The following is a 71,162-nucleotide window of genomic DNA, read 5'->3' on the forward strand; positions in this document are numbered from 1 at the left end:
GCAATGTTCTCCCACTGTTTTCAGTGGGGCCGTCGCTGCTGCTGCCAGCCCCATTAAGAGCAATGGATGATATCGCACAAAGAAAGGAGATGCTGCGATTTATTTTTTTCACGCAGCATCGCAGGAGTGAAAACATCGCAAATGAGACGGAACCCATTGAAAGTCATTGGTTTCATAAGCATGCGTTTTCACTCACTCTTGCATCGAGAGAAAATCTCGCGATTTTCTTGCTAGTGTGAAGGAGCCCTAAGTCAGCTTGAGGTATGCTGCCACATGCAGAGTGGCCTCAATACCGTGTTTCCCCGAAAATAAGACACTGTCTTATATTAATTTTGGGGGGCACAGTGTCTTATTTTGGGGGGTGGGAACTTATACTCACCCAGTCCGCGGCATCACGGTGCCTCGCGCTGCTGGTCTCCGGCAGCGATGCGGCAGTCTGCTGTGTCGTCCGCGCTGAGATATCCTCTTCTTTCTGGTGTCGAGGCTTTGAATACCCTGCCTCGAGCAAAGTGAGCGCTGTGATTGGGTCGAGCGCCAGCCAATCAGTGTCATTGCTCGATGAACCTATCACAGCCATTCAGTGATGTCATACACTGAATGGCTGTGAATGATCAAGCGTCAGCTCTGATTGGCTAACATGCGGGGGACCATCACGAGAGACTCAGACGCCGCAGGCCCGGTGAGTATTGATGAGTTTTTTTCCCCTGTACTTTATCTGGGGTTTTTTTTTAGGGGGATGACTTATATTTCAAGCCACCCTTGAAAACCAGGGTATGGCTTCCTTTCAGGGTAGGTCTTTCTTTTGGGGGAAACGCTAGTAATAGTGACCCCACCCACAGTGGCCCCAGTACTAATAGTGTCCCCCACAGTGGCCTCAGTAGTAATAGTGACCCCCACAGTGGTCTCAGTAGTAATAGTGTCCACCATAGTGGCTTATTAGTAATAGTGTCCCCCACATTGGCCTCAGTTGTAATAGTGACCCCCACAGTGGCTTATTAGTAATAGTGTACCCACAGTGGCCTCAGTAGTGATAGTTTCCCCCACAGTGGCCTCAGTAGTAATTGTGTCCACCACAGTGGTTTATTAGTAATAGTGTCCCCAACAGTGCCCTCAGTAGCAATAGTGACCCCCACACTGGCCTCAGTAGTAATAGTGTCCACCACAGTGGCTTACTAGTAATAGTGTACCCACAGTGGCCTTGGTAGTAATAGTGACCCCCACAGTGGCCTCAGTAGTAATAGTATCCACCATAGTAGTCCCATTAGTAATAGTGTCCCTCACAATGGCCTCAGTAGTATTAGAGTCCCCCACAGTGGCCTCATAAGTAATAGTGACCCCCACACTGGCCTCAGTAGTAATAGTGTCCCCCACAGTGGCTTATTAGTAATAGTGTTCCCCACAGTGGCTTCAGTAGTAATAGTGTCCCCTGCACTGGCCTCAGTAGTAATAGTGTCCACCACAGTAGCCTCAGTAGTAATAGTGTCCCCCACAGTGGCCTTATTAGTAATAGTATCCCTTATATCGGCCCCAGTAGTAATAGTGTACCCACAGTGACCTCAGCAGTAATAGTGTCCACCACAATGGTTTATTAGTAATAGTGTCGCCCAGAGTGCCCTCAGTAGCAATAGTGACCCCCACATTGGCCTCAGTAGTATAAGTGTCCACCACAGTGGTTTATTAGTAATAGTGTACCCACAGTGGCCTCTGTAGTAATAGTGACCCCCACAGTGGCCTCAGTAGTAATAGTATCCACCATAATAGCACCAGTAGTAATAGTGTCCCCCACAATGGCCTCAGTAGTATTAGAGTCCCCCACAGTGGCCTCAGTAGTATTAGAGTCCCCCACAGTGGCCTCAGTAGTAATAGTGTCCCGTACAGTGGCCTCAGTAGTAATAGTGACCCCCACAGTGACCTCCGTAGTAATAGTGTCCCGCCCAGTGGCTTATTAGTAATAGTGTCCCCCACAGTGGCCTCAGTAGTAATAGTGTCCCCTACAGTGGCTTATTAGTAAACGTATCCCCTTTATCAGCCTCAGTAGTAATAGTGACCCCTACAGAAGTTCCAGAAGTAATAGTGTTCCCCACAGTGGCTCCAGTAGTATTAGTGTCCCCCACAGTAGCCTCATTAGTAATAGTGTCCCTCACAGTGGCTCCAGTAGTAATAGTTTCCCCCAAAGTGGCCCCAGTAGTAATAGTGACCCCTATATTGGCCCCAGTAGTAATAGTGACCCCTATATTGGCCCCAGTAGTAATAGTGACCCTTACAGTGGCCTAAGTAGTAAAAGTGACTACCACAGTGACCTCAGTAGTAATAGTATCCCCTATCTCGGCCTCAGTAGTAATAGTGACCACCAAAGTGGCCCCAGTAGTAATAGTGACCCCTCTATTGGTCCTAGTAGTAATAGTGACCCTCACAGTGGGCTTAGTAGTAATAGTAACTCCCACAATAGCCCGAGTAGTAATAGTGTCTCCCACAGTGACCCGAGTAGTAAGAGTGTCCCCTACAGTGGCCCGAGTAGTAAAAGTGTCCCCCATAGTGGCCTCCGTAGTAATAGTGAACCTCACAGTGACCCCAGTAGTAATGGTGTCCCCTATATTACCCCAGTAGTAATAATGACCCCCATAGTGACCTCAGTAGTAACAGTGACCCCCACAGTGGCCTCAGTAGTAATAGTGACCACTATATTGGCCCCATTAGTATTAATGACCCCCACAGTTGCCTCAGTAGTATTAATGACCCCCACAGTGGCCTCAGTAGTAATAGTCTCCACCACAGTGGCCCCAATAGTAATAGTGTCCCTCACAGTGGCTTATTAGTAATGGTATCCCCTATATCGGCCCCAGTATAATTACAGTAGTGAACCTCATGATACATCCAGAAGTAATATTGTCCCTCACAATGACTACAGTAGTAATAGTTTCCCCCACAGTAGCCTTAGTAGTAATAGTGTCCCCTACAGTGGCCTCATCAGTAATAGTATCCTCTATATCGGCCCCAGTAGTAATAGTGTCCCCCACAGTGGCCTTATTAGTAATAGTATCCCCTATATCGGCCCCAGTAGTAATAGTGGCCCTCACAGTGGCCTCAGTAGTAATAGTATCCCCTATTGCGGCCTTAGTAGTAACAGTGACCCCCACAGTGGCCCTAATGGTAATAGTGACCCCTATATTGGCTTCGGTAGTAATAGTGATCCCTGTATTGGTCCCAGTAGTAATAGTGACCCACAGTGGCCTCAGTAGTAATAGTGACCCCCACAGTGGCCCGACTAGTAATAGTGTCCCCCACAGTGGCTTATTAACAAAAGTATCCCCTATATCGGCCCCAGTAGTAATAGTGACCCCCACGGTAGCTCCAGAAGTAATAGTGTCTCTCACCATGGCTACAGTATTAATAGTGTCCCCTACAGTGGCCTCGGTAGTAATAATGTCCCCCACAGGGGCCTCATTAGTAGTAGGATCCCATATATCGGCCCCAGTAGTAATAGTGTGCCCCGCGGTGGCCTCAGTAGTAATAGTATCCCCTATCTCGGCCTCAGTAGTAATAGTGACCTCCACAGTGGCCCCAATAGTAATAGTGACCCCTCTATTGGTCCTAGTAGTAATAGTGACACTTACAATGGCCTTAGTAGTAAAAGTGACTCCCACGGTAGCCTGAGTAGTCATAGTTTACCCCACAGGGGAGGATGATCCCGGATACACGCACTGCCGTGTGTACGAGGGGGTGCTGATAAGTCTTTGGCTTTGTGTTCTTTTTTGTTTCTATGGTAACGAATGTTACATCACATGAAAGCCTTATGCGTCTAATATATGTTTTCAAAATTTTGTGTTTGTAGCTTATGGCAACAGTGATCTCGGCACGCGGGGAAAGCAAAATGGTGGAGTCTAAGGCGATATTCACAGCAAATGAGAGCAGAGAAGTGATAAAATTCTTGTTTCTGCAAGGAAAGTCTACGAAGGATATTCATCGTGATATGTCGCAGACATCAGGGGATCAATGCCCTTCAGATTCTACAGTTAAGAACTGGGTTGTCAAATTTAAAACGGGCCACTTCAGCCCCAATGATGAGGAACGTCCTGGACGACCGAGAGAGGTTGTTGTTCCGGAGATCGTCGATGCTGCGCACAACCTCATACTGGAGAATCGGCCAATTTCAGCTGCAGGAATAGCAGACATCATGGGGATTTCTGGTGAACGTGTTTGTGTCATTATCCATGAACATTTGGACATGAAGAAGCGATCTGCAAAGAGAGTCCCCAAATGTCTGACAACAGATCAGAAAAGCATCGAGTGAAAACTTCCCGGTCCATTTGTCAGCGTTTCCGGACTGATAAGAACTTCCTGGATCGACTGGTCACCATGGATGAGACCTGGATTTATTTGTATGACCCTGAAACCAAGGAGCAATCAGGAGTGGAGGCACAGTGGTTCTCCTCGCCCAAAGAAGGTCAGCCACTAAGGTGATGGCGTCTGTGTTCTGGGATAAGGAGGGCATGCTGCTAGTGGACTACCTTCAAAATGGTTCCACCATCAATGTAAGGTATTACATTGAACTTTCGGACCAATTGAAGGCAGCTCTGAAGGCCAAAAGGTGCGGCAAGCTGTCCAAAGGAATCTTGTTCCTGCAAGACAATGCCTCCGCTCACACTGCACAAGCGACCACAGCAAAACTGGTGGAGCTAGGCTTCCAGCTGGTTGACCACCCACCTTATTCACCAGATCTAGCTCCCTCCGACTATCATCTGTTTCCAAACCTGAAGAAACACCTCAAGGGGACCAAATTTCACACCATTTCTGATGCCATGGCTGCTACGGATGACGGGTTTGAGGCACAACCGAAATCCTTCTTTTTTCAAGGTTTACAGAACTTGGAATACCGATGTAAGACGTGTGTTGGCATCAGTGGAGAGGATGTGGAAGAAATGTAGTTTCATCTTCCTATCTTGTTCTTTCTGGGTAAAGCCAAAGACTTAGCAGCAGCCCCTCGTATATCCCTCAGCAGCGCCACTGAGTAACCAGGAGGGGAGCCGTAGCACCCCAGTTGGTAATCACTTTAAGGCTGGGTTCGCACGGGCAGATTTGCCGCGGCAAATCAGCATGCGGCCGCTAATCCTGGGATTAGCCAGCCATGTGGACGAGATTTCTGAGAAATGTTCATTTTTTTCCCCGCTGCAGCGGCGCTCTCCTCTATGGTAGCGCCGGCCGCAGCAGAACTGCAATGTCATTAATTGTTTCCGTGCCACAGATTCTAAATCCACGCGGCACAAACTTCACTATTGAATTCAATGGGAAACTAAAAGTATGGGCAAAACAAAACGAAAAACTGTACATGTGAATACAAACTTAATGGGCCCCTATTTATCAATATTTTTAATAGCGTAACTAGCCCTGTTGCCCTTAGCAACCAATCACAATGCTTATTTTTCCTGCTTTGGGTGTTATGAGCAACAAGACCTGATTTTCTATATGTTGCTTTTTTTTAAATTGATACCCAATGTGATAAAATAGACCAGCGTCTGCCGGGTGACGTCTTTGTGAAGCTACAGATGATGTTCAGGTAGTACCGGTATATGTGGGGAATTTATCAAAAATAGCGCAATCACAAAATTCTTGAAGTTGCCCATAAAAACCAATCAGATTTCATCTCTCATTGATCCAAGGCCCGCTGTAAAATGAAAGCAGAACGTTTATTGGTTGTTGGAAAATCTCCTCCCTCGCTGACATTGTATCCGGACATAAGAACACTTTCGCACTTGCCCAAAACAAAGATGGCGCCTGCGGTCGGTCGCTCTCCATCGGTCACGTGGTGAAAACCTACAGCGCTTGGCGGAATTTGAAAATCCCAGGATAAGACGGCGGTCGGGAGGGGTCATGCCGAAACTGACTCCGCCCACCGATTGTCGCCTGATTGGTCGGTTGGAGAGGTGCGAATGACGTCATCAGCCCGCGCTCTCTCTTTCTGTGTCTCCGCCGCCTGCGAGTCTCCTCCATCCCTGCGAGGTGAGTGGCGCCGGAGCCCGGGGAGGACTGAGGGGTGGGGGCGAGGCGGCAGTGGGGACGTGATAATGGCGGAGGGGGGAGGCACCGGCGGACGGGCGGTATATACAGGTGGGGGAGGTAATGCCGCATTACTGAGGAGTAACGGCTGCCGGGGCTCAGTGCTAGGAACACGCAGGGCATGTCGGGAGGAGGATCCGCCCCCTCTATGTGGGGTCAGGTGTGTGTGGGGGATCCCGGGGATGCCCTGCTGAGGACGTCGTTTGTGATTTCCCCCCCCAGACCGATCAGGGAAGTCTGAGGGAGCGGGATCTGGGATCTCTCTAGACCAATGGGATGAAATAGTTGAGGTAGAAGGGACCAGGTATCTTCCCCGATAGATAATGCTCAGATCAGGGATCTTTTCTGTGATTTTGGGATCTTCTGGAGTAGGTAAGGCTGGATTTGGGATCTTACTAAACCAGTGGGGTGACTGATGTAGGGATCAGGGATCTTCTTGATGACTGGTATGATAGATAAGTGTTATGTTCTGGGATCTCCTGGAAGAGACAGGATGTGGATCTGTAGACCAATGTGATGGGGTCATTGAGCCAGACAAGATCAGGGATTTTCTCAGACAGATAACGTGTAGATCAGAGATCTTTGTGATTCTGGGATTTATTGGGGGGTGAGATAGGATCTGGGATCTTCCTAAACCAATGGGATGTGATGACTGAGGGAGTTGGGATCAGCAATTCTTTCAGGCAAGTAAAGAGGTGCAGTGGATTTGGGATCTTCTCAGGCAAGCAAAGGGGTCCAGTAGATCTGGGATCTTTTCATGGTTTCTGGGATCTCTTAGGAGAAACAGGCTTTTGGGATCTTTCTAGACCAACAGGATGAGTTGATGGAGGGAGCTAGGATCAGGGATCTTATCGGATACATAGAAGGTACAGTTGATCAGGGATCTTTTTGGACAGATAAGGGATACAGAGGATCAGGGATCTCAGTGCTAGTTTCTGAGATCTCTTGGGTGAGACAGGATTTAGGATGTTACTAGACCAATGGGAAGTGATGACTGAAGGAGACGGGATCAGGGATCTTCCTAGACAAATAAGGGGTACAGTAGATCAAATCACTGGTAGAGGATGGCACCCATAGTCCCTCCCTGTCACCGTGGAGGCTTATGATCTGGGATGACCCTTCTGATTGGGGGACATTATGAGAATCTGTTGATCTGCAGGTATAATAGGTGGGGAGGCTTCTGGTCTTTGTACAACCGGTGAGCTACTTGTAGACAGGAAGGTAGCTGAGGGTCTGGGATCTACTGGTGTTTGAGGGAGCCAGGAGTGAATCAGGGCTGTAGGGGACGATGTGGGATCTATTGGTGTCTGAGGGAGCCAGAAGTGAATCAGAGTTGTAGGGGGAGGATCTGGGATCTACTGGTGTCTGAGGGAGCCAGAAGTGAATCAGAGTTGTAGGGGGAGGATCTGGGATCTACTGGTGTCTGAGGGAGCCAGAAGTGAATCAGTGCTGTAGGGGGAGGATCTGGGATCTACTGGTGTCTGAGGGAGCCAGAAGTGAATCAGTGCTGTAGGGGGAGGATCTGGGATCTACTGGTGTCTGAGGGAGCCAGAAGTGAATCAGTGCTGTAGGGGGAGGATCTGGGATCTACTGGTGTCTGAGGGAGCCAGAAGTGAATCAGTACTGTAGGGGGAGGATCTGGGATCTACTGGTGTCTGAGGGAGCCAGAAGTGAATCAGTACTGTAGGGGGAGGATCTGGGATCTACTGGTGTCTGAGGGAGCCAGAAGTGAATCAGTGCTGTAGGGGGAGGATCTGGGATCTACTAGTGTCAGTGGGAGCCGGGAGTGAATCAGGGCTGTAGGGGAGGATCTGGGATCTACTGGTGTTTGAGAAAGCTGGGAGAGAATCAGGGCTGTAGGGGAGGATCTGGGATCTAAACTGGTGGCACCGGCAGTAATCGGGCTCCATATAAAACAGGGGGCGCTGTCACCTTTCTCCACTATGAGAGGTCCTAGAGATGATGCAGACGTGTGTCCTGACCACCATGACGGTCTCTGTATTCATACTGTCTGATCTGGGATCTCCTGTCTGTATGCCCTAGAGGGGGCCCCCATACATAGCGGGTCAGCGACTCCCCTCCTGCTGTTTAAAAAGTGTGGTCAGAGCAACACCACTGCAGCACAGAGTATTTCAGGAGGGTGCAATCTTGTGGGGGCAGTGCTGCATCACATAAGCAGGGTCATTGGCAAGGATAGGGTCCCACAACAGCACAGAGTATTTCCGGAGATCATTAGGGCAGTTATATGATATACTGTGTATACTCTATGGTGAACGGTGGTATATGTACAGTACAACAGTGACCCCAGCAGGCACAGGTGAGGTACTGCATGTCTCTGAATGTCCCATTGGCATTGATCATTTTCCCTGTAATGACCTGTCTGCAGCCTGTGGTTGTGAAGATGGACTGGCGCCCGGATGAGGAAGGACTGCAGCAAGTCCTACAGCTCTTAAAGGACTCCCAGTCCCCGGACACGGCCACGCAGAGAGTCGTCCAGGACGTATCCTTTCCATCAGTGATCAGGAAGTGTAGTACTCCTTGTCCTTCTCTAGGTGGCCCCGACGTCTCTATGGCTATTGGCCGTAGAAGATGCAGTACGAACTGTATTGCGGCGCTCTGATGTCACGGCAGGTTGGTCTCTTTTCCTGAACGGTCTCTCAGAAACTGAAGCAGCTGAACCAGTACCCTGACTTCAACAACTACCTGATCTTTGTGCTGACGCGGCTCAAGTCTGAAGGTAGGCTGGAGATGTACTGTGTGGGCAGAACCCGGAGGGTATAAGCTGTAGATACGGGGCGTGCTGCGTTGGGTATCATCTATAGGTTAGAAATAAAGTCCAAACTATGTATAATCTGCGGGAGACGGGGCGGGCCGCGGGAGACGGGGCGGGCCGCACGGGGTGTAAACTAGAAGTATAGATTATCTGTAAAAAAATGTGCTGATATATTGGGAATAATCCGGGTCACAGAGGATGCTGGATATAATCTGCGGACGTGGCATGCTGCAGGGGGTGTAAACTGTAAATGTAGATTATCTCCAGTGCGCCACATGTACACAAATTATACCCAGAACACCTTTAACTATAAACTACAAGTACAGATTATACCCGGCCCAGCTGTTACCTGTCATCTGTGGACACGTGGTGTGCTGTATTGGGAATAATACCCTGGGCTCACAGGGTATGCCGGGTATAATCTGCGGGCATGTGTGCCATACTGGGTGTACTGTGGACTCGTGGTGTTCCTTATTGGGTATAGTCGGTGAACAGGTAGTTGGCCATGTTGGGTAGAAGATATAAATACTGGTTATAGGTAAAAGCTGTGCTGGGTGTAATCTGCGGACACGTGGTGTGCTGTATTGGGAATAATCTGGGGTCGCAGGGTACACCGGGTATAATCTGTGCCATACTGCTTATAGCATGAACTTGTGGCATGCCTTACTGGTTATAAGATATAAATATAGACTAGAGCTAAGAGCGGTGTTGGGTGTAAACTGGAGGCTCACAGGGAAGACTGATCTAATCTATGGACGCCTTATTGGGGATAGTTGGTGGATCATGCTGGGTGTAGTCAGTGGGCTTGTGGTGAGCCGTCCTCAGTCAGATCTCTGGGTACGCAGGACTGGTGGCACCATGCTGACTGTAGTCCGATTCCCCCCCCCCGTAGAAGGATGTCCCCTGAGCCCACCGCAATAACGACCTTCTGTATTACAGATGAACCCACACGCTCCCTCAGTGGTCTGATCCTAAAGAATAATGTAAAAGCGCATTACCAGAACTTCCCCCAGCCCGTGTCCGAATTCATAAAGCAGGAATGTCTGAACAGCATCGGAGACTCGTCGTCCCTCATCAGAGCCACCATCGGTGAGTCCGGCCGTCCTCCCATAGTTCCCGTCTCCTGGATATGATGCAGACTATGTAGACCTGATGTGCCATGAGGGCTCTTGTATTCATACTGTCTGATCCAGAGGGACGCTGTAACTGTACCCTATGTAATATCCATCAGTGGTCACTGGGGGCGCTGTGCATGATCCTGGTCCTATGATAAGTGTGCTTTCTCACCAGGGATTCTCATCACAACCATAGCATCAAAGGGAGAGCTGCAGACCTGGCCTGAACTTCTACCTCAGCTCTGCAACCTGCTGAACTCTGAGGACTACAACACCTGTGAGGTAAGATATTGGGGTCACCCTGTTACATCGGTCACTAGACTGGGCCACGGCTGACATTGCGGTGGTTGCTCTGGTTTAGCTGTGATCTGCTGTTAGACATGCACTGGGCACAAATAGTCAGATGTGCAGCACTCTGCAACCTGTTGGGGGACTACAATTCCCAGCAAACTTTGGCAGCCACACACTAATGCAGAGAGCGTTCAGAAACTGCCAGATGATGGCCGCCCTGTGATAGATATATATATATCTCCCACAACACCTGTTGGCAGGGAGCGCCCCAGTCTAGTAATCGGGGGGCTACTTGTGGTCAGACCTCCACTAATCCGGGGTTTGTTCTTGAATTTTCCACTCTTTTCAGGGAGCATTTGGCGCTCTTCAAAAAATCTGCGAGGATTCCTCCGAGCTCCTGGACAGCGACGCTCTGAACCGACCGCTCAACATCATGATCCCCAAATTTCTCCAGTTCTTCAAGCACTGCAGCCCCAAAATCAGGTTTATTCTAACTCTTCTATCCCATCCGTAAAGCAGTAACTTGTCCGCCATGTCTGACGCGCTGTCTCCTCCCACTTCCAGGTCTCACGCCATCGCCTGTGTAAACCAGTTTATTACAGACCGGGCCCAGGCGCTCATGGATAATATTGACACTTTCATTGAGGTATGTGAAGATCCGTTCTCTCAGTGGTTTTGTTGCACTGTTGGAGGTGTGAGAATTATTAACCATCTCCTCTCTCTCAGCACCTCTTTGCGCTTGCGGTGGATGAAGACCCCGAGGTCCGCAAGAACGTGTGCCGGGCGCTGGTCATGTTGCTGGAGGTGCGGATAGACCGGCTACTTCCTCACATGCACAGCATTATCCAGGTAAGTGATCTCTTCTACCCTTCGGTCATGTTGGATTAGTCGCACCGCCTGTTAACATCCGCTCTTCCTCCTCCAGTACATGCTGCAGAGGACGCAGGACAGCGATGAAAACGTGGCGCTGGAAGCCTGCGAGTTCTGGTTGACGCTGGCTGATCAACCCATCTGTAAAGATGCTCTGTCCAATCACCTGCTGCAGTAAGTACCCAACATATATAGGCGTCCAGGGCTGATGGTGATGACTGACCTGCAGAGCTTGCACTTTACAGGTTTATAACTGCAGATCCATTTGGTAAGAGAGCAGGAGGTTCCTGGATTAGGGACTGCCTCCCTGACACGATGAGGGAACCTGTTAGGCCAAAGACACACGGCCATTTATTTTTATTTTTTTGGCCTTGTGCTGTCATGTATTCTAAGGAGAACATGCTTCTCCATGATGGCTTGTGAGGCTGGACACATGCATGGTCTCTCGCATGGACCGATGGTTGGTTTGTGTGTGTATGGGGGGGGGGGGGGGGCGGAAATCAAGAGTAATACATGCAGTATGCGGGGTCCGTGTAGATCGATGTGAGGTGTGCCAGCCTCTCGGGCACAGCTTGCATTATGGCCGTGTGCTTTTGGCCTCGGACAGATATTCCCATCTCGTCCAGTTATAGCTGAGATGGGATAGCCGTCCTAATGCAGTGGCTGCCTGTAGCCAGGATTATGGAAATGGCTAAACTGTCTGTCCTGTGTCACATCTGGAACTCCTATTCGCTTCTATGGGTATTATGGAAACGCCATAGAAGAGGCGGTTAGGCAGTTTCCGTAGTACGGGTACAGTTGGCTGTGGAGGTGAGTTGGGACCCCTGTTCTGGCTACATACAGCTATGCTGTTTCCATTGTATAGCTAACTATGCTATACGATTTCCGTAACTACCATTGACTTCTATTGGAGTCATAGAAGCGGCACAGCTGGGCTGGGAGCAGTGGGCGTTATGTCTAGAGATAAGCACAGGTCCGGCTTCCGTGACCTATGGCACATCCTGACTATATGCCCTAAATATATCAGATGGGAATACACCTTTAAATATTTAGTACCACTCTTCATGACAACTACTATAAATCTAAGGGTTCTTCCACAGTGGTGATTAGCTTTTTGTGCGACACGACGGTGGTTTCAAAATCGTGCATTTCCAATGGTTTCATTCTCATTTGCGATGTCTTCGCTCAAGCCAAGTTGCGATTTTAAAAAAATAAATAAAAATTTGCGATATTGCCCATTGTTTTCAATGCGGCTGGCAGCACCATTGAAATGAATGGGAGAAGATCATGAAACAGCCTCAGAATCCCCCATAGCAAGGGGAGAGAGGAAGGCGGAGCTGCAGGGCATCTCTTACATATCTCCCCATATTTGGATAGATATGCGGCTGGGGCTAGGGGGCTTTCCCAGGGATTCCCAGAGACAAGGGGGCAGAGCTAGAGGGGTTCTCCTAGTGATAGATTTTTATTTATTTTATTGCAACTTGGCTTGAGTGAACACCTTGCAAATGAGAATGAAACCATTGAAAATCATTGGTCGTGAGCGAGAGGTTGGACTGCATTTCCGCTGCCTGCACCACACGGGGCCAATTGACCTGAGAAGTCTGGCCCCTAAGATGTCACTGTTCTTGTTTAGTTTTAATAACCAATGATAAGTGAATAATAAACTATAATTACTACAGGGGAGGCGTGTTCGAGCCTCGTTTCAAATGTCTTTGTAGAAATACTTCTGCTTATTAATTGAATAAACAGATCACTTCCAACCGCATGGCTCAGGTAGCCGGCTCAGGGTTGACTCCGCCTTCCATCCTTCCGAAGTCGGTAAAATGAGTCCCCATCTTGGTGGGAGGTAATAAATAAATTACTTGAAAACGCTGTGGAATAAGTTGGCGCTATACAAATAACAAGATTTTAATTTATTTTTTTTTTTAATTTCTCATGAGCCTTCTGTAAAATGGCCTTGTCTTGGAGAACTGGTACTGATAGCACCAAGGCTGTGTAGTCTGGTTTTCTTGTCTGAGTACGGGATGTACTGACCAGGCAAGGTTGTACTAGATGTACGTCTGCAAAGTTCTTGTGAAGGAAAATGTCAACAATATGATATGATGGGCTGAAGCATACAAAATGGCTCCAACACAGCCCCAAATGGAAGTACGAATGCACCCTTACTGCTAAAGTATCGATGGTGCCCAGAAACTAGCCCCACTTAAGGAGTCCCTGTACCCTCCTCCCCGCACAGCGTCGTCTTCTTCGTGGTTGTAGCAAACGCTGATTCTACAGGTTGTGCAGCTAGGAATCTGTTTGTCTTTCAGGCTGATTCCAATCCTGGTGAATGGGATGAAATACAATGAGATAGACATCATCCTCTTGAAGGTGAGTGCTTCTGTCTGTTCCTCGGGTTATGCATGGCTTACAGAGCTGATAAGGTGGTAGAATAGGAAGTGCTTCATCAAATCCAGCCTGTAATCTTAGTGTTGATATGGAAGAACGCACCCCTATTCTCGGGGTTGTGTGGCTCCTGTATATAGGTGGTAACTTTCATGGGACCCCCTTTAATTACCCTGGTCGCCTTCTCACCAGCTTTAATTCAGCTATGTCCTCATATATTCAGGTTTCTCAATTTGTTGTACGCAGCGCCCCATGTGGGGTCTGACTAGTGACTTGTACAGAGGCAGAACTAGGTCCTCGTCATGAGCGTCTATCCTGCTTCTGACACCCCATGATTTATGTTACCTTGGCAGTAGCTGCCTGGCACTAGTGAAAGGGTTGTGCCAAGTTATAAAGTTCTTCCCTGTCAACAGGTTAGGGGATAACTTTATGATCAGTGAGGTTTGGCCACTGGGACCCCTACCGATCCCGAGGACAGGGCTCTGGTTAGTCCCCAAGTGGGTAGACCAGACGTCGTACAGATGTTCTGACAACGCCAGAGATTGACAAGGCGCCTAAACTCCGTAATCTCCAGCGCTGTCACTGGAGTGAATGCTGCCATCGTGTGTGCCTAATCTTGTAGTTGCTTCCAGCATTCTTCTGGCTGGTCTTGGTAGCAGAGTAGTTTAGTCCCATCATGCTGTCAGATATGTGAATTAACCGTTTATCTCTATGTAAGCGTCAGTGGGGGGTCCAATTTGTCAGGACCTTCACAACACTCAGAATGAAGAGGTTGCGGCGTTAGCTGCGCCTTTACTGCTTCTTCACTTGTCTCCTTGCACCCAGCCACCCGCTGTATAGGGACTGCACCTCAACCCTATTTGCTGTGTCAATGATAAAGCCTTGAGCCCTTTGTTCTTGGCATCATTGGGGTCCCAGAGGTTGGATATCCACCTATTGGAATACTATGGATGGCATATACATACATCTTATAATATACATATTATGGATGGCAATATCCCTTTAAAGGGAACCGGTCATCACCTTTGAGCCCCATAAGCTACATTATAGCGCTGAAAGGTGATGGAACGGAGGGCCGGGGAACTGCGTTTCATACTTACTGGGATCACCGTTCCAGCGCTGTGTCCTCGTGGACTCTTTTCAGTCGGCTCTGTGCATTCGCTCCCCCATTTATCTCTGTGGCAGAGTGTGTACACAGAGCCGGCTGAAAGGAGTCACACTGTGTGCCTATGGGGGCGCGTTGAGTATAAAACAGCTTCCTGGACCCCCCCACCCCGTTCCATCACCCTTGAGCCCCATAACATAGTAACTTGTGTGCGTTTTGCTCCTCAGGGCGATGTGGAGGAGGATGAGACCGTCCCGGACAGTGAGCAGGACATTAAGCCGCGGTTCCACAAGTCTCGCACTGTGACCCTGCAACACGAAGAAGAGCGAGTGGAAGGAGAGGACGATGGCGACGACGAAGATGATGACGATGACACCTTGTCTGACTGGAATCTGAGTATGTGCCGCTTCTGCTGTCTTTATATCGGGGACCTCCATAGATGATGCAGATTGTTCTCCTGAGTCACACTGAGGGTCTCTTGTATTCATACTGTCTGAGCGGAGGTCTGGGGGTTCAGGCTTTGACGACTTCGCGGTAGAGTACGAAGTAACGTGATGTTGTGTTCTCGCAGGGAAGTGTTCGGCTGCCGCCCTGGATGTCCTTGCTAATGTGTTCCGTGAAGAGCTGCTTCCTCACCTCCTCCCGCTCCTGAAGGGTCTACTGTTCCACCCGGAATGGGTTATAAAGGAATCCGGTATCCTGGTACTCGGGGCCATTGCTGAAGGTAATCTAGCCCGATCTCCAGGATGATGGTTATATGATCCCATTTAACCCCTGAAATCCTGAGTTCATGTTGTTGTCGCATGCAGGTTGTATGCAGGGCATGGTCCCCTACCTGCCAGAGCTGATTCCTCACCTCATCCAGTGCCTGTCCGACAAGAAGGCTTTGGTCCGCTCCATCGCCTGCTGGACATTGAGCCGATACGCCCACTGGGTGGTCAGCCAACCCCCTGATCTTTACCTGAAGCCCCTCATGACTGAACTACTGAAACGAATCCTGGACAGCAACAAGCGAGTGCAGGAAGCCGCCTGCAGGTATCGGGAGTGAACCATTCATGCAGAGTTTCATCACAGCAGTAAAAAGCTTAGCCTAATGTTTAGGAACTTTTTATACTTTCAATGGGACCAAATAGTGTGTAACGTTCTGCTGCAGTGCATACAGGGAGATGTAGTGTGTAATCTTGTATGCAAAAGGCAACAAAAATCTTCCGAAATGCAGCATTTTTCCTTGAATGCTACCAGAGTAGTAATTGAACTCTGACTGCAGCTTTGGGTGGGATTGGAGTATAAGTAGAAGTTCAGATGTTCTGGAATTGTCACAGGTTTAAAGGGTATCTGGGACTTTTACTATTGATGACCCCTACTCAGGATAGGTCAACGGTAGCTGCCACTTGGGATCCCCACCAATCCGTTGATGGCCGAGCCCAATGTCAGTGCAGAAAGCAGATAGCTTAGTTCATATTGTAGCGGCCCAGTTTGGTACCGCAGGCACAGCTCCCACTAATTTCAATGACAGTTATGCCTTCAATACCAAACCGGGCAGCTGCAGTATTGACAGCGCTATCTGCTTCCAGCGCTGTCCACAGCAGGCATGGCGATTAGTGAGGATTCCGAGCTGCAGACCTCCGCTGATCAACCGGAGGGCAGGGCATCCATAATAAGTCCCAGATGACCCTTTAAATCTGTGACGCTTTAGTGTACAATACGTGTGCATGGAATAAACGCCACCGTGCGTGAACACTCCTTGCGGCACGGCCGGATACTGCGAATGTTTTCCTTTGTGGATTTTGATGGGAATTCTCTATTCATCTGCATGTCAATCCTTTTCATGCGGATGTCGCCTTCTGCATTACAAAAAATAACCACGTCTGAAGTTGCCCTAAAAGTGCCCGTACCACTTCAACAACTGTTGGCCAAACGTTCGTGGTTTAGGGAGGTTATTCACAACCCGACTGCTCTGGTGGCAGGTCATCTCTCAAGAAACAAAAGGATCAGGCAGTGAAATTCGTTCCCCCCCCCCCCCCCCCCCCCCCCCTGGCATAAGCTCCCTGGCATAAGCTATCAGGGAAGTTGAGCCGACCCCAGACACGTTAGTCGTCCGGCTCTGCCTTTATCGGCAAGTTCGGATGATTAGGCTCTAATGGGGAGCTCAACACATGAACTAACTCAAGGTCAGCAGAGATTTATTCTTTATTTTTCCCTCAAGCCTGCAATGGCAGATAACAGCGTACAATTGCTTGTACTGAACTGGATGTGGATTTCATAGATTTTAAAAAGGACATTTGTGATGTTTTTGCTGAGGGATGATAATCCAGATGTCCCGTCTCTGTTCCACAGCGCATTTGCGACCCTGGAGGAAGAAGCCTGCACGGAGCTCGTACCGTATTTAAGTTTTATTCTTGACACTTTGGTTTTCGCTTTTGGAAAATACCAGCACAAGAATCTCCTCATACTCTACGACGCCATAGGGACCCTGGCGGACTCGGTGGGGCACCATTTAAATCAGCCGGTGAGTGGTGTGGATGTTTTCGTATATAGACGAGGCTACGGTGTGTAGTGCTATGTAATGGGAAGATCGTGCATGATTAAAGCTGCAGGGGGCGCTGTCTCTGGAGGTGATGCAGATATACGTATTACGTGAAATCCATGTGATGTCTTTGTATTCATACTGTCTGATCCAGAGATCAGTCCTCGCATTACACAGTATAGTGTGGTGCTACATATCATCCCCTTCCCTTGTAGTATATACTATATCAATGTTGTAATCTCCCCTTTGTTCTCAGGAGTACATTCAGAAACTGATGCCCCCTCTTATCCAGAAGTGGAATGAGCTGAAGGATGAAGATAAGGACCTTTTCCCACTTTTGGAGGTGAGGATTGTCCCAATAGATCTTCTCCCGCACCTTGATGTAACAATACGTCGGGGGCCGTAGATATGGGGGGGTTTGATGTAGAACCAGAAATCTGATTTGCACTGATGGTACTCTGTATTTATACTGGCTGACCCCCGGGATGTAGCTGCTGGGTACGATGGTTAGGGGTTGTCACTCGTCTATGTGCTAACCCGGCGTTTTCCTCCAGTGCTTGTCCTCAATCGCGACCGCCCTGCAGAGTGGATTCCTCCCGTATTGTGAGCCGGTGTATCAGCGGTGTGTCACGTTGGTGCAGAAGACTCTTGCTCAAGCCATGGTGAGTACTGGCTTCTCGTACACACAGACTTTTGTCGAACCTATGTGAGGTTAGATTTCACCCCCCCCCCCCCCCCCCCCCTTACATATCAGATCGTTCCGCTATAGTGTTGTCCTGCTTCTGTGCCACACAGATGTACAGTCAGCATCCAGACCAGTATGAAGCCCCTGATAAAGACTTCATGATCGTGGCCCTGGATCTTCTCAGCGGGCTGGCGGAGGGGCTTGGAGGCCATGTTGAACAGTTAGTAGCCAGAAGCAATATTATGACCCTTCTGTTCCAGTGCATGCAGGTGAGCATTATGGTTTTGGTCTCTGTAAGTCATGATGGCTTTGTGTGACCGTTCTCTGAGGCTTCTCTTACTTTCAGGACATAATGCCGGAGGTTCGGCAAAGCTCCTTCGCTCTCCTGGGTGACCTGACAAAGGCTTGTTTCCTGCATGTGAAACCTTGTATCTGTGAGTGACGCCTAGATATCTGTCATTTAATGAAATCTGCTGTTCCCGATGTGATGGAACGGCCTTAAACGGGTCGTCTTGTGATGCCGACCCCTTAGCTGCGGCTCAGCCCAACATAAATGGAGCAGAGGTGCACATGTGCAACCAGCTGCTGCCACATAGTTTGGACTGAGCATCTGCATGACACGTAAAACCTGTCGTGGGTTAACCCCTTAAGAACATGGCCTAGTTCGGGCATAAGGATGCAACGTTTTTGGGGGATTTTCAGCTCCCCCTTTTTTTCATATACACGGCCGTATGAGGGTTTGTTTTTTGCGTTGCGAACTGTAGTTTTTATTGGTGCCATTTTTGGGTACATAGACTATATTGTAAAACTTTTATTAATTGTTTTTGATAGCGGGGAGACAACACATAAATTCTGCGATGGCTTGTTTTTTGCGTGACTAGATGTAATTTTTACGGGTACCATTTTGGGATGGATGTGACTTTTTTTGAGCACTTTTATTGCCGCCCCCGAAACCCCCCCCCCCCCCCCCCCCAAACACTTTTTGTGTCTCTGTAGGGGTCTTGTACCATAACGCCTATGATTGCTATGATAAACTATTGCAGGACTTCTGTCCTGCAATGCCTTATTGCTGGTTATAGCAATCATAGGCAGTAGCTGGCGTCCTGTTGCCTTGGCAACCCATCGGCCCTCCATGATTACATCACGGGGGTCTGATGGCATCAAAGGGAGCGCCCTCTACATAGATTGTGGCGTGTAAGGGGTTAACAGTGGGGGTTGCTGTCCCGAGGCACCCCCGCTGTTGCAGCGGGAGGCCGGCTATTGGTGACAGCCGGCCGGCTCCTGCTGCCGAAAACCCCGGGATCTCTTCTGATCTCGCGCTATCCACAGGACACAAGTGCACATCCTGTTGCGTTAAGTACCCGTCTGCAAAGACGCACATTTGCACCCTGTGATGTTAAGGGGTTAAAGTCTGCACTTCATCACGTCTTTCTAAGCTTGACCACTGGGGGTGCTGTTGTATTGGAGTCTTCAGTAACTCTGCAGACACGCTGCAGCTGATTCTTGGAGGTAGAGGCGCTGCAGCAGTTTTGGTGTCTTATGCCACCAATTCCTTTGTTACCAACATCCAGATATTGTGGGTGATTATTACAGTCTAGTGATGTTACTCTAACCCCTGCTCTTCTCTTTACAGCTGAATTCATGCCCATTCTTGGCACCAACCTAAACCCAGAGTTCATCTCTGTCTGTAACAATGCCACGTGGGCCATCGGAGAGATCTGCATGCAGATGGGTAAGTGGTACTGCACTGATGATCTCTGCAGTTATCCGGCAATGCCAGGTCCATCTTTATGTATGGGCAGCATGTGCTGACGGAACCTCCACTGTCTAATACCATCCCTCTCCCTCAGGGGCCGAGATGCAGCCGTACGTCCCAATGGTCTTAAACAACCTGGTAGAAATTATCAACCGGCCTAATACGCCCAAGACGCTCCTCGAAAACACAGGTTGGTTGTATCCTGTAGCAAACGCTCAGCTGTGTGAGCAAGACGAGATCAAGACGGGGTTTGTATGTTTATTAGCCTCTGAATGTAAGCAAGAATCCTTTAATTCACATTGAGTCTTACGAGGAATCTTAGGGTGGCTTTACACAGGACAACCATGGGCAGCAAGACGCAGGGGCCATGCGCGGACTTTATAAATAAAATCTGCACATGGACATTGGGCTTAAAAGGAGTCGCTAGTTTATCCATTGTCTAATATAAGCAGGTAATCGTTCTTCATTGACTAGCCAACAACTTTACGGGTAGCTGAGCTGTAGTTCGGTCTGCACCTCCCTTCTCACTGAATGCGAGTGATTCTCCACCTGACGGTCCCTGCCGGCCTTCTAAAGGACACTCGCTGCTACGGTCCCTGGCTGGTTTTGGTCCAACGTGGGACTTGGCAACCAATGAGTAGGAGTTGGAGAGGAGTCAATATTTCAAATACGCGCCCATCACAGAACCTCACACCCCTAACTAGTCGTCCAATTATATTTCGGCTTGTGTACACGCTCTGTGAAAGCAGAGAAACCGTCATTTATACGCTTTAGTGACTAGGCGATGGTTGTCCCATGTAAAGCCGCCCTTGGGGTATCTATACAGGATGTGTTTCCTGCTATGGAAAATCCACAAGGAATCTGCAGCAGGATCAGCATGTGTTGCCACAGGATTTGCAAAGCTACACCGAAACCTGCGGCAACTGGCGAAGATTTGCAGCACTTCAATTTATACAGCTGATGTCAGATCTGCACCCCGGGTCAATTTACACTGCTGACCTCACAGCCTGTGAATGACCTGTAGTAAAATCTGCAGCATGTATTCGCTGTGTGGATGTAACATAAGGGCGCCCATACATGCTGCAGTTGATCCGCGGTTACCAAATGCACGTTATCACTAATTTTCCGGCTCTACCTCATCAGGCGACTGTTTTAAATGGCTAGTCTAGGTACAATTGGCAGATATCCACATATGGTTCCCACAGATTGGCTGCAACATTGTACAGACGCACCCTGATAATATTAGTAGGACAGGGTCTGCAGGTTTTCTTTACATGAACTGCGTTTCTTGTATATTGCTACCTAGTAAGATACATAGGTGCTACGGGAACATCTATTTATCGTAAGCACCTTATTGAAAGTGGGGGCCTCGTTGGGACAGGGCCTGGCTTATTCTCTAGATGAATATGTCTTAACCCCTTGAGTGGCGGGTTTCCTACCACCCTGTCGTGCCCACCAGGGTAGGTTTTTTAAAATGGTCTAATCATTGAATTTCAACTAATTTTGTAGTTGCGTCTCAAGAGCCATAACTTTTTCATTTTTCCATTGACACGGCCATATGAGGGCTTGTTTTTTGCGGGACAAGTTGTGATTTTTTTTTTTTTTTTTTTTAAACGGGGGAGGAAAAAAAGAAATGTCATTAAGGGGTTAAATGTATTAACTTCCTTCTCTGGGTCATTACGACGCATGGATACCACATGTGTGATTGTATTTTTGATTTTTTACAAAGTAAAGGGAGACAAGTGTTTATTTTTTTTATAAATTTTTTTACTTTTTTATTTTTTATTTTTTTTTGTCCCTTTAGGGGACTTCCACAGGGACCCATCAGGACCCCTGATCACATTCTGGGGGTCCGATGGTGACAGCCCTTTACATGCTGCAGTGACAGCCCTTTACATGCTGCAGTCACATAGACTGCAGCATGTAAAGGGTTAACACAGCAGAGATCGGAGGTTTTCTCTGATCTCTGCTGTAAGAGCTGGTACCTAGCTGTCCTCTGACAGCTAACAACCAGCTCTCCCTGCCACAGAGACCATCGGCTTGCTTCTGACAAGCCGATGGTCTCTATGGCAACCTGTAAACAAAGCAGGAGATTGCCGGCATATCGGCAACATCTTCTGCTGGTTTTTCAAAGCCCTCGCTTTGTTCTCTGTGGGTCTGTGCAGGCAGAGCACACTGTCACAGCTTGTGGCATTGTGCTCTGCAGCTCCCATAGTGATACATAGCCCGGAAATCTTCCGGGCTATGTTGCTATGAGCAGTGGAGCTCGTCCCGGAAAATTTCCGGGCGTGCCACTCAAGGGGTTAACGGCCAGAGCTTCACCATTTGCATTGTGGCAAATCATAAATATTCAGTGTTTGTCCCTTTTTTTTAAGAATATAAATCGCTTTAGGAATAATAACTTCTATAGAAGGAGAATAAAAGTTATTTAAATGTAAATCCCCTTTTCTAGCAATCACTATTGGGCGCCTCGGCTGTGTTTGTCCCCAAGAAGTCGCTCCCATGTTGCAGCAGTTCATAAGGCCCTGGTGAGTTGTTGACACTTGGCTCTCATCCTGATTGATATTTCTTGTTGCCTTGGGTTCTTCTCATCGTTTCCTCCTATAACAGGTGTACGTCCCTGCGGAATATCCGCGACAATGAGGAGAAGGACTCGGCCTTCAGAGGGATCTGCATAATGATCGGAGTGAACCCTGGAGGAGTAGTGCAGGTAATTATAACATGGGAGGCTCGGGACTTCCCCTCCCCGGATCAGAGTTGTTGTGCCTCTTCACTCATCTCACTTTTTTTTCCAGGATTTCATCTTCTTCTGTGACGCTGTGGCCTCCTGGATGAGCCCCAAAGATGATCTCAGAGACATGTTCTATAAGGTCAGTCTGGCTGCATCGGTTACTAGACTTCTCACAGGTGCCAACGCGATGACTGGAAATGTGGATGTGGTCTTTGTAATGGATGCTACTGTCAGAATACTAGCTCCCTTCACACGTAGTCCGTGATTTGGAGTCTGATCTGCTGGAATGATGTGTTAGGAGTACTAGATCACTTTTCCTTCTTACAGTTTGCCTCCAAACTTGCTGGTGTTTTTGTCCACTGCTGGCAGATCAAATGGTAACGTTGCCACCCATATGGTGCTTTGCCTGCATGTTCGTGACGCCAGTAACATTGGTCGCACCCTCTAAGACTAGAGCTACACAACTCCTCTTGCTTTGCAATGACGTGCTGTTGCATCTCGTCTCATCATGGCTCCATTCCATGTAGTCTCACTTTCTAATGTGCCATATGGGCTGATTATGAGGCCTCTAAAGAAAAACAGTCGACAGAATAAAGTGACCTGGTTCTTACTGCCTTGTCGGTGCTCAGTTAATCGCGGCGTCTTATAGATATTCACGCATGGACTTTTTTGTTGCCTTTTTGTTTTACAGATTTTGCACGGTTTTAAGGAACAGGTTGGGGAGGAGAATTGGAACCAGTTTTCAGAGCAGTTTCCTCCCCTCCTGAAGGAGCGGCTGGCTGCGTTCTACGGGGTGTAACGTGATTGTGGGCAAATCTACACATACCCAGTGTGGGAGGTAAGAATGAGCCTGCTGGGGGGGGGCGCGGGGGGCATTGATGTAATCTGCTGTGACTATATGATTTCCTTCTTTCTTTCAGGTTCCTGTTAGGTCCATGAGGTCATTGGGGAGGTTGGTGTCCTACACCCCACACATCCAGTCTTTAGCGGGGTTTCAGGGAACAGTGTCCTGGGTCAGTGACGTCCTTCCATTCCAGACTCCTTCCACCCGACTCCCAAGACACCTCAGAGGAGAATAGGAGGATGTAAAACACTACGTCGCCCTCGGAGACCACCTTTTTTATTTTTTAGTAACTGAGCATGAGGGGGAAGTTGTTTTAGGATTGAGATGTTAACCCTTGTAGGGTGGGGGGTAGGGCTGTACTGGAGGAGCTGGTCCCACTGTCAGGATCTGTTACTGGGCAGGGAAGGAGGGTTGGAGGGTTAGGATATAGAGCGGGAGGGAGGAGGGGGATCTACAGCTATAGAGACATTTGACTGTTCCCCTACAGTTCGGAGCAGGTTAGGGTCAAACAATAAAATGCAAAAAAAACCACAGCAGAATAGGGATGCAACCACAGAACGGAAGGTCGGCCATCTTTAAAAGGCCCAGGTTCAGCCGGAGGAAGAGATTGTAAAGTCAGGAAATACATCTGGGGGAGGAGATGGTGAATTTTTTTTTTTTTTTTTTTTTGCGTCTTACTACTTTTTGCTCCCTTGCAAATTTGCACAAGAGGTAAATGGTTCACTACAAGTTGTAACCTATATAACGAGTGCGGGAAGAGTCTCCGATGGACTGAGAGGAATTAATTTTTTAACTTTTTAAGCATCTATCAAACGTAGAATCTGTTCCGGGTACAAGATTAACACGAAAGACTTTGCTGCTGCGTTCAGACCTATCCTTAATGGGATAGCCAGTTTGAAGAGGGAGGGAGCCCCCTAGTGGATAAAAGAACAGGAAGGATTCGAGCTTACAAAATTCTTCTATAGGCAATGGTTAATAAATGCATTTTTCAGCGATCTCTTTTTATAACCCTTTTTATGCCAGGCGCTCGCTGCTTTGCCAGCTGTACATGGCAGCCACGGTCTTGCTCACAATAGAGGTTTCGTTTTTAATGGGCATTACCAGTATGGAGGAGGCATGAGCGTTAAATGGGTTCTGTAGTTTAGTGTGTCGGTGGACCTGGATGTCTATTGCTCTGACTTTGATCCTTGGGGTCCGTTCACAGGAGTTTAACATCCAAGTTTGCAACTGACAGAACTCGGATCCATTAAAGTGAGTGCCGTCATTCACACGCGCAAATTTATCTCATGGACTAATGGTCCATCTTTAAATATCGCAGCATGACCTATATTTGGCGTGTTTTCGCATGCCAGAATTGCCTATTAAAGCCAATAGGGGTGTGAAAAAAAGGAATGTACCCACATGGCAGGCATGTATGCATTTTTAGTCTATTTTTTTTTTTTTTTTTTTGCTTTTTAGCGCACCAGTTGACTTTAATGGGCATTTTTAAAGGGGTTGTAGACTTTTGATAGCCTATCCTTATCAGCTGTTTGCTAGGCGGGGGCATTCATGCACGGAGTTGATTTCTGCAGAAAGCAGACAGCCCCGTTCCCACTGTAGTGGCAAAGCTTGGTATTGCAGGCCATTCATTTCAATGGGAAATTTGCCTGTAATACCAAGCCTGGCCACCGCAGTGGGAACAGAGATGTCTGCTTCCTGCATATATCGGCTCAGTTCACAAGCACATTGATTCGGGGAACAGCTGCGTGGGGTTTCTGGGGGCAAACACCTTTTGATCTACTCTTCCTGAGAATCGGCTATCAATAGTTTTAAGTGGACAACCCCTTTAAATTACATAGATTGGGACACCTGTGCAACAAAAACTAATGTAGAACAGACCTCTACTCACAGTGAAATCGGTCACTTTTTCATGGACCGAAATCGCACTTGCCCGTAGGAATCTGAGTTCATTGGCGTCGGCGGTTGCGTTCGGAACCTTTGTCACTGATTTCTGCTAGAAAACAGCGGCCCTATTTCAGCCTGAAAACCAGAAATCGAATGGACCCTATTATAGTCAATGGGGGGTCTATTAGGCACAGTTCTGTCACAGGATAGAACCCTTCGGCCAGGGCAGGGGTGGGGTGGGAGGACTTTCCTGAATGGAGCAAGAAAATTAAACTCCCTACCGCTATTATGATCAAGGCTTTAGTACTGATATTGGGGGGGTCTGCCTGTAGGGGGCAGCATGTGCCTACATCCTGATCATCGCTAGAGGCTGTTGTGTGAGATAAATGGTATGCGTCCGTGGAGACGTGTGCGCTGCAGCCATCGCCCCCAATAATGACTCGGGGAGCAAATTTTATCTCAATGCCTGGAGGTCTATGGCACGGTTTTAACCTTTTTTTTGTATAAAAGTATAGACCGCCTTTTATCGCATGGCTAGACCCGCTATCGCCAGCTATGGCGCCTCTCCTACAGAGCAGTCCATGGCAAGAAGATACTAAGAAGTTTCTCAACTTGTAAGTGAACATATAAATTTAACACACAGCGTGTCTGGTCCTGCGCTGGCGTTAAGCGGGCACTGCCCGTAAGTGGATTCCATAGTATATCGAGACATTCCAGACGGGGGAACACGGGCAGCTTCAGATCTCATCCACTTGAGCTAGGTCCCATGTAGTCAAGAAGGTGGGTGCTTGCCCATAGCAACCAGACTCCAGTTTTTACTACGGGCTCATGTCCACGGGCAAAATTGAATTACGGCCGATCTGCAGTTCAAGCAGCCCATAGAGATTAATGGGGCGTCCGCACTTAAACACCTGCGGCCTTGATTTGCGGATGGCACGCAGGGAAAAGAAATTGCAGCATGCTTTATTTAACCGTGGGTGAAGCGCGGAAGGGCTCCATTCATCTCTATGGGAGTCAGTGATCCGCAGTGCAAATACAGTTGCCGATACACTGCAGATTTGAAGGTTGGGAGGCGGGGGTGCAGATTTTTTTCCTGTTCAGATGATCCGCTGCGGAAAAACAAAGAATCCGCGAACTCCAGCAAGCTATTAAAAATCACATCCGCAATCACTTGCAGTGCATCCGCTGCGGAAATCCCCATGTGCCATGGACCTAAGGCCCAAATGCACACGGCCGGGCCAGATTCCCCGTGCCCCGGCATTGACCCACAAATACCTGTCTTGTCTTCTCTCTGCTCTGCAGATGTGCTGGGTGGCGCTCTGACACACATACGCATTGCAGAGAGTCGCACGGGTGATGCTGTGGATCCGCTGTGGGACGGACTGCTTCCATTGACTGCGATAAAAGCCGTAAGTGCGAGGCTCGCGCTAGAATAGGACATGCTGCAAATTTTTTTTTTCTTCTTCCCCTGTGAGCGGAAAATCGCAGTTGACTTCCGCTCGTGGGCATGGAAAAGCGTTTTGCTTAGCATGTCCTATGGGCAGTATTTGCTGTGGGATCCGGAGGCGATCGCTCGCTCCTGATCTCGCAGTGCAAATATGCCCGTGTGCATTGGCCCAAAGTGCCAGGAGGTCGTGTTTGGTTGCTAAGAGCAATAGCGCCAATTTTGTTTCTTCTGCATTTAGGGCATGGCATTTTCTACCCCGTATCTGCACGGAATCGAGAGGTCTGCGGCCAACATTCCAGTTTACTCATCCAACAAAAAAGGATCTATAGAATTTTGAAAATGCCGATTTCCAGCAGGTGCGAGAACGGTCCGAGACTTGACTGACACTGTGAAAAGGGAGATGAGCGGGTGATGTGGCTTTAGGCTTAGCATTGTGTAGGGAGGGGTTAAATGGGCCGTGCCCCCTCGGGCGGGTTCGGTAGAGGCTGTTTTATTTTTTTTTAATAGGTAGGGCAGGGTTTCTGCAGGTAGATGGCGTACAATTGGGTGTCGTGAAGTGTGAGCTCCTGGGCCGAGGGTTCATTAGCATCCTCCCTTCCTGTTTTGTATAGTAGGGCACACCACTAGGCTCCAGGTGAATTCTGGGACTGTATATTGGTATTTGTGATGTAATGTTTCCTATGGTAAAACTGCAGTGTATTTAGTGTAAAGCCGTCTGCTTGCACCTTTGCTCAGATGAGAATTATATTCTCATTTTATGTATATTTTTTTTTTTTGTTAACTAAATTGCAGTTTTTTTGTGACTCTACTCGTCTACTGTCCTGTTTGTATGGGGGGTGTTGGGTCTGATATTCTATAATTAGCTGTAAGCTACAGAGGCACCTAGCTGCAAGCGTTAGATCTTCCTGCAGTGCCCCCACAGGGGGGATGAAGAATTACACAGTTCACTCTTTGAAATCATTGTGTCCTCTACATCTTACAGTGTCCTCCAGACACATGTTCTTTCTAGGTCCTCCGGATAGTGAATGATTGTGCCTACGAGCTTTCCTCTAATTAAAGGGGTTGTCCAGGATTAAAAAGAAGGCTTTACGGTTTCTAGAAACATCTCGTGTCTGGTATTCACTTAATAGAGATGAGATGCAATTCTAGAGACAGCCTCTGGACTTGCATGGCGCTGTTCATAGAAATGGTAACCCTTTTTAAAGGACCTTTCACATGGGATGGATTTGTTCACAGGACAGATTCGGGTTTCGTCAATTAGTCCGGATTTGTTGTCGTGGTCAAACGCCTACTTTCTTCTGCCAACGGTGCCACCCCTGTCCGCTGCAGTGCAGGTTCAACTGCAGGAATGAAACTTTGGAGATGAGATTTGGGTAACTACTAAATATCAGGGAATTGCAAATAGCGATCCTTGGGAAGGTCCATCACTGGTTATTAACCCTCTAAGGGCTGCCCCCTTATTTTCCTTTTTGTTTTTCCCTCCAACTGTCAAAAAATCTAAACTTTTATGTATCCATCACCGCGACCGTCTGAGGGCGCGGTTATTGCGGGATGGTGTTATATTGTTTCCTATTGTAGGGAAAAACATTTTAAACATTTTAAGTGGAGTAAAGTGAAGGGGGGGGGAAGCCTTGCTTCTACCCTGTTTCCCTGAAAATAAGACACAGCATGATTTTCCAGAATTTTAGAGGATGCAAAATGATTTTTCAGGCTTTTTGAGGATGCTTGAAATATAAGCCCTACTCCAAAATTAAGCCCTGCTAACAGTTAATTAAAAAAGTCAATTTAAATAGTGTCCAGGCAGCTATACATGTAAAACAGTTAAACCTTTTTGAACAAAAATTAATATAAGACACTGTCTTATTTTTGGGGAAACACGGTACACACTGCAACAAACAGACATAACTTTATTCTCTGGGTCAGTACGGCTACTAAGATTCCAAATCTAAATATTTTTTTTTCCTTTTACTGTTCTATTAAAATATAAAGTATATTTGCAAAAAAACAATTTCTGCCGCCATAACTTTTTAGTTTTGTGTTTAACTTATTTTTGCCGCACCTCTTGTAGTTTGTATTGGAACCATTTTGGAGTACACACATCTTTTCGATCTCTTTTCATGACCTTTTTATTCCTTAAACAGGGTGACAAAAAAACCCCAAAAAACGCAATTCTGATGCCAGTCATCGTGCGGCATCATCACTTTGAGAGATAGGACATTTATGGATGCAGCGATGCCAAATATGTGGGGTTTTTTTGTTTGTTTGTTTTTAACAGTCATGAGCAGCATGAGCTGTTGCAGCAGGTAACCCCCTCCCCCCCGGTGCATGTGTCATTAAGGGGTTAATACTTTTAAAGGGCCACTCACATTTTCCCACCCTCTCACACTATGGATATCTCTTATGTGTATTGTACTCAGGTTCAGGCAGTGCAGCCTCGGGTCTGGTACGTATCCAGCACCATTTTGCTGTTGAGATTTCTGCTTTCTCTTTTCACAGCAATCCTATTTTGCATCAGCACAGCATTACAGGAGTAGCTAGAGACGCTACCATCTCTGCCTGCAGGGAGGACATTTTAATTATCATTACCTTCTGTGTTCTTCTAAATAAGCCTTAGACTATTAGTGTACAATTGGGAGGATGAATTGATCTCCTCTGTTATAACTGTGTGACAAGAGCTGTATGATCTTCAAGAGTGTCTATCTCCTCTAAAAAGCTGGTGGAGTAGTGTCCGTTACAGGGGGAGCATTCTTACTCAAAAACTGATTAAGTTGAGTACGTACAAAGCCAATTAAATCTGAGCTGCTCAGAACTGAGATCACATGATCGCCTGCAGAGACAAACTCAAGCAGTTTCAGAGAGAGAGAAATAACCACACTGCTACGAGCCGACTCATATCCACTGGGGATAGCTGCATCGTCAATGCAAAAAAACCCATTAAAAATATGGAGCTGCCTTTTAAAGATCAAATCTGGACATATTGGTTCACATTTAAAGGGGGTCTGGAATAATTGTACCTTTCCAATGCAACAACTACCCCCCAGTAAGGTGGTGTGACTACCCTGGTGGCGCGTCACATGACCTATGCCAGTGGACACCTAGTCCTGTTTATGGGACATCACTGGAGCCACAAGGAGGGACGTATATTTACAAACACATCACTGTATTAGCCAATGGCAACAAGGAGTGGCTGGGTGGGGAGAGAGGAGGGGAGAACTGGTTGTCTTCCAACCCCCCAAATAGCGTTTTTAAATTATTTAGAAAACCCCTTTTTAATAATAATGGCATATTGTATTCTAAGGGGGGGGGGAGGGGAGGGTCTGCACCAAAGTCACTAAAAAGTGTAACTGAACACACACACACACACACACACACACACACACACACACACACACACACACACACACACACACACACACACACACACACACACACACACACTCTCTCCTATGTAGCATGGTATAGAGCACGTGACATGATGATTAGACACAATCCATATTACTGATAGGGGGATTCCACAGGGTTATTACAAATGATCTTCCTGATGTGAAACCTTCATAATTCACGTTTAATGACTCGGATACAGAAATTTGATATCAATGGAAACCAACTCAAAAAAATTCATTTAGTGCAACAGGAAGACGTCCTTGTGGCCCATAACAGCCAATTACAGCGCGGCTTTCATTTTTCAAGCTGCTGTGGTGAAATGAAAGCTGTGCTGTGATTGGTTGCTACAGACAGCACCTCCACCTGTACATCGCACAAGCGCAATGCCGGACTGATATCACAATCAGCCGTGCGTAGGAAGCCTAAGGATGGGTCCACACTGCGCAATGTCTGCCTCATAACCCGCACCGTGTGTAAGAGGTTTTATCGCAGATTTTTGTGCAAAATTCATCAACTCATTGAGAAGAGATGAATACTTTGCAACGGAAACAGTGATAAAAGCGACATTCTGGACGGCATATCGATTTTTTCTGCTCAGGTTCCAAGTTGATTCTTTCTGCAGCTTGTGGACAAGATGTTAAATGCTGCAGGATTTCCACGTGGAGGGTCTGCACAGAACTGGTTTATAGTACCTCGGGGCCCCAGGAACACTTAGGGCCCGGTATGAACTTTACTTGGAATAAACTTTGGCAAAACACTTATTCACAAGAATTCAGGTACAATCTTCACAGTGCAGGTAAGAAAAAGGAAGTTCAGAGGTCAGGGAGGAAACAGGGTGAAACCAGTCCTACAGTCTGCGTTATCTGTCAGGTAGCACTCCTGGACTGGGAGCACTCCGGAAGGGGGTAGGGGTCACTCCACAGACACTCTGGTAATAATTATTAACTTGTTAGGATTTGCACCCCGCACTAGAGACACATTGGTGTGACTTAGGAGAGTACTTCTATATGATGTTCCTGACTGGACGTCCACATAGGTATGATTTAGTACCTCTGCACTGGGTCTTATCAGTAAAAGTGATTACTTACAAAGCTCTCTCTTAGACTTCGGGCTCACTCCACTCACATCCAAACTGCAGTCACTACAGGAAGTCGCTCCTTCTCCTCCTCCTTCACCACAAGGAAGCTGAAGGTGCTTCCATATGGCTCTGTGATTAGTGGTAGACCTTGAATTGACAGTAGTTTAAATGACTGCACGGGCGCTGATGTCACCCCTGAGGTCATTAGCGCTCATGCAGCGTGGTTAGACTGAAAGACTCCTTGCTGGATCGCTGGCTTCTCCCTCAGCGCTTCACCTTCTTGGTGCACAGAATGCAGAAGCCTCGATAGACTCCTAAGGGAGAATATGCAAGGAGGCCAGCAAAGTGAGAATAAGGGTTTCCCCAGCAGCACCATGCCGAGGATCCCCCGCAGGGGAGATTAAGGGATTTCCAGCAGTGTGATGCCGGGGTTCTCCTACAGGGGAGAATAAGGGATTTCCCAGCAGCACAATGCCTGAGATCCCTGCAGGGGAGATTAAGGGATTCCCCAGCAGCGCAATGCCGGGGTTCCCCGGCAGGGGAGATGAAGTGATTCTTAGCAGCAGGGGAATCCCTCCATCTCCCATGCAGGGGAACCCCAGCATCGCACTAAGATGAATGGAGTCCCAGCGATGAAGAGAAGCCCTGGGGGAAACCCCTTCATCTCTGCAGCGGTGCTTCCCTTCACTGGAGAGAGCCAGCGCAAATACAGGAAAAAAAGAAGAAATCTTGGCGCTCCAGGACTTAGAGAGTTACGGACCCAGTGGTCTCTTGGTTATAATAACTGCAATTTAGTGGTTATTATAACTGGGTCTGTAACTCCTTAAAGGGGTTGTCCCGCGCCGAAACGGGTTGTTTTTTTTTTCAATAGCCCCCCCCCCGTTCGGCGCGAGACAAACCCGATGCAGGGGTTTAAAAAAAAAAAAAACGGATAGTACTTACCCGAATCCCCGCGCTCCGGTGACTTCTTACTTACCTTGCGAAGATGGCCGCCGGGATCTTCACCCTCGGTGGACCGCAGGTCTTCTGTGCGGTCCATTGCCGATTCCAGCCTCCTGATTGGCTGGAATCGGCACACGTGACGGGGCGGAACTACGAGGAGCAGCTCTCTGGCACGAGCGGCCCCATTCAGAAGGGAGAAGACCGGACTGCGCAAGCGCGTCTAATCGGGCGATTAGACGCTGAAGATTAGACGGCACCATGGCGACGGGGACGCTAGCAACGGAACAGGTAAGTGAATAACTTCTGTATGGCTCATAATTAATGCACAATGTACATTACAAAGTGCATTAATATGGCCATACAGAAGTGTATACCCCAACTTTGTTTCGCGGGACAACCCCTTTAAGTCCTGGAGCACGGAGATTTTTTTCCCTGTATTTGCACTGGCTCTATTCCAAAGCTCCAACATACAGCGGGCCTTAATCTCCCAACGCCTCTCCAGACACATTGAATCAAGGACAAAGAATATTTTGAGACGCACACCTGGACACTAGGTGCCAGTGGATTCCCTTAGGATGTATGGAAATCCCACCGGTCACCAGGTGAGTGTGAATTCACTTAGATTACTGTAATAATTGAATACACGGCGCTGACACATGTCAATTTATACAACTTCTTTTCACTGGATAGAGAGATGTAGGGGGTTCCCCAAGGGATCCCCTCCATCTCTCTCCAGCAGCGCATCTTTTCGGTCAGTCCCGGCAGCATAAATGGCCCTGACCCTCGCAACGAGCGCTGCAGAAGATCATCCATTCACTCGATTTTCTGCAGCACTAGCTGTGATTTTTTTACGCAGCTATCGTGTGCTTGAGCCCTTAAAGGGGTTTCCCAGGCAATTGTTATTGATGACCTATCCTCAGGTCATCAATAGTTCATCAGCTCATTGATTTTAATAGGAGCTGCAACTGCATTTACCAGCACTAGCCACTATACAGGGATCGGAGCAATTTGCTTCCGCTCTGAACCCTTGTGTTGCGACGCTGAAAGTGGTTGAAGTCCTGAGTAGCGGAGCCCATCCAATCAACTATTAATCTATCCTAATAGGTACCCGACACTCGCCCTCGCACATACTCGCTCTCATGCTGCTGCGCAGGAGATAGTATCGCTGGCTCACAGCGGGGAGACTGCAGGAGATTCAACTCTTCGCTCTCCCCCGCCCCTCTCTATTGACATAACACAGCGGCTGTTCAGTACTGAACGGCTGCTATTTACACTGAGCGATCAGCTCATCCTCCATCGTTTATGCAGCAGCCTGAGAGTGAGTATGTGCGGGGACGAGTGTCGGCCATCGTTTGCCCGACATTCGGCCTGTCTACATGGAGCTTAACAATAGTCTGAAAAACCCATTTAAAGTTGAGAGGAGGTATCTGCCTAAACTAGCTGAAATACAACCGCCCCATCCTTATATCCCCCGCCATCTACACGTTTACCACCATGCACCTAATTTCACATCCCCTGTATGTACAATGCGTACGCTGTAGGCACCAGATGGGTACTGTGTGGCACTTTGTGGGTACGGAATGGCGCTCTAAGCAATATGCAAGGCTCTCTATACCAGCAGATGACACTTTATATGGATCCTCACATACACACTTTGCCAAAAAAAAAAAAACTCCGCCCCCAGAAGAAGTTGTAGTTTTGCTGCAAAACCTGTCCTGCAGTTCCATCTCAGGCAGATCTGTAAATGATGAGAGTTGTGGTGATTAGATGGACGGTCTTGTCACCGGATGCCCTAAAAGTGGTTCCCCCTTGGCCTATAAGAGGCTCTCGGAGGCTCCTTGTGTGTAGTGACCTCTTCTTCCACTTGTAGAGCTTGTTGGCCACTAGACGCCTCTACGACGCAGAGAAGAGATTTCACCCCGTTACCAGAGTCTGAGAAGGGCGCATTATTGGGATGTGAGAAGCTGGATGGTCATAGCGATGAATTGTCCCCCACCGGCCGTTCTGACCAGACTGTTAGGAGGTGTTGTGAGTGACCAGTGGATGTGTGAGGACACACAAGGTGACCGGGCTCAGGATGCCCCCTACAGAACACCAGTAGAGAGGAGCGTCTGACCAGACTGTTAGGAGGTGTTGGGACCAGTGGATGTGTGAGGGCACACAAGGTGACCAGGCTCAGGACGCCCCCTACAGAACACCAGTAGAGAGGAGCGTCTGACCAGACTGTTAGGAGGTGTTGGGACCAGTGGATGTGTGAGAGCACACAAGGTGATCGGGCTCAGGACGCCCCCTACAGACCACCAGTAGAGAGGAGCGTCTGACCAGACTGTTAGGGGGTGTTGGGACCAGTGGATGTGTGAGGGCACACAAGGTGACCGGGCTCAGGATGCCCCCTACAGAACACCAGTAGAGAGGAGCGTCTGACCAGACTGTTAGGAGGTGTTGGGACCAGTGGATGTGTGAGAGCACACAAGGTGATCGGGCTCAGGACGCCCCCTACAGACCACCAGTAGAGAGGAGCGTCTGACCAGACTGTTAGGGGGTGTTGGGACCAGTGGATGTGTGAGGGCACACAAGGTGACCGGGCTCAGGACACCCCCTATAGACCAGCAGTAGAGAGGAGCATCTGACCAGACTGTTAGGGGGTGTTGGGACCAGTGGATGTGTGAGGGCACACAAGGTGACCGGGCTCAGGACGCCCCCTATAGACCACGAGTAGAGAGGACTGTCCAGACTGTTAGGGGGTGTTGGGACTAGTGGATGTGTGAGGGCACACAAGGTAACCGGGCTCAGGACAACCCCTACAGACCACCAGTAGAGAGGAACGTCTGACCAGACTGTTAGGGGGTGTTGGGACCAGTGGATGTGTGAGGGTTCCCCCCTTGGCCTATAAGAGGCTCTCGGAGGCTCCTTGTGAGTTATGACCTCTTCTTCCACTTGTGTAGAGCTTGTTGACCACTAGACGCCTCTACGACACAGAGAAGAGATTTCACCCCGTTACCAGATTCTGAGAGGGGGCGCATTATTGGGATGTGAGAAGCTGGATGGTCATAGCGATGAATTGTCCCCCACCGGCCGTTCTGACCAGACTGTTAGGAGGTGTTGTGAGTGACCAGTGGATGTGTGAGGACACACAAGGTGACCGGGCTCAGGATGCCCCCTACAGAACACCAGTAGAGAGGAGCGTCTGACCAGACTGTTAGGGGTGTTGGGACCAGTGGATGTGTGAGGGCACACAAGGTGACCGGGCTCAGGATGCCCCCTACAGAACACCAGTAGAGAGGAGCGTCTGACCAGACTGTTAGGGGTGTTGGGACCAGTGGATGTGTGAGGGCACACAAGTTGACCGGGCTCAAACCCCCCCCCCCCCTACAGACCACCAGTAGAGAGGAGAGTCTGACCAGACTGTTAGAGGTGTTGGGACCAGTGGATGTGTAAGGGCACACAAGGTGACCGGGCTCAGGACACCCCCGACAGACCACCAGTAGAGAGGAGCATCTGACCAGACTGTTAGGAGGTGTTGGGACCAGTGGATGTGTGAGGGCACACAAGGTGACCGGGCTCAGCACGCCCCCTACAGACCACCAGTAGAGAGGAGCGTCTGACCAGACTGTTAGGGGGTGTTGGGACCAGTGGATGTGTGAGGGCACACAAGGTGACCAGGCTCAGGACACCCCCTACAGACCACCAGTAGAGGAGAGCGTCTGACCAGACTGTTAGGTGTTGGGACCAGTGGATGTGTGAGGGCAAACAAGGTGATCGGGCTCAGGACGCCCCCTACAGACCAACAGTAGAGAGGAGCGTCTGACCAGACTGTTAGGAGGTGTTGGGACCAGTGGATGTGTAAGGGCATACAAGGTGACCGGGCTCAGGACGCCCCCTACAGACCAACAGTAGAGAGGAGCGTCTGACCAGACTGTTAGGAGGTGTTGGGACCAGTGGATGTGTAAGGGCATACAAGGTGACCGGGCTCAGGACGCCCCCTACAGACCACCAGTAGAGAAGAGAGTGTGACCAGACTGTTGGGAGGTGTTTGGGCCAATGGATGTGTGAGGGCACACAAGGTGATCGGGCTCAGGGCGCCCCCTACAGACCACCAGTATAGAGGAGCGTCTGACCAGACTGTTGGGAGGTGTTGGGACCAGTGGATGTGTGAGGGCACACAAGGTGACTGGGCTCAGGACGCCCCCTACAGACCACCAGTAGAGAGGACCGTCTGACCAGACTGTTAGGGGGTGTTGGGACCAGTGGATGTGTGAGGGCACACAAGGTGACCGGGCTCAGGATGCCCCCTACAGACCACCAATAGAGAAGAGTGTCTGATCGTCCGACAAGCACCAGCAGCTCCAACTATTTCCTTGTCCGCCATCCAGAGACAGGAGGCGCCATCGTTACACCCCTGTGTCTGTTGGAACCATTTCCATTCTTGGCTGAAGGACATTTGGTCTCACAGCTCCCATTACATGTATGACCTCTGACCCCCACCGTCACCTCCGTTTGCAGTGGTGTAGTGAACAATGAAACTGGACACCGTGGAGGGGAATCCATTTGTCTTCGGCGATGGATCCAGGTTTAGTTTGGGCGCTGACGACGGCCGTGTTCGTGTCTGGAGACCTCGGGGTGAGCGCCTCAATCCTGTCTTTGCTGCGGAGCGACACACTGCCCCCTACTGGTGTGATGGTTTGGGGGGCCATCACATACGACAGTCGGTCCCCCCTAGTAGTGGTACGAGGGACAATGACAGCTCAGCGATATGTTCAGGACGTCCTGCAGCCACATGTGTTCCTCTCATGGCGGCTTCCAGCAGGATAATGCTCGGCCGCACACACAAGGGGGCAACAGGAGCCCCCACAACATTGTCACACTTTCATGGCTGCCCGGTCACCAGATTTATCGCCAATAGGACATGTATGGGACCATCTGGGACACCAAACTTCCACAGCCTACGGGTTTGCATGAACTAGAGGCTCAGTTACAGCAAATGTGGAGCGATATGCCGGAAGATACCAGACGGAACCTGAATGCCTCCATACCCGCCATCACACAGAGAAAGCTCCATCTGACAACTTCCGGTCTCACAAGCAGTGTACAATATAGACAGCAGCAGTGCTGTACCGCCTTCTCACCAGCAGGGTGCGCGCTCCCCCTACGAATAGTCCGCATCAGCTAACTCCCGCCCTTTTTAGTTTTAGGACCACGTGCCACGCCTCCTGCCGTCTTATTGGTTCCTTTCCTATTTCCATGGTTACGGTCAGTCGCTGCCGGTGTGTGTTATTCACGTCGCAGTGACGTCAGCGGCAGCCGACGGAAGTGTGGGCGGTGTCCTAGGAGACAGGTGTGTAGCTTGTGAGGGCTGTCAGTAGATGTCTAGCCAGTTCTGTGTGCTGCTGTGGCCTCCAGTGTGGTGGCAGCAGACATGTCCTCAGTGTGTTATATGTGCCTTATTAAACCTCCTCTAACAGGAGGAGGCTGGTAGAGATTGCATCCCTGCGGCCATGTACACAAGCAGCGAGCGGTGTGAGTGCGTTCTGTCGTGCCGTCCGTTCTGATATCGTCTCCTCAGCGTGCGTTTTACCCCGAATCTGCGGTCATTTTCATACAATAATATCTGCATCGCTCCTGTGAGGTTCCCATCCTCCCCTGCGGCTTTCACGTACGATAGCGGACCGGATGTGCTTCCTATGGACTTCAGCGGTAAACCTCGCATCGCACGTCATGTGATCAATTTAAGGTCCCATTGAAGTCCGTGGGCGATGCCTTCTGAGGAACACGAAGATTACCGGCAGGCGGCGATTATTATGGCTCGTCGTCTCTTCGCAGCGTCGCTGTAATCGTCCCTCGTCTCTCTGACCCCACTGAAAAGAATGGCGTTCATATTTGCACAAAAGTCGCGCAAGATTAGCGCTGGTGTGAAACCGACTTAACGTACGCTTCAGCGCTTGGATACATTTCATGTCGCCGTCGGACGGCTCAGCTGTTGTTTATATGAACCGCATAAAAAATACAAGGTTCTTAGAACAGAGTTTCATCAAACTCCGAGGGCCCATCCGCCGCGTCCCGGCGAACCCGAGCTCTACAGACTCCTCCGTCTGGGCCGAGAAGCCTCCGCATGATGGATTCTGCTCTGCGGATGTTTGTGCAGATTTAGACGCGTATCTGCATCACAATTCACCGACTCTGTTAATTTTTTGCAGTGGAAATTCTGCGCAAAACCCGTTACGCACGAACACACCTCAGAGTGTATTTACACGGGCGAGTTTCATGTGTAATTTCCGTTCGATTACAAGTGCGATGCCATTTTATATTGGCAACTATTGGGAATACTTGCGATGCTTTTTTTACACACGTGAAAATCGTAAGTACCGGACGTGAGGAGTTTTTTTTTTTTAAAGGGGTTGTCCCGCGAAATCAAGTGGGGGTATACACTTCTGTATGGCCATATTAATGCACTTTGTAATGTACATTGTACATTAATTATGAGCCATACAGAAGTTATACACTTACCTCTTCCGTTGCTGGCCTCCCCATCTCCATGGTGCCGTCTAATCTTCAGCGTCTAATCGCCCGATTAGCCGCGCTTGCGCAGTCCGGTCTTCTTTCTTCTGAATGGGGCCGCTCGTGCTGGAGAGCGGCTCCTCGTAGCTCCGCCCCGTCACGTGCCGATTCCAGCCAATCAGGAGGCTGGGATCGGCAATGGACCGCACAGAAGACCTGCGGTCCACGGAGGGAGAAGATCCCGGCGGCCATCTTCACAAGGTAAGTAGGAAGTCACCGGAGCGCGGGGATTCAGGTAAGCACTATCCGGGTTTTTTTTTTAACCCCTGCATCGGGTTTGTCTCGCGCCGAACGGGGGGGCTATTGAAAAAAAAAAAACCCGTTTCGGCGCGGGACAACCCCTTTAAGTAAAAGCACATCCTGCTCGCATCAAGAATCGCAGTTTTTCAAGCACGATATCGGTCTAGGTATGTCAAACCAATATTGGTCTCGCCCGTGTGAATGCAGCCTTAAGGCTAATGCCCACATATGGATTATCACCGCAGAATTCACGGCCAGACGCCCGCCGCGAATTCCGCAGCAATGCCCGTCTATAGACATGCTGAGTTAAAAGATTCTCCCCTGCCCACGAGCGGAAATCAACTGCTATTTTTCTGCTTGCTGGGGAGGATCACAGCGCGTTCTATTTTGTGTGGAAAATCGCACAGACGGCTTCCGTTGTAGTCTACGCTGTGGGCACTGCAGAGTATCACGGGAATCCGCGTTAGAGCCCAGCACGTCATGCACTGCACATGCCATGCGAGACACTTGCGGCGAATTCAGACAAGTGACTATAGGTCTCTGGGGGGCGCCGGGTCTCATTCCGCTGTGAGATTTTGCAGTCGGAATCCATCCCGGCCGTGAGCATGAGTCCTAAGGCTCTGGCAAACAATGCCAACTAAAATGTTGCTGCATGCTGCGCTATTTTGTCCAAAAGATTGCTAGAGAGCCTATCGGAAGCCGGATGGACAACATTGTAATCAGCAGGTCCATCAGGCACCATTTGTTTTCACCAATCAGAAAACTGAAGGCAAGTGTGATCGTGGCCTTAAAGGGAGCCTGTCGGGTTGTAGGCGCACCATAGATTTAGTTTATGGGCTCATAGGATCGGGTGGGTGTGTTTTATACTCTCCTGCCTCTTCGCCCCCTCTCTGTCCACTCAGAAAGCCACCATTTGGTCGGACTCACCTTTTCATTCAGTGTGCTGCCATAAAGAACAGGGCGTGCGTGCTCTGAATGAAGAGATGACGAACAGAGTGGTGGCTTTCTGGGTGGACTAGAAAAGAAGCAGGCAGGCTGTCGACTGCACACAATTGGGTCGGATTCTGGATGCGGGACCCTGCAGCGGAATCCGACCCTGTGCCCAGCCGTTGACCCCACATACCTGTCTTCTTATCTGTACTGTGGATGGTCCGGATAGCTCGCGGTCGGACATGCGCAGTACAGATTTCCTAACACCGCCGGAGATTTCCGGTGATGTCACAGAATCCGTGACTAGTCTGCAATGTTAATTGCGGACAAGCTGCGGGTCGGACGGCTTCCATTGACTTTAACGGAAACCGCACTGAAATAGAACATGCAGCGATATCTTTTCTGTGAGCGGAAAATCGCAATTGATTTCCGCTTGTGTGCAGGAAAAAGCGCTTTTCATAACATGCTATGGGTGGTATTTGCTGCAGAATTCAGAGGCGGACGCCCGCTCCGGATTCCGCAATGCAGATATGCCCATGTGCAGCCAACGTAAAAGGCACACCCCTGACCTCAGCGGCCCCGGCCCTGTGAGCCCATAAACTTAGTTTCCATCTGCAGGAATCCTCAGTGAGCAGATGTAATCTGCAGAGGAACCTGGAAGTAAGACTTGGAGAGACGCTGCTGCACGCTGGGTGGGACAGTAAGTGATTCAACTGTCTGATGCCTGCAATTATTGTACATTTCTCCTACTCTAATTAATCGGACACGTGCACAATATTTGCTTGGTGTGGAAAGGGGCTAAACAACCCCTGTAATTGTCCTACGATGCCTTCACTGTGTTTGTGTTCTTTCTGTAGATGAAGAGATAGTCACTGAAGTTCCCTTGTCCTCTCCCATAACCAACATGGCAACCGCTCGGGAGGCGGAGTCTGATAATGACTCTGATGGTGAAAACTCGGAAGACCTAGAAAGACAAGCAATGGATTACGTGTCACGGGTCCTCAGCACAGTGACCCTACAAGACAAAGCCAGTCGACCACCGCACACTTTGCCTACGGACGCTCAGGATGACATCCTGCATGGCGGCTTGGATCTGAAAAAATCTCCAATATCAGTGGAAGATGGAGAGGTCACATCACTGCTGTTACTTCTCCCCCTCGAGCTCATCTTGTACATACTGTCGTATCTGGACGCACGGTTCATCCTCAATGTGCTGCCATTGGTGTGCCGCACACTCCGAGACATTGTGTCAGAGGAAATGACCTGGAGGGTGAGGGTGCAGAAGAGGATCAGCTGCAATTTCCCAGTGGTGGAACGTGAGTTACGCTAAATGCCCAGCAATACATTCATGTATCCTCGTAGTACACAGCTATCAGGAAACGCAGACCGTTCCTCATCCTAATAGTCATAGAATGGTAGAGTTGGAGGGGACGTCCAGGGACATCGGGTCCAACCCCCTGCTCAGTGCAGGATCACTAAATCATCCCAGACAGATGTCTGTCCAGCCTTTGTTTGAACACTTCCATTGAAGGATAACTCGCCACCTCCCGTGGTAACCTGTTCCACTCATTGATCCCCCTCACTGTCTAATACCTAATTTGTGTTTCTTCCCTTTCAGTTTCATCCCATTGCTTCTAGTCTTTCCTTGAGAATAGGGCTGATCCCTCTACACTGTGACAGCCCCTCAGATATTTGTAGACAGCTATTAAGTCTTCTCTCAGCCTTCTCTTCTGCAAGCTAAACATTCCCAGATCCTTTAACCATTCTTCATAGGACATGATTTGCAGACCGCTCACCATCTTGGTAACTCTTCTCTGAACTAACTCCATTTTATTGATTGTCTTTTTTTTTTATTTGGGTGCCCAGAACTGGACACAGTATTCCAGATGAGGTCTGACTAAGGAAGAGTTGAGGGGCGATAATTACCTCACGTGATCTAGACTCTATGCGTCTCTTAATACATCCCAGAATTGTGTTTGCCTTTTCTGCTGCTGCATCACATTGTTGACTCATGTTCAGTCTATGATCTATTAGTATACCCAAGTCTTTTTCACATGTGCTGCTTAGCCCAATTCCTCCCATTTTGTATGTGCTTTTTTCATTTTTCTTCCACAGATGTAGGACTTTGCATTTCTCCTTGTTAAATACTATTCTCTTAGTCGCCATCCACTGTTCAAGCTTGTACAGGTTTTTTTCAATTCTCTCTCTCTTCTCCAGTATTAGCCATTCCTCCTAGTTTTGTGATATCAAATTAGATGAGTTTCCCCTCAATTCCCTCATCTAGATCAATTATAAAAATGTTGTACAACACTGGGCCTAGGACAGAGCCTTGTGGTACCCCACTTGCGACATTCTACCACTTGGATGTGCAGCCATTTATGACCACTCTTTAAGTACAATCACTCAGCCAGTTTTGAATCCACCTAACAGTTGCCTTGTCAATCCCATATTTGGCCTTTTTAAAAATAGTATGGTAAAAGATACTTTGTGAAATGCTTTACTAAAGTCAAGATATACTATATCCACCACATTTTCCTGATCAACCCAGTCAGTGATTCTGTCATAGAAGGAAATTAGATTTGTCTGGCATGACTTGTTTGTTACTAACCCATGCTGGCTCTGGGTAATTACTCCATTCTTATCCAAGTACTTGCATATACACGGTTTAATGATTTGTTCACAGATCTTTCCTGGTATAGAAGTCAGGCTCACAGGCCTGTAGTTTCCTGGATCCACCTTCTTCCCTTTTTTGAATATAGGGACAACATTTGCCCTTTTCCAATCTTCTGGGACATCTGTTTTCCAGGAATTCTCAAAGATTATGGCGAATGGTTCAGCAATTATCACCGCTGCTTCCTTTAGTATCCTAGGATGTAATTCATCTGGACCTGGAGACTTGAATTCATGTAAGTTAGCTAAAGGCCCATTTACACTGGACGAGTGTCAGGCAAATGATGCCCGACACTTGTCCCCGTGTTCCCGCACTCCCGTGCTCCTGCAGGGAGCTAGCACAGCTGGCTCGCACACAGAGTGGCCAGCAGGTGGGCGAGGCAGTACAGGAGATTTCTGTCCTCTTGCTCCCCCGCCCCTCTCCATTGAGATACACAGCGGCCGTTCGCTATTGAATGGCGGCTGTTTATGCTGCATAAAAGATGAGCGATGAAGATCATCACTCATCGTGCAGTTTAAACAGCTGCCGTTCAATAGCGAACGACCATTGTGCTAGGTCCCGTACAGGAGCGCGGGGATACAGGGACGAATGTCGAGCATCGTTTGCCTGACACTCGTCCAGTGTAAATGGGCCTTAAGCGTTCCCTCACCATCTCTCTGCTTATAGATAGCCTGCATTCTTCTATTTCCCCAGTAGATCAGTTGCTGTTACATCTGCTTTCTGAGAGAAAACAGATACAAAATAGGAATTGAAAAGTTTGGCCTTCTCAAAATAATTTTTTAACTTATTCCCCATTTTCATCCTGTAAATATTCTATAGCATCTTTGACTTTTCTTTTGCTTTGACATACCCCCCAAATCCTTTTTTTATTGCTTTTGGCCTCTCTTGCAAGCCTCAATTCATTATTAGCTTTAGCTTTTCTGACACTTGCCCTACAGTTTCTGCAGACCGCATTATATTCTTCTTTAGATATTTCCCCCTCTTTCCATTTGATAAACATACTTTTCTTCCTTTTTAACATGTGTGCAAGTTCTGTGTTCATTGTGCTTTGAGAATCTCATTTCACAATTTCTGTCCTTAAGAACATCCAGCCATTGGATTCTTTCTACCCTCTTTCTGAGTTCATTAAAATCTGCCTTTCTGAAATCCAACCTTGAGGTCTGAGTCTTCTCATGTCTTCCTCCCTTTGCTATCCAGAATTCAATGATCACTGCCTCCTAAGGTCCCAGCCACCCTTACTTCCTCCACCATTCCCTCCTTGTTGGTAAGAATTCGGTCGAAGATAGCAGATGATCTTGTTTTCTCTTCTACCTTTTGGAAGATAAAGTTGTCAGCGAGAGCGGAGAAGAATTTGTTGGATCCATTACTTTTACCTGAGAGATTCCCAACAAATGTCTGATAGGTAAAATCTCCCATGATCACTATGCCATGCTTTTCTGAGAGCTTGGCCATCTGATGTAGAAAGAGTTCATCCATATCTTCTGCTTGTCTAGGCGGCCTATAGTAAATGCCCACAATGGTCTCCTTTCTGTTATTCTCCTCTTATATTCTTACCCAAATAGTTTCTACAGAACTCCCAGCTCTGAAGCTTACATCTTGGTGGAGATGAATGTTTTCCTAACATACAATGCAATACCTCCTCCCCTTTTTTGGTGTATTTCTTATAAATAAGTTGTATCCTTCAAGCCTTGTGTTCCAATCACGTGTATCATCCAACCAAGTTTCCATGATGCCTATGACATCATATTTCTCTTCCTGTGTTAGGAGATCCAATCCTCCTTGTTTGTTTCCCATGCTCTGGGCATTTGTGTAGACACATTTTAGTTTGTGATCGGTGTCTCTTGCTCCTCTACTTGCCTTCTGAATTTTTTGTCTTTGTTCTTTCTTTCCACTTCTAATAGCGAGGGTCTCAATTATATTCATTAGCTGTATATTTTTACCTGGCCTTTCACTTCCCTTCCCATATTGTTCTAGTTTAAAGCTCTCCTAATGAGTGAAGCAAGGTGCCCACCAAATATATGCTTACCTGTTTTTGTAAGGTGCAAGCAGTCCATCATATAGGTAGTTCACTCCATGGTCTAGAAATCCAATTCCTTGCCGATGGCACCATCAATGTAGCCAGTTGTTCACTTTCTTATTCCATGACCATCCACAGGGAGGATGGATGGAAAGACCACTCGTGCGCCTAGTTCCTTCCAACTGAGGTCTTCAAAGTATCTACAGATAGTTGGATCCGTCCTCTAGCCTTGCCCTCTATCTCTTCAACTATGGGGAGATATGTAAGAGATCCCATGTGGTCCTGCACCCCACTCCCCCCACCTTTCTCTCTCTCTCTTCACTATGGGGGATTCCAAAGCTCTTTCGCAATCTTCTCCCATTGATTTCAATGAGGATAGCACTGCTGCCGCCGGCCCAATTGAAAACGATGGGTGATATTGCAGCTTTTTTTTTTTTTTTTTTTTTTATCGCAACTTGGGAGTGAGTGAAAACATCGCAAATGAGAATGAAACCATTGAAAATCATTGGTTTCAAAATCATGCGTTTTCACTCGCTCTCACCTCGTAGGAAAATCTATCACCAGTAAGGAAGAACCCTTAATGAGCTTCAATGTAGCTATTCTCTCCTGAAGACTTCTCGCCTTTTCTTTCAATAGAGATACAAGCTTGTATTTTTGGCAGGTGAGGTTTGGCTTTTCCTCTGGTAGATGTGTAAACATATATCGTATGTTGCAACTCACCATATGGCTCCTCTCCTCTGCCATGTTGTCAGCTGATGTCCACTTCTAAAATTCCAAAATTCTCGTAATGATATTTAACGTATAAGATGTTAATAAGTGTTAAGGCATGTGGTCTAAACCCATCACAGCGACTCTTCACCCTTCCCAGAATGCATCGGGAATATGCAAATTATCCTCCCGGACCTCCAATCCCTGGTCTGGCAATAATACACATATCCCCCCCTCCTCCTGCCTATCCCGATATGTTGACCCCCCTTGCTTATCCCGATGCGCTGACCTCTCCCTCTCCTCATCACGATGCGCTGACCTCTCCCCCTGCTTATTGCGATGCGCTGACCTCTTTTCTCCCCTTCCTCCCAATACGCTGACGCCCCCCCCCCCATCATAATACAGACATTCGGACATATGATTGGTCTCACTCTCCTCTTTCTTTTCACAGAAGAGAACTTTGATTGGACGTCTGCCTGCATAGAGTTGGAAGAGCAGCTCTCTCATTGGTCAGATAATAGGACGACAGAGCACTTCTCCTTGGCTGATGGTCATTACGCCCCAGTAGATGCGGTTCTTCTCCTACAGGTGATATATATATATATTTATCCTCTTACCAGTGTGACCACAAGTACACATGATGGTCAATTTCCTGAGAGCGAACATTTCATTGTGTGCATTAATTGAATGCTTTGCTAACACTTCTGCACTTAGGGCGGATCTATATGCGTGTCTGGGTCACGGGACAGAAATGTCTGCCTCTGGAATCTAAGAAACCTGGGAAAGGAGAAAGAGAAGGTCCTAGTGAAGCCCTTGGGAACACACAAAACCGGAACCCACAAGGTATTTTAGCTGCTGTGCACTTCTGCCACACTAGAGGGCACTCCAAGATGAACAGTAAATGTTAGTTCATAAGCTGATCATAGTGGAGCTGGGCTCTATTCTAACTTGTGGAATGAGGCCCATAGTTACCTGGGAAGACTTTTGAAAGTTGCATTTGCAGTTACAAACTTCTGACTTTCTTAATAGGGCTGGGCCTGGTCCCTTGCTGCCTGCGAGAACCGTGTGTGCTCGGGGTCCTGGGACAGCACCATGAAGATCTGGGATATTGAAGCGGAAGGTCAGATGCTTCAGGATATCAAGTACGTTTACATGGAGATAAGATGGCCACTCTCCTTTCTTATTTGTAAGGGTGCGTTTTCTATGTGTAATTGTAAGATTGATGTAAGTAATTACAATATCGGAGCGACAGCGCAGAATAGAAATGTCACCAAGTCAGAGTACATTTGGTCATTGTTGGTGCAAAAGTTTCACTGTACCAAAAAAAGTATCAAATGTTTGTATTCTGCATGTATGAAGTCTAAATGTGAAAAAACATTAAGAACTTTTAAAAAATAATCACTAAACAAACCTATTGACTTCTATGCGTCTCTTATCTCCACGGGGAGGGGATTTATACACGGGGAGGGGATTTATAGAGGGAAATCAATGGAAAGGAACACGATCAGTCTGTACCTAGCGGTGAATGTGAATCCAGATTTTGTAAAATTTAGCGGGAAAACCCCTATGCTGGTCAATTACTTTTTCGTGGGGGGATTATTGCATTAACTCATTTTGGGATTCTACTATATCTGACCAGTCTTCGGCCGGTAAGGGGGGGATTGGAGAATGCCATTTACTCTAGACTCTAGTGAGTTATGACTAATTTTGGCTGACAGTAAATGTGTTTAGCTTGTTGATATTGGGCTTTTGGGTCCCTGGGATTTAATTATACCTATTCTGGAGTATTTTGAGATTTAGGTTGAAGCGGGGGGGCAAATTGGACATTTAGGGCGCAGCGTAATTGGAAGTCTCTGCATAGCTGAAGCTGTGGTGCTTGCAGGTCCTCATGTAACCTGAGTAAATGAAATAAGTATGCTATCTTTATAGATAGCTTGTAATTCAGAAATTCCCAATCTGATCCAGTATTGATGGTCAAGTAATGATTGCAAGGAAGGCAGTGTTGAGTTGTTCCACAGACGGAGATCTGCCAGGGTGTCTACAGAACTTTGGATAGATTTTACGCCATAAAGATAAAGCAAATTTATGTAATGGAAGCGTGTTAGCGGGTTTAGTGAACTCCAGGTGCTCTAAATAACACAAAAGGTAACTCGGCCAAGTAATAATCTGCAACAGGTAGTTCTTCCCATAAGAACCACAGTTGCCTATTTCCTCAGCTGACCTGCCAAATGGTAAAGCTGCAGGTCCGACAAGGCCATCCCAGCCTGGATTTGGGGTCTTTGTCGGGTGGAGAATTTCAATTTAGAACAATATGGGCCCCAAATAAATGTAGTAAGAAGGGACTTGGGGGATTGCAAAACTTGTGCTAGAACCTTCACTGGCATCTACTGTAGAGTATATAGACACTTGGGTTGTATTAGCATTTTGATTAAGCTTATACGCCCTGAGAGAGGCAATGTAGACCATAATTCGAGTTTGGCTTTGATAAGTGCTTGTAAGGGATTCTGTAAATGTATTGTTGTGGTCACATACCATAGTTTCTAAATTTAAGTACCTTGGAATAACTATCGATAGGCCACACTTGGAAACTGAAGGGTCGATAAATGGGTTATGAGCCATGTACGTGATGGTGCATTTTTGCCAATAATATACAACCTAGAAAAAAGTTAAAAAGAGTTTTTATAAGTTTTATAGCTTGCGGGAAAGATGGTTTGGGGCTCCGGAGAAAAAGAACCATATCGCCGGCATAAAACCCCACTATGCTTTCATGACTTCCCCAGCAGATACCTGTAATAGCAGGAGTATAACGTAAGCATATTGCCAGGGCTTCTATGGCAGAGGATATAGGGCAACCCACGCGAAAGAGAACAGCCGCTTGATGGGAGCCGTTAACTATAACATCAGCTTTTGGGGATTTATATATAATTTTAATCCATTTTAGGAATTGAGGGCTAAACTCAAAACGCATAAGAAAAGCTTCAAGAAAGTTCCATTCTAATTAATCAAAAACTTTCATTCTATCTAATGAGGCTGAAGCCCAGGGCATGTTGTGTAACCTGTCGAGTTGAATACTTGTCTAAACTTGGCAGATATTTACTGTTGTAGATTTGCCAGGCATGAAGATGCTTTTTTCTGGATTGATAGAAGGAAGGACTTGGTTTAATCGAGTGGCTAGAACTTTAGTTAGAATTTTTATAGTCCACATTGACCAACGAGATTGGTTGATAGAAGTCGCAACTGGTGGGATCCTTCAAGAATGTTATAATACGGCAGCAACATCCTAGAAAGAAGGAGGGAGGAATCCCTCTACAAGGGCCTGTTGTGTAGTAGTGTGTCTTGTAATACTGGGAAGAGTTGTTTCATACATTTCTGGTAGACCTCTGTGGGAAGTCCATCCGGTCCAGGGGATGTTTTTTTGTATTGTGGCTAAGCTAAGGCAGCTCTCTGTTTCTGAAGGTCTGCCAAAAAGTCATATTGTTGAATTATTTTATTTAAGAGGGCCTTTCAGTCTCGCTTGATGCAACGCGACGTCTTGGTCTTGGCAGTCAAAGAGTCTAGACAGTAGCGGCCTCAGAGGGCCATAGGCGGTTTTGCCGGGACATGATGGGTCTCCTCCATTATGAAAGAAGCTGAGATATCCTCGCCCAGTGTAGATCTCAGCCGCTGCTCCATGAAGGTTTTAGGTTGTTACATCGGAGACAGTTTTCTAAATCATCAGCTTTAGGGTGCCGACCCACTAGCGTTTTTTTTTCCGCTGCGAATTCACTGTGTTTTTTTGTTTTTTTTTCCAATTGTCAATGGGACTGTCTAATGTTAAAAAACGCAACGCACCAAAAATGCACGTTGCGTTTTTAACATTAGACAATTGGAAAAAAAAGAACGCAGCGGAAAAAAAACGCTAGTGGGTAGGCACCCTTAGATTGACAGAATTCTGCTGTTTTAACTGCCTTCTGTATTGCAATAGGAAGAGATTGTAGTTCATCCACAATGCAGGAGGGGTGATCTTCCATTCCTAGCATCCGACTCTGCATGTTCTGCAGATCTCGTCTAAGCAGGGTGACATCACTCCTAACCTCCTCTACATTGGAGGGAGGATTTGCAGGTGTGAATGGCCTCCAATAGCTGTCGTATCAGGATTTGGGTCGGCCGCAGTCTCACTATTTTATTTCTTGCGTGGGCGGCTTGTGTAAAGCGTGATGCAGAATCTGGAGTATCCATATGGGCAAATTCTCGCAGGATGTTCAGTTACATTGTTTTTTTTTGCCCTTGTGGCCATATTAGCTGGATTTAAATGGTATATGGGTCTTGTAACATAGAGACTAAGGAACAATATTACGTGTAGCAGTGGGTGCGTTATATTAGTGGTGTGGAATGCTGAATGTTGTTTGGAATACACAGTACCTCTGAATACACAGTACCTCTGAATACACAGTACCTCTGAATACACAGTACCTCTGAATACACAGTACCTCTGAATACACAGTACCTCTGAATACACAGTACCTCTGAATACACAGTACCTCTGCGTACCTATCTATAGAATGTGATTGTTCCCAGCAAGAGAAACCAAGTAATCCTGTAGATATGATACCTTTTAATGGCTAACGAAAATACATGTTACAGCGAGCTTTCCAACCTACTCGGGGTTCTTCCCCAGGCATAATGGAACAGATCTAAAGATGCATTTATATAAAAACATATACCCATGATCACATGAGAGGGCACAGATGTTACTTTACACTTAAAACGAATTGCAGAACAGGATAAGAAGGCACAGATATGGTTTGATTAATTAGCACTTAGATACCAGAAAGAGAAGAACAGTAAATACTTAATTAGTCCAGTGACAAGGCATGTGAAAGTGTTATGGTCTCTAAATTGATGTTAGGGGGTCACCACCAGCCTAACATGTTACCTCTGCTTTGGGTTTCTCATAATCCCCACTGATGCAAAAAAAAAAAAACACATCCGAGATTCATCCCATTTTGATAGTATTAAAGGTGCTTATAAACTTGTATTCCCAAATCTACATGGATTGTCAATGGAGCAGTTCACGTTAGAGAATGGGTTCCAGCTGCTAGTATCAAGTTTGTATTGTAAAGGGAGTCACTTACCCTTATCGCTGCTCCACCACAACAGGGCCCACTTCCCAAACCCAACTCCACGTGTTCTTTGGTCTGTGGTGCCGTAACAGGAGAAACCACAAACCTCAATAACAGGAGTTCTTCCCTGCAACTCACAGTGGGGCAGTATCACAATCGCGGGCCCGGGGCAACAAGCTGGTACCAGCACTTCTATGGTACCCACAGGAAGCCGACTTCTGCAAAGAAAGGGGCTTTCCCCAATGGCCACAACACTGGGGCACCAGGTTTTCTTAGCCAAACAACTCGGTTGGCGCTGCGCTAGAGGAGCCGCTGATCAAGTCTGGCTCAGGTAGGAGGAGATAAGCACTTGTGGTCCAGTGCATGTGAAGGCCACAACAGCCTCGGAGCGGAGGGTGAGTGAGCAGCTCCAGGGGCATCCTTGTTCGCTGGGGCAGATACACCTGATCAGGTGATGTAAATATCCCCACAATCAAATGCTCATTTGTCTGCTGTTCGACTCATTTAGGCAAGCCTAGGATTGCTCGGTCGTCAGCGGCACGTCTCTGGTGAGCAGGGAGATGTCCAGCCAACCAACAATAGCTGTACGGGGCCGGACGATGGGATCAATGATTGATTGTCCCCGTGTCAGCACTCTTCTGCCACAGCAATAAACAAGTGCAGAGAGACCTGCTGTGATGATCAGCGCTCATTACAAAGCGCCATTTCTGGCCCCATGTACCAGCGGCCTTACGGCTGTCTTTACAGGGAACAACTATTACCAAAATAGTCGCTCGATAGAGTAAATGTCAGCGAGCTTCACGTAATCCGGCCGTCTCACTTCTACTCTCCCTAATGGAACGACAGTCGTAGTTTGTAAACAAGTCCTTCATACGCTAACAATTCGCAGTGGCGAGTATTTTGAGGAGCCATTGGATAGATTCCCGTGAAAAGCCCCCCTTCCTTAGACCCCATTTACACTTAAAGATAATCACTCAAAACTCGCTCAAACGATGGTTTCAGTGACCGTGTTGAGCGATCATCTTTGCATACTTTATAGTAGCCACTTCGCTGTGTAGTGGCCAGCAAACAACTTCATGCTCCCCTGAACAGATCCGTCAGCAGGTAAATGAGTGTTTGCTCGTTGTTGAAAAACTGCTAATTGCTTGTTTACACCAATGATCAACAAGCAACTCTTCTTCGGTTCACTGGTCACCTAGTTGGTGGCCATGTTTCCACCGAACAGCTGTTGTCCGTTCTATCGAGCGACTATTTGGATGATGGTCGTTCTGCGCAAAGCCGCCCGAATGGCCATTTTACACCGAACAATTAGCATTCGGATCCTTGCTGAATCGCTGGAATGTGAAGGATAATCGTTAAGTGTAAATGTTTGCAGCGACTGACTGAATCAATTCGTTCGCTTATTATTCCTCATTGAGATCGTGCAGTCATAAACATCAAGTCAACAGGCAGCATCCATCCGTGAACAACTGCCTGTTTACTGTGAATACAGACCGGCGGGCGGCCAGCCAATGCCATCTCCGGCCCGCTGCACCTCCATCCACCATGCGATGGCTTATTAGTGTAATGTTGGAGGTACGGGCCATATAGTACAGTTCACCATTCAGGACTGATGGATCCGGTCATGTGCAAGGCATCGCCGGGGGTCCGCCTGCCGTACACATTAGATAATCATTACAGGCACCCACTTCAGTTTAGTGGTCTGTTTGCAGGTCCCTCACATCCGGAGATGTGTGATCCCTGGGGTACATAGATTTTGAGACTTATCATCCTCGTCCCATTGACTAGTATTGCCGTCAGAATCTCCCCAGCTTGCAGTTGCTGATAACAGGGAACAATGTACTGCATAGTACTGGACAGAGAACACCTAGCCTAATGGTCCATTTACATGGGCCGATTATTGGGTCTGAGCGTTCCTCTGAATGCCCGATCCCCTGACGGTCGGGCTGTTAATAGGGACCAGCTATCAGCCAATCGACAAGCAAACCCTTCTTTGTTGCCTGATAAGCTTGCTTATGCATAAAAATGCTTGCTGCTCGTGGGGACGAACGAGGGTGTTAACAATCAGTCATCCCCAAAGAGCAGATCATCCACCTGTGTACACCGAGGTAACGAGCGCCGACTGATGGGCCGTTTACACGGGACGACTATTGCTCAAAATCTGTTCAGACAATCGAATCCGAGCGACGATCATCCGTGTAAATGCAAAATACTCGTTTACTGTTCATTCACTGTTCGTTATCGCTGACTTTCAGCCGGCATAAAAACTATTGTTGGATCGCGGGTTGTCGTTCCGTGTAAACGCTCCCCGCTCAGCACTTTACATAGAAGGTGAAGTGCTGAGCGAGAAGCCCGCGATCCAGCGGTGAAGTCTGTCGCTCTAAACACTCTGCACGAGTGCTAACGACCTTAGCGGTGACATCAGCACTCGTGACGTCATTTACCCGACTGGCGGCCCGTGTAGAGGGGCCATTAGGTTTAGTGCCACTACAAATAATATATTGGTAATTCCATAGTTACCCCTCACAGACACAATCAAGTTTCACCTTAATCTCTTTGCAGGGGGAGAGCTGCAATCCTCTGCTTGGCGTATCTGCCGGACATCCTGGTAGCGGGATCCTTCGACAAGAGAGTGAGTGTATATGACCCAAGAGGTGAGACCGCCTGCAGTAGGGATACAGTATTGGTTCCTGAACCTCCAGACGCTGTATAGTCTTAGCGATTGTACACAGTATTGCACCTTTATAGTCCTTGTAGTACCACTTCACTCCATAGGCACCAGTATAACGGCGCCCCCCTGTTTAATTGGCATCATGCACCAGTTGTAGACTTGCGGTATTACTTAAAGGTACAGTGACTCTCTTACTAATTGTATTTTTAGCTGCTTCACCATTGATAAAGTCCCGCAAGATACATTCCAGTCCGGTGTTATCCCTGGTGGCCGACGAGCGTCACATCGTATCCGGAAGTGAGGACAGAACCTTGGTTGTGTTTGACCGCAGGGTTAATGCCGTCTCACAGAGAATACAGGTGGGATTATGGTTCTGTAAGGTACATGCAAGCCTCTCACCCCCCTATGTCCTTTATATACATTTATTTGCCCTCTCTCTTAGGACAATAGTTCCAATTGTTTGGCATCTAATAGTCTAGAACCGTTGATGGTGCTTGATGATGATTATTCTGGCGTTCTGCAGTCATATCTCGCCCTGTCAATGCCAGACTATTGGAATTTTGGCACAGTAATTTTCTCCATATCCATGCTAACACAAACAGGTAGAAACAAAATGCTGTTCTGGCATGAAACCGTGAATAACTCCACCCAAAATAATCGCTCCCCTTTAAAAGGTTTTCTGACTTACTTATTTACATTTTAAACCCTTGACCCACATTAATTGATTAATTTACTTGCTGTGCCACTGTTGCACCCATTCTGCACTCTGCCACCATGTCAAGTGCCCTGTGATGTCGCATATACAGATTGCATGGGCTACTAGTTCTTCAGCCCAGGCTTGTATACAGGACCTCACTGATGGTGAAACGGCCAATGGCTGCAGCGGTCACGTCTGCAAACAAGAACATCACTGCTGCAGTCAATGTAAACGCTGATTGGATGGGAGTAGTGGCCCGTATTTGTGGTATTTGAAGTTCTTTTATCATCATTCTCCCTTACTGCCACCAATGATTTACACCACATTTGCGCAGATCCGGCACAAAATCCAGAATTAAATGGCGCAGTATAGCTTGGCCCAGAAGGAGATGTAATTGTGGTCTTACATATCAGACAACACTTTTAACTCTTTCTGATACCTTAATTTAATGATACGTCAAGAGCTTTTTAAGTAGTCTGTGCACCTTGGATTTCCAATTCGCCCCTGATCGTATGTCAAGGTGGCCCTGGAAAAAAAAATACAAATTGGCCCCATATTCTAGGTGGGCCAAAACCAGCAGTAAGTGGGGCGTTGTTACCAAGTGAAACTGCAGCCCCAAGTAGGACCTGAACATGGCAAGTGTATGATGGAAGCTGTTGTTTCAAATTGGAACTCTGCCACAGAATACATAATGATACTGAGTGATGTGCTCTGGTCTGAGTCATTCCATTTCTTCTCCATCCGGTCCAGACCTTCATGACTTCTTCAAGTGCCAAACACTGTGTGTGACTATTAGCACTTCTGATTGTTCCCTAGAAATAAGTAATAATCTGCAATGTGGCCCCTGAAATGACATCTAATACACTCTGCAACCTGAAATGAATTGTAAAACACTGGATTAGAATTCATTTCAGCTACACAGATTGGGCCGCCATAGATTCATTATATAATGCACCTTGCTTTTGAAATTAATTACATTACACTGTGCCCCAGAAATGATCTTTTATACATTAGGCCCCCTGAAATAAGTAATAATACACACTGTACCCCTGACGTTGTTGTTGATATGCACCATACCTCCTGAAATTAATGTTAGCACGCACTGCATGCCCTGAAAATAGTGCCCCCCCCCCCCTTCTCCCAAATAAGAGATGCTTATCTCTGTGCGCCATCACATAAAAATGCTGGTATGGCCTCTTCTGCCCATGGCTGACTCCTGCAGTAGCCCTGGTATTGCAGCTCCTCACGTGCCCTCCTTCAGTCAGCCAGAGTGGCTCTTGGATCTGTCTTTCCTACAGCTTGCCTGTCACCTAACTGACCGTGTGTCACCTCCTCCCCCTCTCTACACAAGGCACGCCCACAACGCCCTTCCATAGAAGTCAATGGGCCAGTTCCTGTCCATTGTGTGAAGTGCCCATGAGGCTGCTGTAAAGCAGATCTCTATATGCTGTTAACTGCAGCTCAGGCTGGATGGCCGCCCCCAGTGTCATGTACAGAGAAGAGAATAACAAAAGATAGACTAAAAACGGATTAGAAAAATGTTTCACTATCTGGTTTTGCGCAACTCCAATATTGATGACGTATCCTTAGATTAGGTCATCAGTATCAGAAGGGTGAGTGTTCACCACTTGGGACCCCGCCAATCAGCCGTTTTGAAGAGGCCACAGCACTCGGGTAAGTCTGTGGCATCTTCACTGCACGCCAGACACCGCCCTGTACGTTTCATAGCGGCTGTACCTGGTTCGCTTGGATGGGACTGGGCTGATCTCTGGTCATGTGATCGATGAACATGATGTCACTCACCGTGGAACAGACTAGCTCTCACCCATGTGCTGTGGCCTCTTCAAACAGTTGACTGACAAGGGTCCTGAGCAGCGGCCCCCCACCAATCAGATAGGTCATCAATACTTTACAGAAAACACCTTGATTTGGTAAAAAAACCCCTAGGTGATACATCCCCTTTTAATGATAACTAGATGCGTCCCCCCACCCCTGTGGTAGGGCATAAACTGAGGCAAGTAAAACTGTACAGAATGTTGTAAGCATTAGAGAGAAGCTTCATTATTTCTCTTCTCTCTCCCTCAGCTGGATAACTACCTCTTCTGCATGTCTTATGAAGCGCCACAACTGTGGGCTGGGGACAACCAAGGCCTGATCCACGTGTACGGGAGCCACGGAGGGACATTCCAGCACCTGCGGGTACTGGAAATTACAGTTTGCTATCGGTACATTTTGGAAGCAGATCTTAGTGTCTGTGTTGTAGATGCAGTCCCATGCCAATGTGCAGCTAGAGCCTTACATAATTACTAATAATCCCTAAATACACAGTGGTGGTTTATTACTCCTATATGCCTACCCCGGCCTGTGACGTGGGGGAGAGGGCTCCGATCTATGAGAGAAAAGGAGCCAAGAGAGGAAATTACTCAGCTTATTGCAAAATCTTCATTAATGAACACTTTGGATTGTAAGTGCAGAGCTATTCAGTCATACACTCATTGTAACCCATCCCTCCCCTAGAGGTTGTCGGATGGAATGAAACCTTCTGTGTGATTGTAACATTGTTATAAGTTAGAGATTACAATATCAGAGACAAAGCATCATTTATTGTGGAGAATTAACCCCTTGTAGGGAGGCTCGAGTACCCTGTTGTAACACCTTTAGCTTAGATACAAGATGTGATACGGGCAGGCATGGAGACATACATGTTCTGTATGGTATCCTGCGGCATATCACTCTATATTTGCTGTAATTGAACCTCTAGATTGTGCAAACTCGTAGGCTGTGGAAGTTGGCATCCCAGATGATCCCATATATGGTGATAAATCTGGCGATCGGGCAGCCACAGAAGTGTGACAATGTTGTGGGGGCTCCTGTGACCCCCTTGTGTGTGCGGCCGAGATTTTATCCTGCTGGAAGCCGCCATGACAGGAACACATGTGGCTGCAGGACGTCCTGAACATATCGCTGAGCTGTCATTGTCCCTCGCACCACTACTAGGGGGGACCGACTGTCGTATGCGATGGCCCCCCAGACCATCACACCAGCAGGGGGCAGTGTGCTACTCCACAGCTTAGGCAGGATTGAGGCGCTCACCTGGATGTCTCCAGACACGAACACTGCCATTGTCAGCGCACAAACTAAACCTGGATTCATCGCTGATGACAACCCGGTTCCATTCCGTAGCGTCCGGTGTAATCATTCATAACACCACTGCAAAGGTCCTGGTAGGTGTCAAGGGCCATGTACATAATGGGGGCTGTGAGACCAAATGTCCTTCAACTAAGTGCCTGGAAATGGTTCCGACAGACACTGGGTATGTAACAATGGCGCCACCTGTCTCTGGATAGTGGACAATGGCGGGTGCTGTGTCAAGGGCGTCTTAAGCCCTAACAGTCTTGTCAGACGCTCCTCTCTACTGGTGGTCTGTAGGGAGCGTCTTGAGCCGGGTCACCTTGTGTGCCCTCACATATCCACTGGTCCCAACACCTCCTACCAGTCTGGTCAGAACAGCCAGTGGGGGACAGTTCATTGATACGACCATCCAGCTTCTCGCATCCCAATAATGCGCCCCTCTCAGACTCTGGTAACGGGGTGAAATCTCTTCTCTGCGTCATAGAGACGTCTAGTGGCCAACAAGCTCCACACAAGCGGAAGAAGAGGTCACTACACACAAGGAGCCTCCGAGAGCCTTTTATAGGCCAAGGGGGGAACCACTTTTAAGTGACAAGACTGGTCATCTAATCATAGGGACTTCATCATAGGGACTTCAAGGGAGCTATATTATTGCATGAGGTATAATATAATGGGAGATTGTACATTGAGGAGATATGTTTCTGGGGGAGAAGAATGTGCAATGAGGGAGTTTTCGACTGTTAGCGCTTCCTTCACCCAGCGGCCTGTACTGAGCATAGCGCCACTAGTCAGATGGCGGTACTTCTGCAGCATGTGCCCGCAGCTGAATTTGCTGTGGTTTTTCTGCCTCGGACATTCGGCAGCATTACAGCTCCGTGTAAACATCGCCTTACGGTCCGCCTCCGTTCACTGAGCAATCCTAAAGCACAGAATCGGTTATTGCCAGGACGCTTGTCGGGCTCTTTAGCACCCAACAGTTGACCCCTGTAAATGGCCCTTGGACTAATACCTTTGTAGAGGAGATGGGGTGTGATGTAGTGCAGCGCGGGCCACTGTATATACATAGGACTATATAGTAGCGGCAGTACGCTGAGGTCTAAAGCTTTGTTCTGTGTTTTCTCATTGTATGATCCCCCTACCCGCTCAGTGCTTTGATGTAGGACATGTATCCCAGGTCACTGGTATCTGGCATTCGGCAGGTGCGCTCTACACCACATCCACTGATAAGACTATGAAGGTAGGTGTACAGTAGGTCCTGTATTACACTTTATGTCCTTCCTACAGAGCCCTGACGCTGCTCTCTGTTCCCAGGTTCACATTCCTACTGATCCTCCCAGAACCCTCGTCACAAAGACACACAGCAATGTAGTCAATGGGGTAAGAACGGCACGTCGTGAGAATGGGTGGGGTAATGTAAGGTAAAGCTGCATGGCATGCGAGTCATGCCAAAACTGCAGCGTTACCAGCGTCTAACGCCATGGGGAGGAAGTTGCAGGGTGTGGTTGAAATTCTTATCGTGACAAATTACAAGTGAGTTTTTGCCTCGAGGGTTGTGCGCCATTAGTGGCATTGCTAGGATTTTGACCTCAACTTGTGGGCAAGCCAAAGTGAAAAGAGCCATGATGCTGTTCCCTGCACACCATAGGGATGGGAGCTCTCCCTTTGATCTTATGGGTCCTCTTCATTCTTCCAAGATGGTTGCTTTGATTCTTAGACTACCCATTGCATACTGAGCATTGGTGATGCTTCGGTAGTCTAACACAAGATACACTGCTCTGATTGGCCAGCACTGCTCATGTGAATTCACCTTGAGTAGTGGTGCAACCATCTTGGAAACGCCACACAGGAACAAGTAGATTGGTGGCAGGACAGGGGGCAGGACGGCACCAATTAAAGGCGTTTTCCAAGTTATGTTTTTTATATAGTTTTGGCCCCCTTGGCAAGCAGCGGTGCAGCGCCACAGCATCTGTCAGGTATTGTAGACTTGGGGCTAATGCAGAAGCCCCGAGGCAGGTTTACAGCTCGTCACTGATGACGTCCCTCTTCCCCCTCCAATCCGTGGACAGATTTTGTCCCCAGGACTGGTGGGTCACTTTAACTATTCCTGCTACTTCTTCATTGAGGCTTGGTGAAGGTCCCGGCAGTCAGACATGACCTCCCTGAGGTTTTCTCTTGTGCATGCATCATCCTCTCTTCACCTCTGTATTTCTGCTTCCCCCCCCCAGGTGAGTGCGGCTGGTCTCACAGTGGCCGCCGCCTCCGGAGGACAGACTGTGGAGATCTGGAGATTTCATGACTAACGCTCATCACCATCCATTTTCGGCATCTGTTGACCACAGAGACACAATATTGAATAACATGAGGTGACCAGCATTGAAACCAATTAAAGTGTTTCAGGGCACAAGCTTGGCGTCAGCCTCGTCTCCTTCCAGTGTCTCTTTACTTACTCGGGTTTACATGATGTGGTACGTAGGTGGCCATGTGTGCTGAGATGTGATGTGAGGGCTTCCTGCAGCGTGATTACACTAAGCTCCAGACGAAGCTGTGATTTACGTAGACGTGGTCCCATGGCAAAATGGATCTCCCTTCTGGTGCTGCTATATACCACCACATCCTATGCCCACTCGAGTCAGGAGGACATGGTGCTGCTTGGCCGTACACCCTCTTGTGATGACCTTTAGACTTCATCATCGCTCCATTGTTTAAAGGCACGGTGACTGTAGAGACGACAGGACTGGGCAGAGGCTCTATAGCAGTGCTGCCTCTGTGGTAACCCAAGGGAATGGCTACTGCAAGGGCCCTTTTACACAAGCCGATAATTGCTTGGATTCCCTAGATCCAGCAAGAATCTGAACGATTATCATTAAATGTAAATGCACGCACCGACTGAACAATGAACGATAATTTGTTCGCTTACTGTTCATTTCTCAGTTTCTGCATGCATAAAAACTGAATGATGATCGGCCCATGTCAATAGGCAGTCGCTCATCTATGAATAACTGCCTGTTTACTGTGAATGGAGGCAGAAAGGCTGGAATGATCCCCATCCGCTCCGCCCCCATTCACTAGTGGTGATCCTTCTTGTGTAAAAGCAAAGAACTCCTGGGTTCGAGGATTCTATATGCTTTCCAAACTACACAAAGCTTGCAGCCCAGGTAGGCCAATTATCTCTGAGGTGTGGGAACCCTCACTGAAGGAATCTCAGGATGGGTAGAAGGAATACAACCAGCTACTTGACCAACCACTACTGACCAACTGAACAAACTGTCAACCATTGGTCCCCTCCTCAATGGCGCCACCTTGGCCACCATGGATGTAGAGTCCTTATATTCTAACATCCCACACAAAGATGGACTGACCGCCTGCCGGGCACATCTTGAGGCCAATGGGGTTGCCTCGGAATTGGTGTTACAACTCACAAGATTCATCCTCGCCCACAATTATTTCTCCCTTTAGCAAAGAGATATTCCTGCAGCTCACCAGAACCGCCATGGGCAGTAAAATGGCACCGCAATATGCCAACCTTTTAATGGCAAAACTGGAGAGTGACTTTCTGGCCTCCTGCCCCAGCAAACTATTGGCCTACTTCCGCTACATTGATGACATCATAATCCTCTGGACTAACACCGAACAAGAACTAATAAAATTCCATGAGAGATTCAATACATTTCACCCCACCATAAACCTGACATTAAGCTACTCATATACAGAAATCAACTTTTTGGACACCAGTATAAAAATTTCAAACAACTTATCCCTGTAATGTAAGGAGCTGCAAGACCTGCTGACATGTACTGACCAAGGACAGGATACAGATCCCCAACACACAGCAGGGTTATAAGATCCGTGGGACATTCACATGTTCCCCGTCTGATGTTGTGTACCTGATCCGATGCAGTGAATGTCCTATTGGGGTGTGTGTCGGAGAAACAAAAACTGGAAGCGAGGGTGAGATCACATCACCATACAATCAAACAGAGAAAGACAGAATTACCTGTGGCTGAGCACTTTTCTAGCCAGGGACACAACATAAAAGATATGAAAGTTATGATACTGAAAGGCAATTTCAAGTCACAAAGCCAAGTAAGGAGCTGTAAGACCTGCTCACATATACGGACCGCGGACAGGATACAAATCCCTAACACACAGCAGGGCTATAAGATCCTGGAGACATCCACATGTTCCACGTCTGATGTTGTGTACCTGATCCGGTGCAGTAAATGTCCTGTTGGGGGGCCTTTGTGTTGGAGAAACAGGACAAAAATAGAGATGAGCGAGCGTACTCGGTTTGGGTGTTTTTGCACTCGAGCACTGCTTTTTCCGAGTAACTGACTACTCAGACGAAAAGATGCGGGGGCGGGCGTGGTGGAACGGGGGGTAGCAGTGGGGAACAGGGGGAGCTCTCTCCCCCCACTCCCCTCTGCAACCCCCCGGCGCCCCCCGAATCTTTTCGTCAGAGTAGTCAGTTACTCAGAAAAAGCGGTGCTCGAGTACAAAAACACCCGAACCGAGTACGCTCGCTCATCTCTAGACAAAAACTTAAAGCGAGGATAAGATCGCATCGCCACACGATTAAACAGAGAAAGACAGAATTCCCCGTGGCCGAGCACTTCTCTAGTAACGAACACAACTTGGAAGACATGAAAGTTATTATTTGATAGGCAATTTCAAATCAAAAAGCCACAGAAGAATTTGGGAATGCAAATTTATAACAACTTTTGACACTTTCAACAGAGGGTTAAATTCTTCAAAAGGAATCCTGCATGAATCGGAAGTATGAGACATCTTTAGCACAGATAACACAGCTGGCCTGGTGAACTCCTAACACTAATTCAGGGACCATAAAAAATTCATATCTATGTTTGTATTTCTGTTGTAGTATTCTTTTAAGTACAAATGAATCCCACTATGTCTGTGCCTTGTCATAAGTGTGTGTGTGTATATAATGCATGCCTCTTCGGATCTGTTTCATTATGACTTGATGAAGGACCCTGTGAGGTCCAAAAACGCGCATTAACATCATGTATTTGTATTAGCCATTAAAAGGTTTCATATACAAGATTACTTGGTTTCTCTTACTGAAAAGAATCCCACTATATATGGTTATTCACACTATATATGGTTTTTAGTCCCCATTTTACATACATGGAAATAAAAAAAATTAATGCTGAGTCCTCTTGTCAGTGTCTTATTCCCATGTTTTTCCACAGCCCATGGACTGCGCTGTACAATGCACAGTGACCCGGGTTTGGTAGAGTCCTGTTCACTTCAATAAGACTCTTCAGTAGCCTGCAGTACCAACCTGGGCCACTGTGCAATGCATGGAGCTGTCTGCTTCCTGCAGGAAAACAGCTGAAAATGTGACAAGCCTTGAGGGGGTGCGTTCAGTACTCTATTTCTCTGGCTGTCCAGGAAGTTTCACTTCAGTGTAAGAAAGCAGAAAAGGTATTTAGACTAAATCCTATCCTGACTAATCAAGATCTACAGTTGGCAGCTGGGAGGTGGTATCTGCAAATTCTGGAAGATGAGGCCTCTGAGGCTGCTCTATTGTGAAATCCGGAGCTGGTGTCCACATGGAGGATCCGCAGCAACCAGCATGCATTGAAAGGTATGCACTTTCGGTTTTTGCTCGTCGTTCAGTTTAAGCAGCGCTTGTTCGGTCACTTATACAGCGAATGTGAACGACTGAACGAGTCTTGTTTGAATGATCCAACGAAGTATCTGCACGAGCGAATGAGCTAGCAGTGTTATCACTCGCTTGTTCAAACAATAGTCGGCTCGTTAAAAGGGCCCTAAGATGCACCAATCACTGTGAGGCCTCATTCACACGGGAGTCGTTTCTTGCGACTGAATAACGCATGAGCGAGAGGTAGCCGCGACTAAATCTCACATTTCCTCACCCATTCACACGGCCAGGTGCAGCGTATATAAGTTTCAGCCCGGAATTCCGTCAGCCGGGGAGAAGTCCTTCAACTGGCTCAATAGAGCCAGCTGACATAGTTTAGCAGCGCTAGCCGCTGCTAGACTCCCTCCCCATCCCCTTGCCGGCTGCTCCCATAGGCTTCTATGGGAGCTGTCAGATGATCACAGCCAAAATATAGAGCAAGACCTATCTCTTCCGGCCACGCGTAAAAGCGGCTGTCCGGAATCGGCAACTCGTGCTATTTTTTTCGGCCGGCAGATTTCACACGCCAGAAAATCGCCCATCTAAACGAATGCATTGGAATCCAATGCTTTAGATGGCCGCAATTCTCAGCCGACGTTTCGTCGCGGTTCACAAGACCGTATACGTTTTTACGTTTGCCTGTATGCACCGTTAAATCACATGAATGAAAAATTGCTGCCATCAAGTCCCGATCTTAACCCTTTCCCGCTACAGGGCGTAAGTTTACGTCCTGGGAGCGGGGTACTTCCTGCAACAGGGCGTAAACTTACGTCCTGGGGATAGCGTGAGATCACATATCTCAGTCACAGCCGGCGTCCCGCTGCAACAGTGGGGGGGCATCGGAGATGCACCCCCCACCCCCCCGCTGTTAAGTAGATCGCCGCAGGGAAAGAGTTCACAGAGGGAGCGCGCTCCCTCTGTGTCTTCAGACGTCTCTTGCGATGTTATCGCGAGAGCCCGGCCTGTCGCCATGGCAACAGGACGCCAGACACTGGCATCCTGTAGTGCCAATGCCTATGATCGCTGTATAAGCGATCAGGCATGGCAGGCAGTAGCCCTGCCATGCGTTATCACAGCGATCAGCAGGGGGACACAAGTTGTGTGAAAAAAAATATTAAAAATGAAAAAAAAAAAAGTTAAAAAAAACCCTTTTTTTATGCTTTTTCTCATAATAGCATAAAAAAAGATTAGAAAATATTTGGTATTGTCGCGTCCGTAATGACATGTACGATAAGCTGCACATGCTTTTGAGTGTGCACGGAAAACAGCGTAAAAAAAAAACGCAATAAAAGTGATGAAAAAAAACGTATGTACCCCAAAATGGTACCAATAAAAAGTACAGCTTGTCTCACAAAAAATAAGCCCTCACAGAGCTCCGTACATCAGAAAATAAAAAAGTTACAGGACTTTGAATGCAGCGATTTAGAAAAAAAAAAGATTTCCAAAAAAAGGGTTTTTATTGCAGAAAAGTGGAAAAACCTAAAAAAAATGTAAGAATTTGGTATCGTTGTAACCGTACCGACCCGCAGAAAAAATGGAATGTGTCATTTATGCGGCATGATTAACGCTGTAAAAAAAAATATTATAATCTATGGCAGAATTGGTGTTTTCTCTCCCTGCTATCATAAAAAAAGTAAAAGTTTTACAATATAGTCTATGTACCCAAAAGTGGCACCGATAAAAACCACAGTTCGCCATGCAAAAAACAAGCCCTTACACGGCCGCATCGACGGAAAAATAAAAAAGTTATGGCTTTTGATAAATGGAGAAGAAAATCCGCCAAAAATCATTGCGTCCTGAAGCCCAAAATAGGCCGTGTCATTAAGGGGTTAATTAGCGTATTTCCAGCCATTCACACGGGCAGCTGCTGTGTGATGGAAAAAAATACGCTGAAGCAAAGAAAACCATCAATCGGCAGAAATCCTCGGAGTGACTATTAATGCTTAACTACAGACAGCTGTCTTCTTTTCCCAGCGTTGGGCGCAGGTAAACTCCCTTCCCCTACCTCTCTCCTGCTTCCATAGAAGTATATGGGAGCTTGCTGCGTATTTCAAAGATAGGGCAAGACCCATCCCTTCAGGCAGCGTGTACAATCAGCGACTGAAAGCAGTTACCAATGTGCTACCGTGTTCCCCGAAAATAAGACAGTGTCTTATATTAATTTTTGTTCAAAAAGATTTAACTTTTTTACATGTATAGCTGCCTGGACACTATTTAAATTGACTTTTTTAATTAACTGTTACCAGGGCTTAATTTTGGAGTAGGCCTTAAATTTCAAGCATCCTCAAAAAGCCTGAAAAATCATTTTGCATCCTCAAAAATTCTGGAAAAGCATGCTATGTCTTATTTTCAGGGTATGTCTTATTTTCAGGGAAACAGGGTATTTTTCCGGTGTGTTTTTTTTTTTTTTTCTTAATGCGGCCAAAAACCGTTCAGAATGAGCACATCGTAATCCAATGCTTTAGAGGGTCACCGTTTTTTAAATTCGGCTAAATACCTGCGTAAATATCGTGGTGTGAATTGGGCCTAAATGAGATTCAAGACACTCAGAGTAGTATGTCTAAGGGTTCGTTTACACCAAATGATTATCGTTTGAACGAGCTAACGATGTCGGAGTCGCTCGTGCAGCCTGGTCGTACAGCAGATACATCGTTGGCTCATTCACGAGAGAGGTCGTTCACATTCGCTGTATCAGTGATGAGAGCGGCTGAACGATCTGTATTTAGGATTAGTGATCGAGCCGACTATTTTTATGCCTGCAGACAATGAACGAAAAGTGAACAATTATCATCCGTGGTTCGGTCGTTAGCTGCGTTTACACTGAGCGCTTATCTTCACTTTCACTTGTTTGAATGATTTCTTAGAATGATAATCGTTCCGTCTAAAAGGGCCTTAAGGCCAAACCCTCCGTGCCCGATGGCCTCACTTCGGACGTATGCCTGAAGTATGCAGAACATCTGATTCTTTTACTTAATGCTTGGAGATACATATGACAAGGGGTGTTACCGGATTCCTTGAAGGAAGCCACTATTAATAATAATAATAATAATCTTTATTTGTATAGCGCCAACTTATTCCGCAGCGCTTTCAGGCATGGATAAATGCAAAACAATACAACAATTACAATGTGAGATACATTGGGTTAGACACAAATGGGTTGAGGGTGGTACAGGAGGTGCAGGGGGTGGGGAACACAGGCAATAGGAAATTTTATGTACAGATCATTTATTAGAAGGCAAACAGGGTGGAGCACCATTGGTAGGGGCAAGGGACTAGGTCTGGAGATTTGGTATGCTTCCCTGAAGAGGTGCGTTTTTAAGGCACGTCTGAAATTTCGTGCATCGGGAATTGTCCGGATGCCTTGGGGTAGAGCGTTCCAGAGGATGAGTGCTGCTCTGGTGAAGTCCTGTAGGCGAGCATGAGAGGTTCGTATTACAGGGGTGTTTAGTCTGAGTGTGTTAGCCGATCGGAGTGAGCGGGCTGGGTGGTATACTGACAGTAGGGAGGCGATGTATGGTGGCGCAGCGCCATGCAGAGCTTTGTGAGTGAGGTAGAGGAGTTTAAATTTAGTTCTGCAGTGGATGGGCAGCCAATGCAGCGACTGGCATAATGCAGAGGCGTCTGAATAACGACTGGATAGAAAAATGAGTCTAGCTGCTGCATTTAGTATGGATTGGAGTGGAGCGAGTCTAGTGCGGGGGAGGCCAATGAGTAGTGAGTTGCAGTAGTCAAGCCGGGAGTGGATGAGCGCAACCACGAGCGTCTTTAGCGTGTCCGTGCTTAGGAACGGACGCATTTTAGCAATATTTCTGAGGTGCATGTGGCATGTTTGGGCCAGAGATTGGATATGGGGGGCAAAGGAGAGGTCAGAGTCCAGTGTGACCCCAAGGCATCGGGCATGCCGTCGGGGGGTTATGATGGTGCCAGACACTGGAATGGAGATGTTGAGGGGAGGTCAGTTAGAAGGTGGAAAGACAAGGAGGTCAGTTTTAGAGAGGTTTAGTTTGAGAAAAAGGGAGGACATAGTGTTAGAGACAGCGGACAGACAGTCGGTGATATTTTGGAGGAATGGTCCAGAGATCTCACGAGAGGAGGTGTATAGTTGGGTGTCATCAGTGTAGAGATGGTATTGGAGGCCGAATCTGTGGATGGTTTGTCCAATTGGGGCAGTATAGATAGAGAAAAGAAGGGGACCAAGGACCGAGCCCTGGGGTACCCCGACAGCGAGAGGAAGTGGAGCAGAGATAGAACCAGCAAAGGAAACACTGAAAGAGCGGCCAGAGAGGTAGGAAGAGAACCAGGAGAGAGCAGTATCCTTTAGACCAATAGAGTGGAGCATAGTGAGAAGGAGATTATGGTCGACAGTGTCAAATGCAGCAGACAGGTCAAGGAGGATTAGTAGAGAGTAATCACCTCTCGACTTTGCAGTCATCAGGTCATTTGTTACTTTAAAGCCTGGGGAGAACCTTGAGGAATGAGTCCTATCAGCAAATCTTTGTCTAAACACGGATTATAAAATTTGGAGTAAATCGCTAGCAAACAGCCTCTAATTAGCTCTACATGATGAGGTTCACAGGAATCATAATGGCCTTAAGCTAAGCAAGGCCACAGGTTCTGGTGGGTGGTACATTCTCCTCCTCCTTGTGTCTCCATACAAGAACCAGGCAGCCGGGTCCTCTATCACTTTGCATTGGTGATGGAGCCTCTGGCCATCCAACGTCATAAGGATGCCGCATGCATGAGGATTAGAATTGGTCCTAGAGAAGACCAGGTAGGTTTCTATACTGGCGAATCCCAACACAGCCCTCCCCACCGCCAAGACAGCCATAGATACGGTAGTTCTCATGATTTTTCAAGTCAGATGTTTTATCACTGTTGGGAACCACTAATAAATAAAATTTAACTTTTAATAAAGAACTAATTAAAATAATGCGCAGCCTAAATATGGTTCAAAATTTTTCTATGCACTTGAGAACCAGGGTAGTGTTGTATTTGCACAATCAGTCATAGATTTATAGTTCTTGGACTAGTGTGGCAAACGTTCAAAATAGTCCAAGATCTGACAGATGATACGTATATCGCAGCTTATACACTGTGATCACCAATATGTGAGTTTCTATTGGATATAGCTCAATTATCCTCAGGCATGGTTCTTGATACAATGAACCATATCTGTTGAGATCCAATAGAGCTCACTTACGTCACTTGTAGTTTTCTAAGTCTAGAGCCAGTGGCTATGTATGACTCATATAGAGCTCTATAGAGAGTGAGAGTGCATGTATCAGAAAGCACTCCATTCACAGTAGGCTGTAGTGTTATCAGTCGTACATTTGTGGTTCTTGGACTAATATGGCATACGTTCACACCAGTCCAAGATATGACAGATGATAGGTATATAACAGCTTATTTGCTGTGATCACCAATATGTGAGTCTCTGTTGGACATAGCTCAAATAACCTCAGACATGGTCATTGATGCAATAGGCCATATCTGTTGAGATCCAGTAGTGCTCGCTTATGTCACTTATAGTTCTCTAAATCTAGAGCCAGTGACTATGTATAACTCATATAGAGCTCCGTGGAGAGTGGGGGTGCATGTATTGAAAAGCACTCCATTCACAGTGAGCTGTTGTGCTAATGTGCATTACCCTATCTGGTTGTACAAGATAATATCACCAAGCATAATAGCTATGTTGTGATTAATGCCTTCCAGATTTGTAAGAGAGCTATGTTTTCTGCCCGTGATTTCTAGGCAGAAAAAAGCTCTTCTTAGAAAAAAAGGATAATAAGAGGAATGGGATATTTTTTGTTTTTATATATTATCCCATATTCCTCATTCATTAGAGGAGATGCTGTCTAGAGTTTCAAAGTCATCTCCTTTTGCCTGCCTGCCTGTTGGTGGCAGGCAAAAGGAGATGACTTTGAAACTCTAGACAGCATCTCCTCTAATGAATGAGGAATATGGGATAATATATAAAAACAAAAAATATCTCATTCCTCTTATTATCCTTTTTTTCTAAGAAGAGCTTTTTTCTGCCTAGAAATCACGGGCAGAAAACATAGCTCTCTTACAAATCTGGAAGGCATTAATCACAACATAGCTATTATGCTTGGTGATATTATCTTGTACAACCAGATAGGGTAATGCACATTAGCACAACAGCTCACTGTGAATGGAGTGCTTTTCAATACATGCACCCCCACTCTCCACGGAGCTCTATATGAGTTATACATAGTCACTGGCTCTAGATTTAGAGAACTATAAGTGACATAAGCGAGCACTACTGGATCTCAACAGATATGGCCTATTGCATCAATGACCATGTCTGAGGTTATTTGAGCTATGTCCAACAGAGACTCACATATTGGTGATCACAGCAAATAAGCTGTTATATACCTATCATCTGTCATATCTTGGACTGGTGTGAACGTATGCCATATTAGTCCAAGAACCACAAATGTACGACTGATAACACTACAGCCTACTGTGAATGGAGTGCTTTCTGATACATGCACTCTCACTCTCTATAGAGCTCTATATGAGTCATACATAGCCACTGGCTCTAGACTTAGAAAACTACAAGTGACGTAAGTGAGCTCTATTGGATCTCAACAGATATGGTTCATTGTATCAAGAACCATGCCTGAGGATAATTGAGCTATATCCAATAGAAACTCACATATTGGTGATCACAGTGTATAAGCTGCGATATACGTATCATCTGTCAGATCTTGGACTATTTTGAACGTTTGCCACACTAGTCCAAGAACTATAAATCTATGACTGATTGTGCAAATACAACACTACCCTGGTTCTCAAGTGCATAGAAAAATTTTGAACCATATTTAGGCTGCGCATTATTTTAATTAGTTCTTTATTAAAAGTTAAATTTTATTTATTAGTGGTTCCCAACAGTGATAAAGTTTGTTCCAGTGGGAACTTTTCTGCCTCAGTGATAAATTCAAGTCAGATGTTAAATTGGCAAAAATGTTATTTTATGCCCCTAACCAGAAATCGCTGTAATTGGACAGATGGGTTCCACTGACTTATCCCTTTTAGGACCAGAACGTTTCAGTCCTGAAGGACCGGACCCCCTTTAACATCTTCGACACGTGGGGGTTTTATAGGCCTGAATTTTTTCCCTTTTTTATTAGGGATAACATACAGAAAAAGATTTTCTTATAGTTTTTAAATGTTTACTATTAAACCAAAAGACATTTTGGTATATGGTTTGTATGGTTTCGGAGCGGATGACAGGGCGGATGTGGTGACGGTTTAGGTTGGCATGGGGGGTGACGGGACACACAAATCTTGCCCGAATATGAATTCCGTTCTTTTGAATGGAGTCCAGATACATGAGCGATGTTGTCGCGCACCGTGGTGCGGTAAATAATAAATAATAGCGACGTCCTATCTGTTTGCGTCGCCCATTGATTTTAATGGGACCTTTTAATGCATCACATGGCACTTGCTGCCGACCGATGTGCATGCCAATGCGATGCCAGGTTTTTCTATTAAAATCAATGTGAAACATTTCTGATCCTTTAGGAATTTCACAGATGTGAAGCGTATTTGACTGAAAATCGCCTCCCATCCATGTGTAAATCCCACATTCACGAGCTCCATACTGGGACGAGTTTCTAGTCCCGATATCGCGCTCGCCAGCATTTTTGGGGAGCCTTATTGTGACAGTGGTTACTGGCAGAGCTGGTCAGGGTCGGCTCTCGTCATCCAAAAGAGGAAACTGTGCTACTGCATATCCTATCCTCTACATAGTGCTTTGCGAACACTATGTAGGCTGGAAAAGAGAGGCAGAAGCGTTATAAACCTCTTATCGTCTCCAGATCCCCGACCGGCTGCTAGATTATAGGAGATTTAAACTGCATTTAAACTGTCCAGCCGCTACTCAGACGCCTCTGCCCTGTGCCGGTCACTGCACTGGCTGCCCGTTAAATACAGAATTCAATTTAAACTCGCTACTTTCATCCACAAAGCCCTCCACAGTGCAGCGCCCCCCTATATCGCCTCCCTCATCTCAATCCATCACCCAGCCCGGGCTCTCCGTTCTGCTAACGAAACCAGACTGAGCGTTCCTTTAATTCGAACTTCTCATTCCCGCCTCCAAGACTTCTCCAGAGCAGCACCGATCCTCTGGAACGCACTACCAAAGGCTACCCGGGTAATCCAGGACTCGCAGAACTTCAGGCGTGCTCTAAAAACGCACCTCTTCAGGGAGGCATACCGCATTCCCTAAACAAACCCCTCTGTACTCCACCTGATAACATGCTCCCTGACCTACTGACTGCAATCCCTGCTAGCCATCATAAACCGCTCGTGCAGTCATACTGTTTCTGCCGTCACACGGCTAAATGTCTGACCATTGTCTATGTGTATAGAATCCCTCACTCTCCACCTCACCATACCTGCACATCTCCAGCCCCTTTACCTTCTGTATCACCCCATTACTTGTAGTATGTAAGCTCGTTGGAGCAGGACCCTCACCCCTATTGTTTCCATCAACTGATTACTATGTAACCGTGGTTCTGTAATGTTTGTACTTTTGTCTTTCTGTATCCCCCCTGTCTATGTAAGCGCTGCGGAATATGTTGGCGCTATACAAATAAAGATTATTATTATTCAACTAGGGTTAAAGCCCAGGACCAAGAACCACAGGTCTTGTCTCTATATCCACTGACCCTCATAGTGGCATCCTTTGGTCCCAAGGTCCTGGCACCCTTCATATGATCCTATGCACATTTTGGTGCACTAAACGAGGCTTTTTTGCGTGCGCATCAGCGTATTTTACTATACTTTTTGTGCCCACAAGGCAGGTTTATTTGTGCGCGGTAAACAGACACACGGATTGAAATAGCTAATTAGTCTTAATGAATTCCAGTGGAATT

The 71,162-nt window shown here is 47.3% G+C and overlaps 2 protein-coding genes and 3 non-coding genes across 6 annotated transcripts; all 5 read left to right on the plus strand.

Moving 5' to 3' along the window:
* Positions 1 to 5,914: 5,914 nt before the first annotated feature.
* On the plus strand, positions 5,915 to 27,270 carry TNPO2 (transportin 2). Its single transcript, XM_066593691.1, has 25 exons — positions 5,915 to 5,997; positions 8,441 to 8,554; positions 8,716 to 8,791; positions 9,767 to 9,916; positions 10,118 to 10,224; positions 10,583 to 10,716; positions 10,798 to 10,879; positions 10,960 to 11,082; positions 11,159 to 11,277; positions 13,413 to 13,473; positions 14,821 to 14,989; positions 15,165 to 15,317; positions 15,403 to 15,628; positions 16,931 to 17,102; positions 17,377 to 17,463; positions 17,675 to 17,782; positions 17,916 to 18,074; positions 18,152 to 18,239; positions 19,439 to 19,537; positions 19,656 to 19,751; positions 22,014 to 22,089; positions 22,172 to 22,271; positions 22,357 to 22,431; positions 22,984 to 23,130; positions 23,213 to 27,270. Exons 2-24 carry the CDS (start codon positions 8,456 to 8,458, stop codon positions 23,089 to 23,091), a joined length of 2,667 nt encoding a protein of 888 aa, XP_066449788.1. The 5' UTR covers positions 5,915 to 5,997; positions 8,441 to 8,455; the 3' UTR covers positions 23,092 to 23,130; positions 23,213 to 27,270.
* Positions 9,951 to 10,020, plus strand: LOC136613721 (small nucleolar RNA SNORD41). Its single transcript, XR_010790942.1, has one exon. It is a non-coding gene; the product is annotated as a small nucleolar RNA SNORD41 (small nucleolar RNA).
* On the plus strand, positions 17,203 to 17,274 carry LOC136613722 (small nucleolar RNA SNORD41). The gene has a single exon (XR_010790943.1). It is a non-coding gene; the product is annotated as a small nucleolar RNA SNORD41 (small nucleolar RNA).
* On the plus strand, positions 17,533 to 17,602 carry LOC136613195 (small nucleolar RNA SNORD41). Its single transcript, XR_010790458.1, has one exon. It is a non-coding gene; the product is annotated as a small nucleolar RNA SNORD41 (small nucleolar RNA).
* A 9,885-nt stretch (positions 27,271 to 37,155) lies between the features above and the next one.
* FBXW9 (F-box and WD repeat domain containing 9) lies at positions 37,156 to 58,996 on the plus strand. Of its 2 annotated transcripts, none has more exons than XM_066593693.1 (11): positions 37,156 to 37,206; positions 40,454 to 40,912; positions 45,444 to 45,580; positions 45,707 to 45,835; positions 46,022 to 46,134; positions 52,657 to 52,748; positions 52,976 to 53,124; positions 55,548 to 55,661; positions 57,742 to 57,831; positions 57,906 to 57,971; positions 58,820 to 58,996. In XM_066593693.1, the coding sequence occupies exons 2-11, from the start codon at positions 40,501 to 40,503 to the stop codon at positions 58,892 to 58,894; spliced, it is 1,377 nt and encodes a 458-aa protein (XP_066449790.1). In that variant the 5' UTR covers positions 37,156 to 37,206; positions 40,454 to 40,500; the 3' UTR covers positions 58,895 to 58,996. The 2 variants fall into 2 exon arrangements, with proteins under 2 accessions (XP_066449790.1, XP_066449789.1); XM_066593692.1 differs by lacking the exon at positions 37,156 to 37,206 and adding an exon at positions 37,299 to 37,388.
* The last annotated feature ends 12,166 nt before the right edge of the window (positions 58,997 to 71,162 follow it).

This window comes from Eleutherodactylus coqui, chromosome 2, assembly GCF_035609145.1.
Source record: "Eleutherodactylus coqui strain aEleCoq1 chromosome 2, aEleCoq1.hap1, whole genome shotgun sequence".
In the NCBI taxonomy this organism is placed as follows: Eukaryota; Metazoa; Chordata; class Amphibia; order Anura; family Eleutherodactylidae; genus Eleutherodactylus; species Eleutherodactylus coqui.

Excerpts from the sequence above, each read along its gene's own strand:
- TNPO2 (XM_066593691.1), top strand. The coding sequence starts at position 8,456 with ATGGACTGGCGCCCGGATGAGGAAGGACTGCAGCAAGTCCTACAGCTC. Across the intron at positions 15,318-15,402 it reads ACTCGGGGCCATTGCTGAAG|GTTGTATGCAGGGCATGGTC; the intron begins GTAATCTAGCCC and ends TGTCGCATGCAG. Across the intron at positions 17,464-17,674 it reads ACCTTTTCCCACTTTTGGAG|TGCTTGTCCTCAATCGCGAC; the intron begins GTGAGGATTGTC and ends GTTTTCCTCCAG.
- FBXW9 (XM_066593692.1), top strand. The coding sequence starts at position 37,367 with ATGTACACAAGCAGCGAGCGGT. Across the intron at positions 52,749-52,975 it reads GAGTGTATATGACCCAAGAG|CTGCTTCACCATTGATAAAG; the intron begins GTGAGACCGCCT and ends TTGTATTTTTAG. Across the intron at positions 53,125-55,547 it reads CCGTCTCACAGAGAATACAG|CTGGATAACTACCTCTTCTG; the intron begins GTGGGATTATGG and ends TCTCTCCCTCAG.